We start from the raw sequence: 72089 nt of genomic DNA on the forward strand, positions 1-72089 counted from the left end.
ATACAATGACTCAGTTATTCAAACTAAGGAGGAAGATTAGTAGTCAAAGTGAAAATCATATAGTTTGCTTACAACACAAAGGATTTAAAAAAATAACTTTAATATATATTTTATTGATTTTGTACAGAGAGGAAGGGAGAGAGATAGAGAGTTAGAAACATCAACGAGAGAGAGTCATCGATCAGCTGCCTCTTGCACACCCCCTACTGGGGATATGCCCACAACCAAGGTACATGCCCTTGACTGGAATCGAACCCGGGACCTTTCAGTCCCCAACGCTCTATCCATTGAGCCAAACCAGTTTCGGCTGAAAAAATAACTTTGATGTGTTTTTATAATGTTATTATTTTTAAAAACCTAATTATAATGCATCTAAAGTATCCCTGTTATGTTGTTCCTCAAGATGATGATTCTTAAAACAAAAATTTTAATGTACAGAGAAAATATGAGATTCTAGGATTTTAAAGAAATAATATTTATATCAGAAAGATCTGAATCCTCATGAATCTTGTATGTAAACTGTATTTATGATTTATCAATGTTTATTAACATCACGCAATGTTATTTGTACTGTGCATAGGACCAATCATGACTAAGAAAGCCTGGTGTCTGTCCTCGTGGTGCTTTTTTTATCTCATGGCACACATAAACTACTAAAATTCTGAGGCACACCAAAAATATATATTGTTTTGCCGATCTGACAAAAAGTAGGTATGATTTTGATTCATTCACACCAGATGGCTATTGTGTTGATTGTTGTCATTTTTTATTTTTATTTGACAGTCTAAGGGAAAAGACGTCAGTGCTTCTGACTAAATAGTCAGGTATTGCATGCTTTAAAAATTCTTGCAGTATACCGGTTTAAAATTGCTGCTCTAGACCCTAGTCAGCATCTGTTCTTGCTATCCTGGGCCTTGGCAGGAATATCTGGACTTAGAGTAAGAAGAAAAAATGTAGCCTTGGGCAAGTCACTAAACTACTCTGAACAAATTTCAACCTCATTGATATAATATGTAAGAGTAAAGACTTAAAGATATAATATGTAAGAGTATTTTGTAACTTATAAATATGTGTATTGTATGTACATATATACATACATATATTCTAGACATTATTCTTATTGTAATTCATAGAAAATTATGTGTTCTTTTAGAGAAATTTTTCAGAAAATTATGTATTTTCTTTAAAATTTATCTATACTTATGAGATACAGCAATAGCATGTGCTGTGGGCTAGGATGTAGAGTTAGAATGGCTCTATATCTAAAATCCGCCTCATTTAGAATAAAAATATTGTTCCTACATTCTTTATAGCCTAGAAGATACAAGTTCTTTCAAATGTTTTCCTTCCACTCCTGCAAACACAACTGCACGTTATCTAGGCTTTCATTCTTTCCTCCTCTCTCAGTCTCCAAGGGGGCTTTCCTTATGACTAATTCTCCCACCTCAAGGAACTTATCTGATCAATTGTCCAAAAAAGGATATTGACCCTCTAGCTATAGCTTCTTCTCCTTTTTTCCTCTTCATAGCAAAGATTTTCCACAGATTTCTTTACACCCCTTGCGCCCCCCCCCGCCCCCAACCCCCAGTCCTCTTAAACTCACTGGAATCTTGAAACTGCTATATGGGATTGCTTTTGGCAAAGGCTACCAATGACCATTTTGCCACTAAAGTCTGTGGCAGCTTTATGTTTATCTTATTTGGTTTCTCTGTGGAGTTCAAGGACAGAGTGAATTTGTGACATTCAAATTAAAATGTGGGTAGGTAGTTACATTTGCAGATCTAGCACTCAGAAAAGAAGTCTGGGCTCTTTGGGTAGATTGGGGAGTTTTTTTTATTGAAACCATGAAGCGTATCATGTTAGAAGGAAGAGGACAAGAAAGGAACGAACATTTAGGAGATCAGCAAAGGAAGTACAGTTCATGGAGATGTTGAGGAGAAGGTATGGTGATTTTAAAATATGGTTTTGATTGTTTGGTACTCTTTCTTAATTTTTCTCCTCTTGAATGTGGGCTGGACTTAGTGACTCCCTTCTAAAGAACAGAATGAGGGTCAGGTGATGCTAAGTGACTTCTGAGGCTGTGTCATAAAAAGGATAGTTTCCCCATGTTTTCTCAATCTCCGAATCTCTCATTCTGATTGAAGCCAGATACCATGTTGTGAAGACATGGAACGGCCCTCGAGGGAAGCCAATGCCGGGAGAGGCCACATAGCAAGGCATCAACCTGCCAATCAGATTAGTGAGCCTCCTTGAAAGCAGATCTTCCTGCCTCAGTCAAAACTTCAGATGATTCCTCGTCTTTTAGCTGAGATCCCAGAAAATGTGAAGAAATAAACCATTTTTGCTTTGCCCTGTTTGAATAGTTGACTCATGGAATAAATAATTATTGTTGTTCCAAACTACTATTTTGGAGTGGTTTATTAGACAGGAATAGATAATTAATTCTGAGGAGCCACAAAGGCAGGAAAGAAAAGAATTTGGTAAGGTAATTTAAATTAAATGAACCAGATGAACTTTATTTTTTTTTATTGTTAATTAGTTATGGGTACACAGTGACTCCTTGTATTTCTCTTGTTATTATATTTAAGAAATTGAGACATCATTACATACAATACACATACACATACCTTAAATGTTGTTCAATGAGTTCTCACAATTGTTTATACCCATGTAACCACCACCCAAGGCAGGATACTGAAGACTTCTGTCACCCCAGAAAGCCCCCTCCTGCTCCTTTCTAGTCAGCTCTCTCTTTCTAAGTCCAAATCACTTTTTTAAAATTCAATGATCATAGGTTAGTTTTGCATTTTTATTTTTATACTAGAGGCCTGGTGCACAAATTTGTGCAAGAGGGGAATAGAGGTCGGTCCCTCAGCCTGGCCTGCACCCTCTCGCAATCCTGGATCACTGGCTCCTAACCGCTTGCCTGCCTACTGGCTTGATCGCCACCTAACTGCTCCCCTGCCAGCCTGATGGCTCCCAACTGTCCTCCCCTGAGAGCCTCATGGCCCACAATTGTCTCCCCTCCCCACCCCCATCAGCCTGATCACCCCTAATTGCCTCTGCCTCTGCCCTCACCACTGTGGCTTTGTCTGGAAGGAAGCCAGTCAGAAGATGTCCCCTCTTCTGGTCTAATTAGCATATTACCCTTTTATTAGTATAGGCAAATGGAATTATACAGTGTTATTTTGTTCTGGTTTCTTTCCCTCAGCAAACTATTGGTGAGATTCATTCATGTCATTGCTTATATCAGCAGTTCACTCCTACTTATTAGCAAGTAGTATGAATACACCACAATTTGTTTATCCATTCTTCTCTTACTATTTCTTTAAAAAAAAAAGTTTGTCTTTTTAAATTGATTTGAAAGAGAGAGAAGAAGAGAGAGGGAGAGAGATCATCTATTGGCTGCCTCCTGCACTACCTTACTGGGGACTGAGTCCACAACGTGGGCATGTGCCCTGACCAGGGAATTGAACCAGCAACCTTTTGGTGCATAGAACAATGCCCAACCAACTGATCCACCAGGCACAGCCTCCCTTTATTTCTTAAGAAAAATAAGTATATTTCTTCTTCATTATTGTGGACATGTCAACATTACATGGACAAAACTACATGTACAAAGTTATGCATAAAACATTGATATCATTATAAGTAACATCATATAAATATGTAGAATGCATTAGGGAATGATTGATAGTAACCATCTCTACAGACTCTTCATAGAATGAGAGTTATAAGCACTCTGTTTACCATAGTGAGTACCCTGCCCTTAAGACATTTAACTTGAAAATATAAACTGCTATGCAAAAAATAATAAATAGGGCAATTATTTTGAGAAGAAACTTGATCCAAAAGACAGATTTAGAATTAATGACAGAAATAAAAAAGGAAAAAAATAGAGAGTTTATTTGTTGTACACACACACACACATAGATCAGCAATATTTCTAGACTCATGTATGGAGGCCAGTGAGACATATGAACCAATGGTGACTTCAATTGTTCTCTCTGGAGTGTCTGATACTTCTTTAAATGAAATCTGACTGTGCATTTTTAATATATTTAATTATACATTAAAGAGATTTGATATAGACCGTGGAATTGTAGTATTTTTTTCATGAAATCATTTTGTTCTTGGTGAGTCAAAGATCATGTGTTCAGAAATATGTTGGTTTGGAGATGATTTTCAGGTAGATTTCCCAAGGCCATTTTGTTAATGACACTAGTTTTAAAAAGAGTTATCATTATCCCAGTTCTGAACTTCTAAAGCAGAAACACTTCGAAATAGTGTTGAATTTATGATATAGCAAAGAGAGACACTAAGCTTAATTTTGTTATTTTCCCCAGAGGATCAAAATAACCTCAAATCCTATATGTTGACTACTCTCCTGCACTTTCTAATTTATAATCTCTATCATTTTTGAATTATAGGAGCAGCCAATAGAGTATCTGAAAACACTTCGTTTATACTTCGCCTTTCTTCTTGGAAATATAAATATCTGAAGAGGTTATTATCCTATAAAAGAGAGACATTATAATTTATGAATACTAAAAAAACCCATGTTCATTCCTGTTAAACTATGTGAAGAGCTGGAAACGGTGATTTTTCTCATGGAAAATATATAATAAAGGGAGTGCTCTGCCTGCTGCATCCTTAAGGACCTTTTGATCCCATTTTAGCCCTGATTACTCTCTATCAATAACCTTTGGACAACTTTCCTCACCCTGTTCTTTGTTTCTACTTTCCTATATGAATTAAGTGAAAATATTGTCCTCATCAATATCATCTTGTGGCATCGCCAAAGATCAATCCCTCCGGCCCAGATCCCAGCATGCAGCCAGAAATCTGAGCAGGTGGAAGGCTGCCTGCTTCGCTGGAAGCTGAAAACTGGAGTAGGCAGTTGTAATCAGCCCTAGAGGATTACAATTTATCTGGGCTGCTGTTCACTGCTACTGGTTTCATTTGTAACTTGTCTCAGCTAGGCAATTAAAAGGAAGCCTTTAGAAAAGAATGTATGTGCAATTCTTTATTATAATTTATACTTAATTTAAGGTTTTGAGGAATAGGGATATTTTATTCTAAACTAAATGACAGCCCAGCAGTATGGTTAGCCAATAGAGCTTGTATCTATTTATAAATTTGGAATAGCAATAATGGTCTCCATCAACTATTGTATGCACGGTTGGGCAACAGTAGGTTTACAGTTGTAATAGAAATAAATAATACAATAATCAATAAGTAGTAATAGAAGAATAAACTATTTTTTGCATACTCACAACTGTAAGCCTACTGTTGCCCGCCCCTGTATATTATGGCGGTGAATCAAGATATTTTTGTACAGGTTCAAGGTCAATGGCTAAATCTGCAATAGATGAAATACTACCCACGATCATTAAATTGTTTAAAATCACTAACAATTTAAACAGCCTAACACCCATTTGTTTGCCTATAGGTAATTCACCGGAGTTCACATTTGGTTACCTTCACCTCCATCCCCAACTAGGGGTGTGGTTTATTAATCTGGTTACTTAATATTTCTGATATTCATTTTTGCATCTTTAAAAGTGGAAACTGTAATTATAAGATGTTTCTAAGGAGGAACAGTAAATTATGTAAAACACCTAGCATGTGTTTGTTACAGAACAGAATAGAGACTCAGTATTTGGAAGCTATATTATTCACACTAACAAGTAATTCCAGGTCATCCATTAGTTTCCTAAAAATGTTTAGTACATTTACACAGAAGAAAGTAAGTATTGTTCTGTTTCGTCATTTGTGTTGTTCTCAGTCATGCCCAAATCAGGTGGGCACCTTGTGTAACACCAGCTTTTGTCTGTTCTTCCTAGAAATCCAAATGGTGTAATGGCCCAAAGCAGCTGACCATGACCCTATGTCAGTGCAACTCCTGAGTTTGAGGGGTTGCTTCTGCCGTCATAGTGGGAACACTGGGGTGTGAGGTTTGGATTCTGCTTTCTAAGCTATTGCATGCCTTCCAAGGACCTCATTTTCCTCACTGATCCAGAAGCAAGGTTTCATAACTGAAGGAAGAATATATGTTATAGCTTCAAAGGTACCTTTGTGTGGACTAGGCCGTTTACAAGGAGAGCTGATGACAATTGGGGTATACTTCTGAGGAGACAGAGCAGAGAGTGAGACTTTAAATTTGCTGAGATAGAACAATCTAGGAGCATCTATTCTAGTATAATATCTTGGCAACACCATTTATTTTTTTAATGCAGCTTCCTGATTGTTCACGTGACCATACCAATGTTAATATATAAACACTCCAAAGGGAAGGAATCATTTCTTAGTGGTTTCACTGAAATTCTAAGTGGTACTGGGAAGTATGTGGGAATAAGAAGAATCCGTTTTATTGATTAGTTCTGACTTTGGGTAGGGTCCAAATTCTTCCTTGAACATCCTTAATGTTGTTGCACACTATAGGTGCTTTTAAAATGTCTTAAATGTAGCCTGAGACAACTGCCCGAGGAGTCCTAGTTGCCTAATACCACCCCCACCCCTACCCCCACCTCTTTGTAGGCATTGTTGTGGAAATTAGTGAAGACTGGCTGGGGACTCCCTATACAAAACTAAAAAGAGCTTTCAAAAACAAATACGTGCGAGAGAGTTCACAATGAGCCCAGCATCTCTATAAACAGTCATTTCCAAAGCAAATACCTCAATGGGAGAGACAGACGCCTTTGTCAGCTGGGTTGCAGAATTTAAAAAAGAACAAGAGCCCGCCCGTGCCTTTGTTGAGAAAAAAACAATTTAGCTTCTGGAAACGATTTCACAGCTTGGGGCTCAGCGATGCCTAGTTTAGATGAAATTGTCTATTAATTAAACCGGAATGATTTAAACATTCATCACCTTGCATTGCACCTCTCAGAAAACAAAACACACGCACACACACACACACACACACACACACACACATACACACACACAAAAACCTTGGGGTTTGGAAGGATGACAACAGACATCATCCTCTCCCCCCCTCTCCTCCCTTTCGCTAGCAGCCAGCCTGTTTAAAGTGCAGGGTATTGAAGAAGCCGGGGACCCTCTCCAGCTCCCACGGGCTCTGGGCAAACCCTGCCCGCGGGCCCAGCAGGGCGCTGCGCCCCAGCGCGTTGGCAGTTGGCGACCCCCCTCGACTCCCCCCGCTGCACTGCGGGCTCCCTGTGGCCTTTGGAGGCCCGGCCAGGCGGCTCCAAATGTTTTCCATATTTGTTCAGCCTCCGTAATCCGAATACCAGGGCCGGCTCAGCCCGCCCAGCGCCGCCCGGGCCCAGGGCGCGCCGCCCACACACGCGCGCGCCCGCCGCCCGCGCCGCCGCCGCCGCCATGGGCCAGGACAGGCCGCCCCGCGGCCAGCGCAGGCAGGGGGGGCTGCCGGCCGGGAGCGCCCCCGGGCCCGACGACATGGGGCCGAAGAAGGGCCAGGGTCTCCCCAAGGAGTGCGGGGAGGAGGAGGCCCGGACGTGCTGCGGCTGCCGGTTCCCGCTGCTGCTCGCCCTGCTGCAGCTGGCCCTGGGCATCGCCGTGACCGTGGTGGGCTTCCTCATGGCGAGCATCAGCCCCTCCCTGCTAGTCAGGGACACTCCATTTTGGGCTGGGATCATTGTAAGCATCGAGTCTGTTTTTGCCTGGGCGCGTTTTGCCGGAGCAGGAATGCAACGCCGCATGATCGAGGCACCACTAACTAACCCAGCTGCATGCGCCCCTCCCCAGCTCCACGCCCGCTAACTCGCCCTCTGCTTGGGGACACGGATGCCCGCCGCCCCGGGTGTGCCTGGGGGGCCAGGCTGGGCGACCCAGGACTGGCGCCCTCTCTGCTGCTTGTTGCTCCAAATGCCTCCAAGGGGCCTGACTCTAAACGCGCTCTGGACCTGGGGAGGCCAAAGGCTGTTTTATTTTGATCAAACTGAACAGCTCCCTCCCCAGAACAACAGCAGATTCACGTTGGCTTTTTCCTTATTCTGGTCCCTGGACCCCCCACCCCTACCCCTATCCCTAAATAAGCAAGGAACCTCGAAGTAGTTCATCTTAGTTAAAAGAAAAAAAAAAAAAAAAAAAAAGTAGGTTTGGAAAAATCCTGTCCTTGGAGGTGCCCTTATGGGTTCGCCTTCATTGTATTCTTCACATGTGAGGTTCCATGAGTACATCTTACAGAACAGTGTAGCCTAAAGCAGGAAACGCGAATGCAGCAAGCACACGCTTGATCTGCTGGAGGCTCCAGTGGGATCAGCCCAGGGCTCCGGCCCTGGCAGAGGTTTCCTTGGGTCTCTGCTAATGGATGTACTGTTCTGAGCAGAACACTGCTCAGCTGTTGGGCGTGTGGAGGCCCACGGCAGGCATATTTGGCTTAATGAAATGGCCTCTTGGATGTGAAATGGGTGCTATTTATTGAGCACCTACTATGTGCCTGTCCTGCTAGAGGCCTTAAAAAAAAATATATATATATATATATATTTTTTTTTTTTTTAAATTATTTTTTTTTCTAATTCCCACATCATTCTTAATCGGATATTTCTTACTTCATTTCTCAAATGGGAGAACTGAGGGTCATGAGTTGGCAAAGTTGCCACATCAGCCAAGTTGATTCCCTTTGCACCAGATTACATGGGCACTTTTCCCATTGAGCCACACTGCCACCACATTTGGTTTGTTATATATATGTGTGTGTGTGTGTGTGTGTGTGTGTGTGTACGATGTGCCTGTAGAGTCTGGTTTATTTTCTAAAACCTCTTGCAGAATAAGGGCCCGGAATTAAGAGAAATGTCCTACAATGATTAACATGGCATTTTTGTACAGAGCCCAGTTTTAACATTATGCTATATAATGGTGCCTTGTGGTTTACCGAAATCCCATTGATCCATGAAACAACACTCTGAGGTGGGAAGTGTGTTTCCTCTTTGGACAGGAGGAAACAGATTGAGAGCAGTTAAGGGACATTCTCAGGATCCAGAGATTATGAGTGGTGGAGTCAGGCAAGACTGGAATCACCCTTCTGGCTCCTAGTCTCCTATTGCGTCATTACTGCTATTACTGACCGCGGGAGCTATAACTCACAGAGCAATCCTCAAAATAATTTTGTATCAGGGCAGTTGCTAAAAACAACTGATAAATATGCATCAAGGTAGGGCTTTCCTAATTAAGATTATTTGAACTCACAAATTCTTGCCAAGCAATTTAAAACTTTTAATTTGTGTACTAAGAATCCCCACGAAATTATCATGATTGGAGTTTTCTAAATCAAGTGATTTTAAAAATAGCTTTTCACTAAGGTATACTGGGTATTTTAGTCACCCCAATGACTGTCAAGATACGAGAGGACTTGAATGCTAGGCAAATTAAAGGGGAAAAAAAGGAATGAAACTCCTTCATCAATGGTTTTGAATATCATTTGAGAATGGGTTTTCTATCTTTTCTTTATTTCAACTTTGAAAAGCCCAGTACCAAAAGAAAGCAAATTAGATGGGAAAAATTTTTGGTCTTGATGTTTAAGGCCGACCATACAAATTATGCAATTCTGAAATTTCAAGAGCTCCTATTAGGAGTATCTCATGGATACTGCCTGCGTGTGGCACAAAAAGTGTTATCTATAGCCACGTCTCTCTTCTTTCCAGTTTTCTAGTTTATAATGTAGGATTGACTTCAAGTTTTTTTTTTTGTAGTGATATCTGTCCCGGTCTTTATAACCTCACGCTTTCTTTAGAAAACGTGGAGTGTGTTTGTAGAGCTGAGCAGGTCACGGAGATGACCTGGGACCGATGAGGAGTGCCCCAGAGGAGCCAGGCAAGGACAAACTCTCATCCCAGCTGGGCCAGCGCTGCAGGCAACATGACACTGCCTCCCACAGACCCCGGGCTTGTTGTCCTCATCTCACTGCCTGTGGTTGTGCATGGGGCACGCTTCCAAGCTTTCAGGGGTGGGAAAAGGCAGGATGGGGACGGGCAGACGCACAAACACTGCACCTGGTGTGGAGTCCTCCCTCGGCCATTATTCTCTGAGCAACTTGGGCAAGTTATTTAACCTCTCCGGGTTTCCGTTTTGTCATTGACGAAATCTATGCTTATAACAATTCCTACCTCTTAGGGTTGTCCTGAGGATGAAATAAATTAAGACATGTTCAAATACTTAGGACAGTGCTGGCTCATGGTGAGCATTCACTGAGTCAGCTCTTTTTATTAGCAGTGAGCGGAACCATCATCGGTAGAGGCACTCTTCAAATCAATTGAAGTGGCTCAGTTCTATCTCTGGTCTTGCAGGACAGTCATTTTGGACTTGCTACAGTTTCCAGACCAGTTTGAACCCCGAAGGAGATAGCTATTTGGCTGTCTCACTTTTTCTGTTCTCTATCAAGTTGCTATGAGCAATCTTAGTGGTATTATATTAGCCCAGTACTTTCTGAATCTCTATGGAGGTTTATAAAAATTAACTTGGAGGAAAGGATCTCCCCCACCCCCCAGATCATTTTGCCTAGAAATATGGGGTGCTTCTGGTCCTGTTTAAGAGACCTGATAGACCATAGCAGGGCAGGCCAATCCCTGGGGCTAAAGGCAAAGTCGAACCTCCTTTCAGAATTTAGGCTGAATTCAAGCAGGAACCCCAGGCTGATGCACTCACCCTATCAATAGCTTTGCACGCTTAATTCATGTTAGTTATTCATTTTTCAATGACCTGGGGTTTGGGGCATTTGCCATTCCCATAATTGAATCTTGGTATAGGGACTAAGCCACTGAGGTGGCTTCTCATTGACCAATTTTTAGGTGACTTGCTGAATATCCAGGGGCTTTCTGGTTATAGATCGAAGAAGCCCTTGGTGATCTATGACCAGAGAGTTATGGCCAGTGAAACTTTAGGAAAACATATAAACTGTTTCTTGCCTATCCACAAATGTGACTTCCTGACTGAAGTATTTTTACTTCAGTTACAAAAGGTTCCTGTAAAGGAAAAAAAATAGAATGAAGCCACTATGGAGACCAAAGTAACTTGTCAAAGTGCCATTCTTCTCTCAATTTCTTTATAATGGCTTCAGGATTGTAAGCCATGCCACAATGACAATGCAAAGTGAAACAGGGTCTTTGAGGATGAACTTGGCTAAAGGTAGGGGATTCTAAGTAGTAGACGTTTGCTCTGCTTTTTATTCTACCAGTGCTTGAGTAGCTGGGTCAAATAGGCATTTAAGGTTGCTCATCATTCCAGAATTCTTACTGATGAAAAGTGAGTATGGATTGAAGGAATCTGAGAACTTTGGGTCTTTAATTACTTCTTGCTCAAATGAATGCAATTTTGGAGTAGGTGAACTTTGGCTTATTTTTCTTCATTCAGTAACATTTGTTGGGGGTATCCACTGTGCTAGGTATTGGTCAAAAAATAATGAATTATCTACCAGGAGGAGATCTCTGGAGATCCTGATGGACTCGTGTCTTTACCATATCTGACAGTAATGAATACTTCCGATTACAAAATGTAACCCACATAAAAATTTTTTAAAGTCCATTTACCTTTCAAAGCATTTCACTTACAGTGATTTATTTATTTTGGCACCTCTACTCTGTAGTCAATTTAAGAGCAGACTCTTGTCTCTCATCCCCAATGGGGATGCTTAGTATTTGTTAGTCTCTTGGCCCTTGCCAATGAGGTAATAGTCTCATGGAAAATGGGGGTTTCTTTGTCCTATTGTAGTTTTCAGCTTTCCCAATTCTCTTTCTATTGCTCCCATACTCCACCCAACTTGAATAAAAATCCTGAGATATCTCTTTCTATATCTATCTATCTATCTATCTATCTATCTATCTCTATCTATATTTATATATATTTATATATTTATATATAGAGAGATAGATATAATATATATTTAATATAGATTTATAATAAATTTATAATAGATTTACATATATATTTATATATAGATAGATACAGATATAGATAGATATAGATATAGATAGATATAGATAGATAAATAGATATATATAGATATAAATATAGATAGATATATAGATACAGATAGATATAGATAGATATAGATAGATATAGATAGAGATAGATAGAGATAGATATAGAGATAAATAGATATCACATCAGAAAGTTTAAGGAAAGGGCTTAAAAGGAAGGGAAGAATATTTCATTTCCTTAATATCATTCATAAAACTCACTATATCAATCTGTCATGATTAAGAGTCCTGTCAAGAATCTGACATACTCTAAGGAGTTCAAAATGCAGATTTATTCAATATTAAAAATCTATTTTTAATTTGATTTAATGGTAGGGAAAATTGAGTGGTTATTTATTTTAAAATAGATTATACCCTGAAATTCATAATTAGGTATATGATATATAGCAAGTAATTGGAACAGATATTGTTATTATCCATAATTTGTAAGTAGAGAAACTGATATATGATGATTTAGCTAAATAATTTGGTCATGGTTATGAAAAGAAACTGGAAGTGAGGAAGGCTTGGCATTGGGTTAGGGACAGATCCTAAAGCAAGGCAGGAACTAAAAATGGTATCAATTTTCTATATAGGTTTATTGACATCTGAGCAATTTAATCTGGAATTATATTTTAGAAATACATTGCACAATAATGCATTTCTTTTTATATCGGGACTTTAACATGCTTCCAAAATCTAATGTTGCATATATGATACCTCTGGGAAATAATTTTATCATAGCAACTGTCACAGGGTTATTGGGAGCTGAGGGGTGATAATTACATGGCCTAACTCAATTTATTATAATAAGTAATGGTAGGAAAATTATCTTATACATGAAGGCCTCCTACTAAGTATAAATAAAATATAATTGAATTAATAGGGCAAACAATTAAATGTAAAATGCATATGAAAATAAAAGGGAATATCAATAAATTTAATAACATATTGCCTGAAAGAATTTTAGGAATACAGAATAAAGGATAAGGCAGGTTAAGATTGAACAAAATCATTTGATACTCAGAATATTAGGAGAAATGTGCTTTCCCCTTTCGACTAGCCTCATACTAAGCCAGATACATAAAGGCGTGAGGGAGAATGCTGATACAAGAAGGCAGTGATCCCTGATTCTTCTTTCTCATTTTAAGATAAGGAGGAGAAGGGGCAGGTCCTCATATTTTGAATCCAGTAGTGTGACAAGTTCAACTCAGAAAGTCAATCTCTGAATACTTTTGAGATGTCAATCATCATTTGTGGTGTTTTTTATTTTTATTTTTTATTATTATAGAAATACTAGTATATAGAATTAAAGTAGAGAAATTTGTTCTCTTTAAATATATGTCCATGGAGATATTAAGTATCTTCACACATAATGGGTACCTGAAAAGTATAGAGTGGAACTCTATTTATTCTATACTTGCATGACCAGAGTTCCTGTTTGAACTTATGTAAAAACATTTTAAAAACTATGGTTGCAGACAAATTTAAGGTTATTGGTAACATTTAAAAGAACTCTGAGGTAACAATAAGAAATCTCTTGGGGTCCTTGGGTTCCAGAAATATTCAGAACACATTAGGTGAGTGTTGGAGAGACGTTTATTTCATGTCATAAAATGCCTGTAAGGTTTTTTTTTTATTATTTTTATTTTAAAGGAGGAAAAAGAGATTGTTTAATTTATTTTACATTTCCATAATTAGGACAAATTATAGCAAATTAGGATGACTATAACTGAATGCGGGGTGTCTTTCTTCAACAAAGAAAGCAATGACATATGTTTTTCCAATATTTGGTCTAACAGTTTTCTTAGATTGCCAATATAATGTCTGCTTTAAGCTTCTTCTGAGGAAATGGATGTTTTCTGGACTGTTTCTTGCCTTTAGCCTTGTCTGTGACGTCTCTGTGAAGGGTGCTCTTTCACTGGGTCTCTGCCTGTGCTGTACACGGAAGGGTGAGCCTCGCATTAAAGGTCATGCCCAAGGGCATGTGAAGAGTTCAGTTGCATATTTCCATGTTGCTGCAGGACAGTTATGGGATCTCATCATTAAAGTTTAATCAGATATCATTTCACTGCAAAATACACTTCATTTGTTTGAGCCCAGATCCTGGCAAACTAGAGAAATGCTGATCCAAAGAGCCCATCAAAATCTATAGCCGGATGGGACCTCATGGTGTTGTATTTTAACTTGGTAGTTTTTGCTTCTTGTGAATATTCCAGTCCAGGTTTATTACAGTGAGTTCTTAAGCTGAAGAGGAACATTTTTTTTTTTTTTAAAGAAGAATGTTGGCAATAGCATTTAAATCATAAACTATACATAAGCCGCTTTCAGAAGAATCTCTTTTAACCGGTTGGGATGCCGCCTCAGATCTCAGCACATTGATATAAAACTTGGCAGGAGTAACTGTCAGATGCCTGAGCGAGGCAGCACACTCGATCACCCTGGTTAATTTTAAAACTCATATGTGGATGCCTACACATGTGGCAACAAGCAGAATACACTTCCCATCCTTTCCTGGTCTGCTTCGCAGCGGCAGGCTCTGGCGAGGGCCCCTTCCCGGTTCGCAGGGGGCCGCCTTCTCACTGTGCACCCCCCAATGCACGTGGAGAAAGGGCGCTCTCTCACTTCTTCCTGTAAGGCCACCAGTCCTGTATGATCAGGATCCAATCCTTATGGTCTCATTTAACTTAGTTACCTCTTTTTTAACGGTGATATATTAAACATAATTTTTTTCTTTATTTTACTTTTCCATCACCATTTGTCCCCTCGCCCCATATCCGCCTCTGCCGCCCTCCCCTCCACAATCACCACACGGTTGTTCATGTCCATGAGTTCTTTCTCTTCTTGTATTCTTTTTTTTTTCTTTTTCTGAATCTCTCTCCCCCCTCGTCCCCAGCCCCCACCTCCTTGAGCTGTCAGCCTGTTCTCTCTATATGAACCTTAATTTCCTTTTAAAAGCCCATCTTCAAATTCAGTCACTTCAGGCATCAGGGCTTAAACATATGCAACTGGTGGGGGATAGGGGGCACAATTCAGTCCATAGGGATGTAAGTTCATGCATCAGTTATTATATATATATATATATATATATATATATATATATATATATATGATGTGTGACTTGATTTTATTTTTTTATTGTCTAAAGTTTTACATATGTCTCCTTTTTCTCTGCTTGACACCTCCCCCCCCACCGGCCATTCCCACCCCAGGCAAGCCCCCCACCGCCCCAGTGTCTGTGTCCATTAATTATGCTAATGCACATGCATACAAGTCCTTTGGTTGCTCTCTAACTTCCCCTCCCCATTTGTCTCTGGATCTATTCTTGTTCATCAAATTATGCTGATCATTATATCTCACATATGAGTGAGATCATGTGATATTTATCTTTCTCTCACTGGCTTATTTTGCTTAGCATAATGGTCTCCAGTTCCATCCATGCTGTTGCAAATCGTAAGAGTTCCTTTTTTTTTTTTTTATATATAGCTGCGTAGTATTCCATTTTTAAGCTCATTTGTCCACTTATTCAAGAAGGCTCTGTGGTTTTCATGGGACAGAAGTCTGAATGTTTCTGATGAGAATTCTGAACCAGTAACCTCACACATGACAGTGCAAGGAGGTGGTGTGGCTCTGTGCTCGCATGCAACATACGGAGGTGGTTGTTTTAACTGTGTTTAGAGATTCTGTCTTTTGTCAAACTTCGGCCAAAGTAAAACACAGTAGCTAGTAAATACAGTCTGAGGGTAGCATAGGTATTTCCTTGCTGCATTAGCACCTTAGGGCATAGGAGCCACCATTTGGTAAGTCTCTGCCTTCCTGTAGTGCTGGGAGAGTGACTCCTCAGGTTCTAGCTGGCTGAAGCCTTGGCTTCTGGGGCAAGGGAATGCGGGTGGCCAGCTGAGTAGTGCTGTGAGGATGCTCAGTTGTGCAGCCGTTAGAGGAGCCCTCTGTCTCTGAGGGGCCGTGATCTCCTGCGCGGTGATTTCAGAACCCAAGGAAAGCCTCTCGGCTCTTCTTTATAATATGCAGCTGCTGCTTTCGTTTTTTTAATGATGATTCTGAAAGTGAGAGTCATACTCTTGGTTTTGTGGAGAGGGCCAAAATAACCCCCCGGGCTGTTCCCACCTTGGGCCTCTTGATAAAACATCCTCTTAGAGGAAGGAGCCTGCATCTCCGAGGTAGCCCTTCCCTTTGGCAGATCTTCAAAGGCTGCTGCTGAGAGGATCCTGTTTGTCCTGCTTACAAATCCCCACTGGACTTTGCTTTCCTCTGTCAAGTGCTACACACACCCCAGCCATCCCAGAGGGAAAGACAAGATAAGACTGACTAGAGCAGTCCAATATGCCTCGTTCAACAGCTGGTCCAATCCCAGTTCCAAAACGAGTGGCAAGTGAAGGCATAGCCGGCGTTCCAGAGGCACCCTGTGATATCTCCGGTGTGATTTTTGAACATATTTAAGGTTGATACTCTTGATCTGATGTTGCTAGAGCCGTATGCCCTGCCCAGCACAGTCGTGAATGTACTTCAGTCCTGTGTCCCGGGCGCTGGCTAAAGGCCAGCAAGTGAGTGGACATAAGAAAGCACAGGGTTTGTCCATAAACAAGCCTTCTCAGATTCTGCCAAAGAAGTGCTTCTGGGGCCTGCTTTGGTTGGTGCAGAAATAAGCAGCTCCGCCCCTCTGGCCGGGGGTGCCCTGGGGCTGGGGGAGGCTGCAAGGAAGCTGGAGGATGCTGCTTCAGTGGCATCCCACTCAACTGTTGTTTTGAAAGTGCTGGATTCAGCATTCATTGTAATGAGCCACGAAACCTCCCCCCCTTTAAGATAGGGTATTATCAAGGCTCTTCTCTGGTGGAAGATAGTGACAGGTGACAAGAAAAGAGGGGGAATTGTGAATATGTTAACAAGACCCTGACTAGGGAGAGAGTTTTAGCTTTATTACTGGGGGGGAGGGGGGAGGAGAGGGGTTGGGGTGGTGGTGGTGAGGAGAGACAAACGAAACATTTTCCAGCTCCTTCTAAAGTATCAGGTGCGGCACACAGATCAGGCTATTAGGCTCAGGCTGAGCTCTACCTCCCATTTAGCTGTGCCAGGAAAGCTATGAAGACGGCCCTTTCCAAGATAAGGGAAAAGCATTCCAGTCTTGATCGGTTCTGTTGGAAGGTGGAGGGGGCTGTGCAATTAGGGAAAACACGGGATGATTCTCCCTTGGAGCAGCCAAGGCCAGGAGAGGGCAAACTAGGACTCATAAGGTGAACACGTTATCTTATATAATAAAGAGGTAATATGCAAATTGACCATCATGCTCTCGCACAAGATGGCCACCCCCTGTGGTCACAAGATGGCCACCACAAGATGACCAGCAGGGGAAGGCAGTTGGAGGGGACCAGACCTGCAGGGGAGTGCAGTTGGGAGTGACCAGGCCTATTAAGGAGGGCATTTAGGGGCAACCAGGCCAGCAGGGGAGTGGTTAGGGGGCAATCAGGCAGGCAGGTAAGCAGTTGGAAGCCAGCAGTCCTGGATTGTGAGAGAGATGTCTGACTGCCAGTGTAGGCCAGATCTTACAGGGACATGCCCCTAGGAACCCCAGATTGGAGAAGGTGCCCCTCCCCCCTTCCCCCGCACAAATTTCGTGCACCGGGCCTCTAGTAATCAATAAAAGGTCATCTCCCTGTGACTGCACACAGTTTCAAGACAGAACGCGGCTGTGTTAGTTCACACATTACTTGTTCAATAAGGGTATTTCGTGCTTTCAGCTGGTGAGATTCCAAACTAGAGGGATCCAGTGCATGCTGGTTAGCTCCATCTCATAATCATTCCATGAACAAGTTGTGTGGGTGCCTATTCAAGGGCTTCAATCGAAGTTAAGAGCTTTGAGACCAAATACAATTTTTAAAATGAGCATAGGGTGACCGTAACTATTGTGTAACAGAACCCTCGATAAATAATTCTCGTTCAGTCACCGAAGCCAGTGCGTCACAAATTTTCCACCTCAAGACCTCCCTGAAGCATCGCTCCTCACACACACACATCACAAAAAGCTCACAAAAAGCTCAGTGTCTCGCTAACCCATGTTGCCATGGAAGGGAAGAGGAGAAATGTTGGAGAGGCTGCAGGCTGCTTGGGGACACTGACCTCTTCATGTTGAAAAGAACAAAACACTTTTCAAAGAAGAAATAATATTTTATGTCCCTTAATGTTCCGTTATATCCTGGTTTCTGTTTGTATGTGTGTCTTTTAAAGTGCTCTCAATTAGAAAGCCACTTGATAATATTTTTTAAAGGTTGAACTGGATGGTTCTGTCATTCATACTCCTGTTACAATGTTATATAATTGAATTTATATTGATTTACTGCATAACTGCTGTACACTGTGCTATTTCCTACGTTTTTATTTATTTTACTATTTCAGATAGGTGAATCAGGGGTATTAATGTAGAATTATCTCTGCAGTCATTTCTAAAGAGGGACTTAATTTGAGAAACTACTTAATTATGCCTGAGTAATAAATCCCAGCCTATAACTATACTCCTAGAATACACAAAAACTCACATGTCCATGATTCCTTTCCCTTCTGAGGACTGGAGAAACCCCACAGTGAAACAAATACACTGATAGGTTGTTTATTTTCCCCACAAATATGGAGCGATTATACCCCTCCTGTTGATTCATGAGCAATGTTGGAACACAATCTTCGTTTTGCTTATAGTCTTTGGAAATGGATTATTCTGCAAAGTAGATATTTATAAAACTTATTGACGGTTAGCTTTTGATAAATCATCATAAGAACGAGTTAGGTGGTTGATAAGAAGTAGAACAAAGCCCTATGAAAGAAAGAGGACTTACTAGTAAGACAGAAACTTTTCACATCTTAACCAGTGTCTCTTTGTCTTTCCATATGTCAATCCAAGGCCCTCAGGGGCTCCGTGTCTGGTAGAAGACACTCCTACAACTACCGTGTTTTCTCTGAAAATAAGACATCCTCCGAAAATAAGACCTAGCGCATGGAAAGATAAGACATCCCCTGAACATAAGACCTAGCGCAACTTTGGGAGAAAAAATTAATATAAGACACTGTCTTATTTTTGGGGAAACAGGGTAACTACAATGTAGTTTAAAAAACCAACTGTTGAAGTGGTGCCCTGAAGAAAGTAGCACAATGGAGGGTGTAATTAGTCCTACCTGGGCGGTTCAAAAAAGATAAAGGGGAGGAAGGCTGAGATTGTCAGAGGGCCTCCAGCTTTGCAATAAAACAAATGTAGGTAGACCTCAAGGTCTACCAATTTGTAACTATTGATATTTAAAAAAATTTTTGGTTATCCTTTTTATTTTCATTTTTGTGTGGATTTGAATAAATTTGACCAATTCTATAATTATTTTTTAATTAGAAAAATTTCTAAATCTATAGTAGCCTACATAGAGGATAATAAAACAACCTCCTACTTACATGCAGATTTGTCAAGTTTTATAGGCCGTATTTATTAGTTTTATAATTTCAAATTCAGGTGACTTAATTTTGAGAGAGAGAGAAAGAGAGAACATGTACACATGCTTATATGCTGGCCTTCACTAACAAGTTGCTTTTTCATGTGTCTTCTATAATTGGTTTGTGAATTCATTTTCCAAAAGGCTTAATAAGTGATAATTTTGTGCGGTCTATTGGATAGTATAACCCTTCCAGACGGTTTGTCTTGCCAGGTGTCCCACTGGTATGAGCCAGGAACCATTATTTTCTTTTAACCTATTATTACGGAAAATTTCAAGCATACACAAAAGTTGGTAAAATAATTTAATTAATCTCATGTTCTCATCAACCAGTTTCAATAATTATTAACTTATAATCAATCTTGCTTCACTTGTATGTCTTTGTGCTCCATCCATATCCATATACTACACACTGGATTATTTTGAAGTGAATCCCAAATGTTATATCATTTCATCCATAAATATTTCACTATGTAAGTCAAAAGATGAAGACTAAAAATAAAGTACCAATCACGCCTAACAAGGATCAAATCAGTGTTCAAATATCTATGATTAATTCATGAATATTTCTTCATAGTGTGTCAAAATCAGGGTCTCAATAAGATCTACAAACTGCAGTTGGTTCATATATTTCTCTTTTTCTTTTTACTCAAAGATTTACCCCTTCTCTCTTTTCCTGTCCTCTCTCTCCCTTCCCTCCCTCTCTCCCCCCTACAACTTATTTGTTGAAAAATTCCTGTGTCCCCTCCTCCCCCCTGAATTTCTGTCCAATTAGTTTCTACTTTCTCACTGGAATAGATTTCATGCCATTCAGGTAGTTGGAAACCCTCAAAATCTTCAACCCACCATCAGCTGAGACAGAACAATTTTTGTGATGCTGTTCAGTGCTAGTGGGTTAATTATTTTTTTTTGTGTGTGGTTGTGTAAGGGTGTAACCTACCGTTATGCCATGGTCTTAGCTCCATCGTTTCACCTGTAGAAGCTCACAGAATTTAGAAGTGTTTTATAGGAAGAAGGGTTTCACATCATTTAGTCCTTAATATTATGCAGAAATAAAATTTCTTGATACTCTAAAAAATCTTTGAATTAACTTGCAAGTTTCTTAACATTTCGGAATCAATATTTCCTATAGAATGGGTAATATATATATTCAATAAGTTAATATATTCAATAAGTAAATATATTCAATAAGTTAATATATTCAATAAGTAAATATATATATATATTTACTTATTAATTGCTTTAAGGAATAAATGATGTGATGCATACAAGGTAGCCTTTCTGGGCAGAGGAGGCCCTTGAGCAGGGTTTGAAGAAAGAATATTACTGGATTCAAAATGGCTGAAAGAGGAGTACATAATTGTAGAATGAAGAAATTAAAGGACATTTTAGGTCAAAGGCACAATTCGTGTCCTATGACTAGTAAGCTCAGTTTTCATCCCAAACTAATTTAATTACTTCCCAATTCTGTTGTTTGTGCGCGTTGTCTTTTGAGGATATAATTGCAGAAATTCCCAGCAGTTCTCATAAAATATGAAACTTAACATGGATATATAAGTCTGTTCTAATTTTCAAATAAGACCAAACCAAAGGAATTCCACTTGAATGTTTCCATCCCTGATAAGTCATGCACTAGGATAGTTGTCAGAGTTTCCTCCCAGTGTTCTGTGAATTGATGAAACACTCAGGAAAATGGTGAGCTATTTGCAATCATGGTCGAGCAAAGGTTTGGAATTTACCAATTGCAGCAACTTTGCACTGGTCCACCTCTTACTGATCTCTTTGGCTTTCCAGCTTTACTTTGGCAGCAACATCAAGGAAAGCACACTCTATCCATAGGATTTGGGGGATTCACATGTCCTTCATCTGACTGTTGGTCACAAGTTCCAACTTCTTATCAGTTCCATCAGGATCATTTTCTCGCTTGCCTTCCCCATCTTTCTGTGCTTGTACAACAGATCTTGCTAAACTACAAGGCAATGCAAAGTACAGTGCAACACTGGTTAAGAAAATCAAAGATATACTAGAATGTCATATGTAAAAGGATATATAATATACACTGAATGGCCAGATTATTATGGTCTCTGAACACATAGTAATCTGGCCACTCAGTGTATATCCTATATAATAAAAGACTAATATGCAAATTGTCCCCTCAACCAGGAGTTTGACCAGCAGGCAGGCTGGCCAACCACCCATGTTCCCTCCCCCTGGCCAGGCTGGCTGGACCCCACCCATGCACAAATTCATGCACTGAGCCTCTAATATATATATATATATATATATTCTGAGTGGCTAGATTATTATGCATTCAGAGATCATAATAATCTGTCCACTTAGTGTATATAAATGCTTATATACACCAAAATTGTATATGTATATGTCACATCAAAATATTTGAAAAAATATTAAACTGCTGCTGACGTGTACATACTATGTAATTAGGCCTACGATGGTTGCTTCTGTACTGAACATGTTCTGACCTTTTCTTGTGATTATTCCCTAAACAATACAGTATAACAACTATTTACATGATATTTACATTGGCTTAGGAACTGCAAGTAATCTAGAGATGATTTAAAGCAAGCATGTCAAACATGTTGCCTGTGGGCCGCATGTGGCCCACAATGAATATTTTTGTGGCCCAGCCAATATAACAGTGTGAGCAGTTATTTACTATTATGAAAGGAAATAAGTCTCCCGTCAGATCCAGAAGTACTGACATTCACCTTGGGTCAGTTTTGAAAGTAATCACTGCGAACAAGACTTCCTCCAAAGAAGAGATGCCAAGAGTCTGGAAGAAAACATTAATTTTGTCATGGCTCTTGTTCTATTTTATATACTATACTTTTCCAAATAAACCCTGGTTTCTATGAAAATTGAAGCTTTTGTTTTTTTGCGGCCCACATAAACTTAAACCTTGTTTATTTGGCTCATGTTAGCCTTTCAGTTTGACATGCTTGATTTAAAGTGCACAGGAGAATGTGTGAAGATTATGTACAAAACTATGCTGTTTTATATAAGGGCCTTGAGCAGCTATAGATTTTGGTATCTGTGAGGATCCTGGAACCAGTACTCCACAGGCACAGAGGAAATCTGTATATTTCTGGTTATGTGACATTTTAAAATCAGGATAAAATCCGCCACTTTGTTTTTTAATATATTTTATTGATTTTGTACAGAGAGGAAGGGAGAGAAATAGAGAGTTAGAAACATTGATGAGAGAGAGTCATCGATTAGTGGCCTCTTGCACACCCCCTACTGAGGATATGCCCGCAACCAAGGTACATGCCCTTGACCAGAATCGAACCTGGGACCCTTCAGTCCCCAAGCCGACGCTCTATCTATTGAGCCAAACCGGTTTCGGCAAAATCAGCTACTTTGAATCAGAAAGAATGTGACTTAAAGAAGATGTCAGCCTCCTATGTACATGCTCCTTAACTTCTTGACCAAGTAGAGCTTTTACCACAACAGAGCAAGCGAATGTACCCTCACTGCTGGCAATTACATGAGCAATCATGTCCTTAAGAATTGCCTCATTAAAAAAATAAATAAAAATAAAAATAAAAATGATTGCCTCATAAATTCTTAGAAATTTTATGCTTACCACTTATTTTCCAAAGAGATCTACAATAGCTTTAGCAATGTTCTAAGTAAGAGTAGACCTGCTTTTGTTTTTCAATTCAATTAATAGCACATAAATAATTTATTTTGAATCAGTTTGAGTGTCTTTGCGTACTCACAGGTGAAAAGTCCTGTGCATTTACAGTAATTCAGACATAAACCTGTCAGATATGTACTCCTCAGGCAAAAGGATAATCTATACTAATTAAAGGGTAATATGCTGATTAGACTGCATATAGACCAAATGTCTTTGGGAAGTCATTCCAGATGTCCTTCCGGACAAAGCTGAGGCCCAAGCAAAGCTACCCGGGGTCCTGGGTGCTTGAGGGAGGGAAGCCTGGGTCTCAGTTGCCTGGTGGCAGCCAGAGGAGGAAAGCCTGGGTCCCAGGTGTGGAAGGAAAGCCAGTGTCTGCAGCCGGGGAAGGAAGGCCTACTCTTGTACGAAATTTTTGTGCCTCGGGCCTCTAGTTATAATAATAAAAGGGGAAAATGACTGAATGGATAGGGCTGAACAAGTGTTTTTCTCTTTGGACCCTGAAAATAAATAATTTTCTAGGACAGAATTAGTCTTCTAGAATTACCTTTTTACTGACCTATTTTTACCTAGATCTCTACCATCTTAAAAAAAAAAAAATCTCTGAGGTGTCTTTGCAAAGTAAATATTACAAATTGTTCTATGCAACCCGCAAAGAAAGATGTGGAGATGCACAGATAGGATGTATGTTAAACCCAACCTCTTCCTGGGCCGAGTGGAACTTCGTTCTTGTATGAAGAGAGCATTTCTGCACTAGAAATCCTTGTAGGCAATTTTCACTCTAAAGAAAAATAAGAGCAAAACTGTGAAGCTCTAGGCAAATGGAATATCTTCCTGATATATGTTAGGCCAAGTGAAACAATTCTAAGCAAAAGTTGCTAGCGATAGTTTTGTTTGTAGTGGAAAATAAGCGACTATTTTGAGCTTGGTTTAATAAAGCCAATAATAAACATTTTTTTTGGTAATTTATAATGCGTCCCGGGTTCTAATGTCTGTACATTAATGTCTGGTCCCTCAGATCAATAGTCATCTCTGCCATAGATTCATGAGTTTGAATCTTACATGGCTATTACTTTTGGAATTTCCCATTAATATCAGTGCACTAAGTTTGGCTGAAACAATTATGCTTTTTTTTTTTTTAAAGTAATATTAATTTTGGATCTGTTGTGGAGAGAAAAATTTTTAGCTGAACAGCATTTTTTCAGAAATTAAATGCTTGTGTTTGTAAAACCACAGTAGTAACCAGAAAAATATATACAGTGTGCCACAGTTACTACCAAGATTGGTATTTCCTGGGTAGTAGGTAATAAACAGTCTTGTAGCAGAAAGGAAAGACGTTTTATAATGCTAAGTGTTTGCAAACTGTGTATGTCAACACTATTGGAAAGATTTGTGAAAAGTGGGTCCTTGCTATGAAAGCAAAAGTAGCACATGTCACTAAATGAAAGCATTCTTTTATTTATTTGACAAATATGTACTGACTTCATGAGCTCTGGGTATTTGTTAAGCCCTTTGCATATGCTGTCTTATGTAATCCTCCCAGCGATTTATTGTTATCCTGGCAGTGATGATGAAAGTGAGTCTCAGAGTTTAACTTGTCCAAAGCCAAAAGCTGAAAGTGTTGGAGGTGGGTTTCGAACCCAGGTCTGTCAGATCCAGAGCTAAGATATACTGCTTCAGTCAGTCTTTTGGTAGGCAGCCCATTTTGCTGTAAAACTTGGTATAGTTACTCTCTTCTGCCCCTTCTCAGGGGCAGGTATATTATTTTTTATGGCACTTCTGAGATCATAGGTAACTTACAGTGGATATGTGTCGTTAAAATAACAGAACCAGAAAGGCTTTCCTAAGAAACAACCACGAATCCACCATCTTTTAAAAAATATATATTCTTACTGATTTCAGAGAGGAAGAGAGGGACAGAAAGAAAGAAACATCAGTGATGAGAGAGAATCATTGTTCGGCTGCCTCCTGCATGTCCCCTGCTGGGGATCAAGCCTGCAACCTGGACATGTGCCCTTGATCAGAATCGAACACAGGACCCTTCAGTCTACAGACTAAAGCTCTATACACTGAGCCAAACTGGATAGCGCCTCCATATATATATATATATATATATATATATATATATATATATATATATATATATATATATTTATATATATTTTTTTTTTCATGTGTTGCTGGGCATTACCAATTGATTCTTAAGAGAAATATATCACTTTAAAGACTTATTTGTAGTTTCCTATTACACTATATCATATTTATGGGGAAGAAGCTATGATGATAAATGCCATGTTCTTCATAGCCCTTTTCAACAACTGACATCCATTGACTTATATGTTTAGTAGAGGCCTGATGCACGAAATTTGTGCAAGAGTAGGCCTTCCTTCTTCTGGTTGCCGGCAGACACCAGGGACCGGGCTTCCCTCGCAGCCCCAGCTTTGTCTGAAAGGCTGCCCAGAAGGATGTCAGGTCTAATTACCATATTATGCTTTTATTATTATAGATGATATGCCTCTCCACTTTAAAGCATTGGCCCTATGAAGGTAGTGATTTTTGTCTCTCTTGTTCACTGTAGTATCTCCAGAGCCTCAAAGAGTACCTGGCATGGTGTGGTAGGTACATAATGAATATTTGTTAAATGAACAGGATGAGATTATTTCTAAGATGTGATAGAGGCCTACATTTACATGTATTATTTATTTTTGCTCAAATTTCAGAGCAAGTTATAGTAGCACAGTTTGAGGTCATATGAGATGGAAAAAAAATAATGCCAACTATAATTCCAGGCACATTATTTGTGATCCTTAAAACAAATTGTAAGCTATTATTTTCCCCATTTTATGTATGAAGAAAACTGGGTCCACCTTTCTGCAGCATAGACACTTGTTTGGGCCTCAAGGACTGTCCTGGCCACTCTGTCTCAGGAGTGGGCTTCAAACCATTCAGCACAGGAGAGGAGCAGGTGATGGAATGTTCTCCACACTCTGCAGTTCTCTTCACTCAACAGTGCTGTCAAAATCCCACCAGGGAAGCAGCCAGGCCATGCAATGGGGGAGGTAGGCTGTGCGCTTTGACGGGTACAGCTATCAACTCTGTATTTGCTATGAGACCTTAAAGGATAAAACCTTTCGGAGTTTCAATTTCCTCACCTACAAAATGGGGTAAATAATAGCAACTACCTTATAGGATTTGTGGGAATGCCAAACGGGATACTCTGCAGAGTGCTTAGGTCAATTCCTGGCATATACAGCAGCCCCCCTTGTCTGTGGTTTCATTTTCCATGGTTTCAGTTACCCATAGGCAATGCCAATCTGAAAATATTCAGTGTAAAATACCCCAAATAAACAATCCATATGTTTTAAACTGGTTGCTGTGCTGCAGAGAATGATGAAATCTCGTGCTGTTGTACTCCATTCTGCCTGGGACGTGAATCATCCCTTTGTCCAGCGTCTCCACGCTGCGGACACTCCCCACCCATTAGTCACTTAGGAGCTGTCTGGGTTATCAGATTGACTGTTGTGGTATTGCATTACTTGTGTGCAAGTGACCCTTATTTTACTTAATAATGCCCCAAAACACAAGAGTAGTGATGCTGGCAATTAAAATATGCCAAAGAGAAGCTGTAATTCCTTTAAAGTGAAAACATGGAAGTTCTTAATAAGGGAAGAAAAAAAAATCATATGCTGAGGCTGCTGTGATCTACAGTAAGAACAAATCTTCTGTCTGTGAAATTGTGAAGGAAAAAGCGATTCATGCTACTTTGCTGAGAGAGAAAGACAAAGACGGGGGGAGGGAGAAGGAGGAGAGAGGTCCCATTCACAGAACTCTTATTACAGTGTATTAATTGTTCTATTGTATCATTAGTTGTCATTGTACATTTCTTACTATGCCTAATTTAAAAATTAAACTTTACATAGGTATGCATGCATAGGAAAAGACATGGTATATGTAGGGCATGGTGCTATCCATAGTTCCAGGCATTCACAGGGGGCCTTGGAAGGAATCCCCTGTGGCTACACATTATAAACTATAATTTGTAATTACAAGCTAATCTCACATGGCAACCAGACGCTTCTGTAAGATCAGGGCCTCAGGGGAGGCAGAAAACGTGGTGGGAGTGCAGAAGTGTGCTAGACTATCTCTGATGAGTTTGTGAAAGCTGATTGTGCACATTCCACCCTGATGCTGTGCGCAGTGACGTCACGTCCGTAGCTTGAAATCAGCCACAATACAGATATGGGACCCTGCCCCTGCCGCTGCTGGTTAAACATTTCCCAGCATGCCACTGTAGAGGCGGTGCATTTTTGGAGGTGATTGCTTTGCTCTGACTTGGGGTGGAGCGAGCCATGCCTGTCAGCCTTAGCAGAGTGTCACATCACATACATTCACTGATGACGAGAGATGTTTCCCAAACCACTGACCAGACACATGTATGCTATAGGCTCTGAAATGAGGTCATACTTAAGTAGCAACGAAGACAGGAGTTCCCCTGCATTTTAAGGAGTCCCACAATAGCAAAGACTAAATATCTTGATGGGGGAAACTATTATTGTTACATCTTGTTATTATAACCAAGACTTCCATGGGAAACTCCACTGGTCAGTGAACACGAAGACCCCTAACCATTCCAACAGACCTCACACCAGGTGTTAGCATTTAGGAGATTGTTTTTTCCACTTAGACTAGTGGTTCTCAGAGCATGGCCTCATGACCAGCAGCATCAGCATTACCCAAGAATGTGTTAGAATTGCAAATTCTAGGTGCCCAGCCCAGACCTACTGGATCAGATAGGACCAGTTTGTACCAGGCCCTTCAAGTGTTTCTCAACTTTATCTTGCCATCAGGCAGTGGCAATGAGAATCCAGTAAAAAAAATAAAATAAAATAAAATGCTTAAGGTGTGCTAAAATATTCTCTCCCATCCTTCTGAAATCCCGATCCAATATGCATCCTTTAATAGATCCTCATGAAATGTTCTTTTGTACATTGTTTAAATCTCTAACACACTGTGTGCTAATCAGCACTTCTCCCGAGTGAGCCTGCACTCAGGTGACAGATTGCCATACAGTTATAGTTTGTTGAAAATGATTTCTTATAGTCTAGCTCAAATCTTATTGAACAGATGAAAATCCATAGGAGTGCTTTTGAGAAATATCCAGAGGAACGTTTACAGTTCCGCTGTATCTTTGTTCATCAGTGGGCTATGCACACATGAGAAGAGAGTGTTCCTCTTGTTAGTATATTGGCTGAGTGAAAGCACTTTAAATACAAAGATGAAAAGTTCATTAACTTACAGAAATAGAGTCACATTGCAGGTACATGCATGGCAGGGAGGGGAGTGATGAAGAAAAAAAGGAGAGAAACCTTAAAAGGCATTTGACAAGAGAAGGTTGTATTCCCCAGATAGCCCTGTCAAGCAGCTCTGTCGACAATGAAAAGGAGAAAACAAATAAATTGGAGGTTGTATGAATGTCACAAGATCAGAATATAAATACATATGACACCGAGAGAAGTAAATACCACAAAATATCACATAGTGTTGTAGGGTGATACCTTCTAGCTTGGCTAAAATGAAAAAGACAAAATAATATGTAGGTAAATCTCCAACACACTGGTCCAGCATTCACCTTTTACTCATAATGCTAACCTTCAAAAGACAGGGCTGTATAACCAAAACAAAGACAAGATCCGGTGTGTGACAAGACTCAGAACTCAGACATCTAGAGATGGGTTTAACATTCAGAGAACATTTCGGCCCTGCTTAACTCCCTAACTCGCAAGAGAGAATGCAGTCTTCCCGCTGAGCAGACAAAGAATATCTTTATACAGGAAGCAGAATCCAAGCCTTAGTTCTTTTGACCCTAAACAAATGGTAGAAATGTGCATCCAAAAATGGGTTGAAAAGGATGGTGATTGTCACTTTCTCTTTTCTATTAAAAAGCACTTCAAGCTTTTATTAGCAACATAATTATCCATCTGACCATGCACTAAATCTCAGCAAGCTCTTAAAGGCTCGCAGCCCTTCCTTCAGCACTGGTTTTCCTGATGTCACCCAGGTCATATTATGGCTTTGCACTCAGTGACACCACCTGTCTGCCCCAGGCCTGGTCCGACAAATGCCTTCTTGAAAACCTTACATAACTGCCTTTTTCCTGTTCCTCGGGCCTCGTGCACCATATCGAATGGAAGCTCTGGCCCAGAATCCAGGAATGTTGTTCCAAATCGGGCTGGCGGGTCTCACTGCTCATTACCATGAGCTCCCCCTCCCCAGCCCGGGAAGCCAGAACACTGTCTCCCCGGGGCGTCCACATTCTGCCAGCTCAGGAAACAAGACCCTCAGTGTGGCATGAGAAATCTGGTTTCCTCCTTGTGGCCATAAAGACTTCATTTTTAAGGATTTAATAAATAGAGAGGTATTGTCTTATTAGGCAAAGCTGTAGGTAAGAAAATGAAATACCACCTCCTATATTCTATTGAGCCCTATCACAAGGTCAAGAAATTGCAGTATGTTGAATTGATCAGGCTTTATAGCAAATACCATATACAAAGAGACCTAGAAGTGAAACTTTAAAAAAATCTAAAAGGAGCCCTGGCTGGTGTGGCTCAGTTGGTTGAGCATCACCCTGTGTACTGAAAGGTCGACTGGTTCAATTCCTAGTCAGAGCACATGCCCAGATTAACAGGTTTGATCCCTGACTGTGGTACATATAGGAGGCAACGTATCTATGTTTCTCTCTCAATCGATGTTTCTCTCATTCTCCCCCCCTCTCTAACATTAATACATAACATATTTAATAATAATAAAATAAAAATCCAAAAGATGATTAGTTTCATAATATTTAGACATGTCATGATGTACAAGCATGATTATAAGAAGTGTATTTGAGGTGCTTCCTGTTCAAAAGAGTTAAAGGTTCTCCATAATTGGGTAACTTCCTTGGCCCTTTTCTGTTTTCACGGGACTTTCTCTGGATGGTGTAGCATTTCTGATTATTTCTACTGCTTTACGAATGCTGATGACTAACAAATGCTTGTCTCCAGCGCACATGGGTCCACAGTTCTGGACTCATGTGGCTGGGCTTTGAGTCCATGTGGCATCACCACTTCCCACTCCCATCCTGCTCCTCCTCTTGTGTCTCATGACTTATTAAATTTCAACACCATCCACGTGGCAGCTCCGGTCAGGTAGCCAGCACCTGCCTGGCCCTTCCCGGTCCTTCAGCCCTCACATCTAGTTAGTCCTTAGAGCCTATATGTTCTGCTTCCTGCCTGTCACTCAAGCACACCCACCCTCTATTCCCATTGCTACCTGAGCTCAGGAACTCATCGTTTCTCCAGAAACGAGCAGCCTTTTAGCGGGTCTTCTTCTCCCAATCCATTCTTCTCAGCCAGAAGGACCATTTTACAAGTCAGAGTTGATCATATCCTTCCGCTGCTTCAAATGAACTAACAGTCCTTTGTGTCCTACCTACTTCCTGTCCATCTCTGTGAACACATTTTTGTTGTCTCTTCTCTTACCCTTTGAACTGGAGCTGTCAGAGTCTTTGCATGTTTCCCCCCCCCCCCCCCCCCCGTGTTTCTCAATGCTTTTGTATCTGTAACTACTCTCTTTACTCTTCCTCACCTCCTTTTCCTAGCTAATTTCTTTTTATCCTTCAAAACCCATCTTCCTCCTGGAAGCTTTCCCAGGTTATCCTTGGGTTAATCACCCCTTTGGTGTATCCCAGCGGACAGGGTCCTAGTACTCACACAGGATTGTGACTTTCTTCTCTCTTTTCTCACGGGGCTGAGAGTGCCTGGAAGGCTGACACTATCTTTTCACCTCAGTTCCCAGAGCTGTGCCGCAGGTCTGGCTACTGCACGTCCTCAAAAAATGTCAGTCTATCGACTAAGTGAAGTCCTTTGCAATGAGGTCATAAGCTCCTGTGCAACCTCTTGCTGGAAAGCAGCCTAGGTTAAGGCTACAGAGTAGATCCTATTGGAATGGGAAAATGTGTTCAAACAAGGAACAGAGTCAGATTTCTAAGATGCTATTTGGTGAGGCCTGATTATTGGAATGTGTCTCTCGGAAACACAAAGAAGAAATCTTGGCAATTACCAACTTAGGCACAGCAGCTTCGAGGGACAAAGTGAGATATGTGGGAGAAAGCCTGACCACATGCACCTACAGACAGACACTAATAGGGAGCATAGGAGCGCTTAGGGATTTGACAACCTTAGAAGTAGGTTTAGAAGCCTCCATCTTGTTTGTTGCCAATAAACAAAAAGGGGATCTTTTCCCCATTGTTTCTGTTCTGTAAATTAAAAAAAAATATATAAATATATATATTATATATATATATATATAAATATATATATTATATATATATATATTATTGCTTTTTTACAGAGAGGAAGAGAGAGAGATAGAGAGTTAGAAATATTGATTAGCTGCCTCCTGCACACCTCCTACTGGAGATGTGGCTGCAACCAAGGTACATGCCCTTGACTGGAATCGAACCTGGGACCTTTAAGTCCGAAAGCCAACGCTCTATCCACTGAGCCAAACTGGTTAGGGCTGTTCTATAAATTCTTAATGTGAGAATACATAGCAGGCCTTTACAGTCCTTATCAAACACATACCTCACTTATATATATATGTTTAAAATGAGTTCTGAGAAAGAACTTCATCCCTAACTTGAAAGCCTCACCCATAGTGTGGCTACACAAACTTCACTGTCATTATTTCCAAATCTTCCAGTCCTTGGCTGGACACCTGCCTCTGTGGGTCCTGTCTGCTTTGCTTTCTACCTGGACGTCTCCAGTCCATACCGTGCTCACAAATTTTAAGTCTGAGTCTCTCCACTACGCATGTTATCTACTGCTGTTGAGCCATGCAGCTAGTCCTAATGATGAAAAACCTTGCAAATGCCTCCACTACAGAGGCTTGGCTTTTAGCCTCTTGGCCCAATAGAAACTCTCAACTTGGGAACCTACGAGGGCACAAGCAATTTAATGTGTTTGTAATCTAAGGGTGAATAGGACACCAGATTTGTAACCTACCTTTTCTGATGGTTCCATGTTTTAGTCTTCTTCTTCTTTTTTTTTTTCAGGGAGCTGTATATATTTTTTTATTTCAACTTCGGGTACACATTGGCTGTTCTTGGAAGTTACCTTAAAATGGTGTGTTGGCTTGTAAGTCAACAGCTCTGCCTCCCTAGCAGGAATGGTCTAGGGTTTGAAGGAGGCCCTAGGGGCAAGAATTATGAATATCATCAAACTAGTTATGTGATGACTTGCTAGGTGACTCTCAGTCACCCTTCCAACATCTGTCTCTAGGAAAATTGTACTTACCAGAAAATGCAATACCGTTGCTTATATTTTCCATCTTAAAGTAGAACTTAGCAACATTTTAGGGTTTCCAAAATTGAGTGTGAAGAGATATGCATTGATTATAAACGCTAAAAACGTGGTTTCAAAAGCTCCACTAACAAGAAAATCTGGTTTGACTATCCAGTCCGGTATCTTTTTTCCTCAAAATTGCCATTCCTCCTGCCAACCATCTTCCATCCAGGCACACCCCATCTCTTTCCATCACTGACACTCAAGAGCTTGGAAGTTGCTCTGTTTCTCCCTCTCCAGGGCCCTCCCTGACATGCTATAGCTAAGATGTACAGCTTCTGCTTTTGCTACATTTTTCCTTTCTGCCTCTTTCTCTGACTCTGCCTGCCACCCTCTGAGCCCTGTCCCACCTGGCATATTAATCTTGCTTCGATTAGTAAAATAATATCTTGATGTTCTCACTGCTAACTCACTTGACATGACACCACTGCTTATTTTCCTAAAACATGTCTTGAATCATGCCGTTCTCCTGCTCAAAAGTTTTCAAGGGTGCGCCACCACTTACTAAATTAATCTTACAACACCAGATTTGTAACCTACCTTTTCTGATGGTTCCATGTTTTAGTCTTCTTCTTCTTCTTTTTTTTTTTTTTTTTTTTTTTTTTCAGGGAGCTGTATATATTTTTTTATTTCAATTTTGGGTACACATTGGCTGTTCTTCCCGCACAATTTGTGAGATCCCGCCTCTGCACTATTGCTCATGCTGTTTCGCTCCAGCTACCTGGTTCAAGTGCTGGCTCCATTCTTGACTAGCTTTGTGCTTCTGTTTCTTTGTTTATGATATGACGATTAGCTCCTGCTTACGAGGGGATTGCGATAATTCTGTGAAGAAATCCATACAAAGCCCTTAGGAGAGTCCCAGCACAAAGTCAGTATTCAGTAAGTGCTAGTGATCATGATTATGATCATCATCCCTTTCAAGGACCATTTCAAATCCACCTCTTTAGTGACGCCTTTTTGAATTGGCCAACACAATGTTATTTTCCCCTCTTTCTGTCCATCTCTGAATAGCATCTGATATATAATGCCCTGCTTCAGAAGAGTGTGTGCACTTATCTTGGCCTGGACTGGACTGTACACTTACTGAGGTTGAGGAACTTTGATTCATCATCGGATGCTCTGAAGGACTTTGTATAGCACCTGACACATCAAAAGGACTTAATAAATCCCGGCTAAACTGATTTTACTATTAAAAAAAAACACCTCAATTCCACAAGCTGAGACACATAGCAAGGAAAGATAAGTAAATGAAATGAACACCTGGATCAGAAGGATGTTTCTGGTGGAAGACACTGAGACTGATGCTGTTAGAATGCAAGGTTTGCCCTGATAACATCCTTTATCCCCCGTTTTCCATTGCAGGTCTGCTTAGTGGCCTATCTTGGTTTGTTTATGCTTTGTGTCTCATATCAAGTTGACGAACAGACATGTATCCAGTTTATTATGAAAGTAAGTTGTCATTTTTCTTTTCCTTTTATTGTCACATAGAAAGAAACCCACGTACAAAATAAAGGAGTGCTTTTTTAAAGGGTTGCATATCTGATTATCCCAGAAATTGCATTTTAGGCAGGCCAAAAAATGTTTTAGGAGGGCATTGATCCAGACTTCAAATGTAATGCTTAATTTTTTTTTTTTTAAGTCTTAATTTCCATGAACTGGGTTGGCGTATGAAGTCTGCCTTTCAGTGCCCTTAAAAGGAATATTGAAAATGCATCAGTTCAGCAAAAACACTTTGCCAGGGAAAAGATGCCTATGTTAGTGCCCACTTCCATATCTTGGGGTTTATTTCAAATGTTCTAATAACAAAGCAGTCTAAGCGTATTTCCTCTTGTAGGCAGGGTCACTAAAGCAGAAAAAGCACATTGGGTGCATCCAAATGATCTGTGCCAAGAGTCTTGGGGCAAAGGGGACAGGGAGTTGGGATGTGCATGGTTTAGCAAGTATGTGTGTGTCCTATATGTGCATGTAGTTTTCCTCTGCTAGAGACAGTGTGCCCGGTTGGAGCCGGTTCAAATGCACAGCGTTTCTACTGCACATAGAATCCACTCTAAAAGGAAACATGGACACACCCTTTCAGAGTTGAGGGAGATAAACACCCAACTCAGCAACCAGAGTGAGTAGAAATCCAATTCCTACATTTTCTTTCAACAGCTATAGCAGAGAACAAAAAAAGCTTTCTGTATTTTTTTTTTTTTTTGTCCACTCACATCGCGTTTACTTTTCTTCTACAAGAAAATACATAAAAACTGGAGACTCTTGTTCACTATAACAAGAAAGCATAAGGCATAAGAGGAAGTAAACTATATTATGTGGAAATTACAAAGATGCAGAAAATAAGATGATAGTATATTCTAGTATAATTAGAGCTGCTGGCATAAAAAAAGCAGTGTGTTGATATATATGTACATATATAATGTTGAAAAAGGGTAGTTATTTGAGTGAAAAAAAATTCACATTATTTTAACTGCAAAAACAGGCCACTCAAAATGTACAGCATGATCCTGCAGAAAGAAATGAGCTCTTATGTGCTTAAAAAATTGTTGTCTATGAGTGGTGAGATGATAGCTGCATTTTGTAGTTTTTTTCTCTAATTTTGAAATGTCCTCCAGTTAGACATTATTTTTCCAATTAAAAAATTTAATGGATGCTACTTAAAAAAAATATTGGTGGATATGCCCACAGTTAGAAATTTTACTTTTTCTGAGAGTGTCCCTTAAAAGGGCCAGATAAAGCAGGCATCAGTCCATGTTTATTTTTTTGTAAGGCAAGGCTTGGTGATGATAAAAAAAAAAAAAAAAAAAAAAAAAAAAAAAAAAAAAAAAAAAAGAAGCAAAAAGCCAGAGAGCCTCGTAAGAAATGGCCTGTTAAATTACAGGGACTTCAGCCGGGACCGGTTTGGCTCAGTGGATAGAGCGTCGGCCTGCGGACTGAAGGGTCCCAGGTTCGATTCCGGTCGACGTTTCTAACTCTCTGTCCCTCTCAGTTCCTCTCTGTGTAAAATCAATAAAATATATTTTAAAAAAAATTACAGGGACTTCATCCACCAGGTAAAAAAATGCTCTCACCTGGATTCATCATAGAGTGTGAAAGGCCCTCATTCCTCCCCAGACGATCCTAGAGAGAGCAGAGGCAAAAGCATCAGCTTCCTAGAGTCCTCCAAAGCCTTCCCAACATCTGCAGGTAAAATAAGGAGCAAGGAAAAAAAAATGTCACTGCCAATGTCAGCCAGGCTGAGAATTCCCCACCAGGAGCATCTCATTAGCTGTCTTTTTCCCCACCTGTGACAGACACTGACAAATACTGAGGCCCTTTTCTCCTCCCGGTGACCTTCAGTGATGCTTCTTCCTGCCAGCTCTCTAAGATGCCCACTGTATTATCTTCTGTCAGAAAACGAACTTCAGTCAATCGCAAGGCTTTCCAAAGCCACCACAGATTACAGCAGACTTCCCGTGAGCGTCTCACACCGTTTGGTGGGGGATGGAGGAGAGGAATGAAATACATCTTTCCTGTGGTGTTCTTCACTGGCATAACCACATTTTGGTGCCCCGGCATGGAAGCCCAGGCCTTAGCTTTGAGAATGTATTTCCTCCTATGGAAGACTGATACCTTGATGTAGCCTGCATACACACACACACACACACACACACACACGCACACACACACCACTCACACTTTTCTTAAGATACAATAGCCACTTTTCATCTCAAGCTGGCACACCCAGTCTTCTCCAGAGGCCCTTTGGCACACCCTGGGTGCCACCATCATGTTCTTTCTTTCTCCCACGGGCCCCTGGGCTTGGCAGGCCATTCCTTCGTGGATTGGGGCCTCCTGCGGTTCCTAGTGGCGCGGCTTTCTAGGGGCTCACCTTGAGGATTTTGGGAAACGTGTCTGATTCATGTGCTTGCAGGAGCTCGGCGGGGCCACATTCCCACGAGGGCGTTTAAGGCGCATTGCCTCCTGCCCTCATCCCCGAGGCCCCTGGGCTGCAGCTGCCATCTCCTAGGCAGCATGCTGTAGAGGGGCCTTCCTGTGCCTGCCACCCGGGGAAGGTAATTAAATCGAAGCCGAAACTCCCTTCCCCTGTCGTTCCCAAACGTTGAAGCTGCAGCCCGGTACCAATTAGAGGCAGCAGCGCGAGGAGAAGCAGCAGCGCAGGAGGATCGGTTACATAAGCGCCCAGGGCCACCGCGCCTCCATCAGCTGCTGCCCAGCTCCAGACGCACCACACCCGCAGACTAATGCGTCCCCAGCCGGGCTTTTATCAAACGATATTTGCTCGCATTCCCAAGGTCATCGTAAACACTTTCATTGATAGTGTATTCGTGCCGGGTAGGCAAAACAAGCCCCTGGATTTTAAGTGACAGATTCTAACCCAGAAGCTTGTTGCTGTCAGATGAACTCAAGCCACAAAGGAAAAAAAAAAAAAAAAAATGCTACAGCGCCGCAGACGTAGCCCACAGGCTTTGGGGGATCAAGTCTACATTTGTGTTTTAAAATGGATAAGAAACTTGATGCTGTGGCTCTCACTCCTGTTTGTTTACTTGGCCCGATGCTTTCAGGGAGTGGGAGAAGCAGAATCCCAATGTGTGAGGTTTGCACCGCTGACCAGGGTTTGTGCTCTCCCGGGCTGGCTGTGAGCACATTGAAAATGCTCAGTGAAAACGGAGCAATCGCAGTGTTTAAATGTTTACATCTTCCTATAAGCTCAGTTTGCCCCGTTCCTCCCACATGACAGGGAATAAAACAAAGCCAGTAGAGTTGATGGCCTGAGTCCTGAGATCTGACAACTGTTTATATCTCTAATTTGTTTATTTCTTTCACAAATACTTAAATAGTGCTATGCACCAGACACTTTTCTAAGCCCTTTACAGATACCAACTCTTTTGATTCTTATAATAATCTTGGGAAGTTATTATGATCATCATTCCAAGTTTACAAAGGAAGAAACCGAGGTACACCTGGGATTGTTTAATGAGCCCAAAGTCCATAGCCAGTGAGGGGAGAACCGGGATTTGAACTCAGGCAGTCTGGTGTCCTGGTCCATGCTCCTAACCATCACCAAGTATTGCTGTACACATATTAAATGTCTTGGGCAAATCTTTTTTTTTTTTAATATATATTTTATTGATTTTTTACGAAGAGGAAGAGAGAGGGATAGAGAGTTAGAAACACCAATAAGAGAGAGTCATTGATCAGCTGCCTCCTGCACACCTCCTACTGGGGATGTGCCCGCAACAAAGGTACATGCCCTTGACTGGAATCAAACCTGGGACCTTTCAGTCCGCAGGCTGACGCTCTATCCACTGAGCCAAACCGGTTTTGGCTTGGGCAAATCTTTATGTAGAGAAAACTCAATTTTGGACCATCCTACTAAATATATGACCCTCAGGTGGCAGATTATCTCTTTTCTTTGAGCCTTCCCTGGTAAAGTCATAGATGTACCCATGTTCCCAGAGCAAATAATTCCAAGTTCTGTGTTGGCTGCATTGGAAAGGCAATTGCAATGGGTACCAACATGGCCTGCACAATTTAATTTGGCTCTTGGCACCAAGAATTTGAAGTCAATCATCAAGCTGGAATATTCTAGAACAACCCAGAATATTTCAAATATCCTGCCCCAGTGATCCCTCAAAATAAACCTACATTTTTTAGCCTAAGTATGCCAGTGATGGAAGGAAATATGGCCACTGAAAATCTTGGGGCTTGGACCAAGGCAATGGCATTTAATAGCACAAATTAACTATTTCCTTCTTAAATTTTGTGAAGGTGCCATTTTGGATTTATCTGGCTCCCTTTCTCCAAGGGAGAATAAATGTGGGGAATATAAATTACTCTTGTTATATGCCTGAGATATAAGAGGTTTCAATAAACTGTTTCACAGGTGAAGAAACATGGATTATTTTTGATAATCCTTCAAATGATTTGAAAATTAGAAATAGTGTGCAAGGTTAAGATAGCTTTGATGAGAAGATCCAAAGAATCCATGCCTTTCAGAGATGCCTCTTGTGCTTGGGATTCATCGAAGCTGCTTGTTACATCCATATACAAGCAGCCACAGATACATAATATTCTCAGCTCCGTTCATGAAAAGCGCCCAACATCTGTAGGATAAATGAAAATATGAGCATTTAAGGATTGCTTACTGACCAACGTGGAGCCACTTTCATGTCTTGGGAACTGGTTTCTGAGGAGCTCCTCTGTCAGGGAACTTCCTGGGAGAGAAGAAAAAAACAACAGCTTTTATTCATTAGCTTCCTCAAGTCATTCAATGTACTTTGTAACCAGAAAGGTTTTCTTCTGCTTTCTTGCAGCTGCTGTACTTTCTGCTGAGCGCCCTGGGCTTGATGGTCTGTGTGCTGGCTGCAGCCTTTGCTGCCCACCATTATACACTGCTCAACCGGGTTACCTGTGAGGCCACACTCGACGCCTGCCACTGCAAACTGCCCTCCTCTGAGCCCCTCAGCAGGACCTTTGTGTACCAGGATGTGACTGACTGCACCAGCATCACTTTCACTTTCAAAGTGTTCTTACTCACCCAGATGATTCTTAACTTGGTGTCTGGCCTTGTGTGCCTATTGGCCTGCTTTGTGATGTGGAAGCACAGGTACCAGGTCTTTTATGTGGGTGACAGGATGTACTCCCTCTCAGCTTCTGAAGGCCAGCAGCAAAAGGTCTAACACTCTTGCTCAAAGGTGGGAGAGAAATACAGCACACTGACTAGTTGAGGTTAAAAAAGAAAGAAAGAAAGGAAGGAAGGAAGGAAGGAAGGAAGGAAGGAAGGAAGGAAGGAAGGAAGGAAGAAAGGAAGAAAGATATAGTAAAAAAAAAAAAAAAAAAAAACCCTGACAATAACTAGTATTCACGGTTCTAAACAAATATTTTTATATTTTTCAGAAAATGAAAGAGTATTTCTTCAAGTTTTCTATAGTATTTTTTATAAATTCTTATGAAAAAAAAAAGAGCTCCAAATTGATTTTGGGACAGTAAAAGGACACTGAATAGGGAAAGGATAGCATAGATTTACCTTCACAGTCCGGAGTTTATTCCTTATATTCAATTTATCCATTACTTGTATAATCTTCTTTCCTGTTAGTCTAGTTTGGTGGTGCGAATTGCCATTTCAGGCCCACATGCTCAGTTTTGTGGAATCTTTTCCAGGCCCTCCTACCTTCCACCAGGAAGCCCTCGCTGTGCCTGGGGGAAAGACAGGGGCCGGGGAAAGAGTTGATCTGCCAGGTGGACTCTCTATTTTCCGTGGTAACAAGTGAAAGCAGCCTAGTAGGAAAGGAAGAGACTTTTGCAAAAGGCTCAATAATTATGAACACCTGGGCGGGGGCGGCAGCCTTCTCTCCCCAGCTGCCTGGGCCCCGCTCTGTAAGTAGATCGCTTGCTAAGTGCTTCAGGTGATTGTCTGCGCCTCTATAATTGAAAGTTGGTAGTAGTTGTATTCTTAATGATGGAGAAGGCCTACAATAATCACATTATGCTTCTATTCTATCATCTACAACAAATCATTACAACAAATTTCTAGCTAATTGTTCATTATAATTATGCTCAGAAGTCTATTTAACAAGCCCCTAGCTGAACTTAGGCAGCACAGTCGGTGTTAGGAGACGTGACTCTCACAAAGGAGAGGCCGGAAGATGGTTTCTTGCTGTATAAGGGAGGAAACAATTTTATTAATAGCGCAGGTTAAATATACTCATCTAAACAAAAACAAGAGCATTTGTAACAGGAACGGTTATACAAATAGCACATTTGTGATCAGTTGTGAAGTGTCTCTCTTGGCAGCTAAGTACTTTTGAGGGAGATTGGGTAATGCCCATGTGTTTCATTCACGAAACTGTATTTGATATGCAATCCTATTACTGATTTGTATGCACAGTGAAACCTAGAGACTAAAACGTTTTGAAGTCCTTCTTTGATTGAGCATTTGCACATGGACTTGGAGGTAGTTTTTGCTTTTGTTTTTAATTAACTGACATAAAAAAGCACAAGTTCCCTGTTATTGTTATTGTTAAATTTGGAACAATGTCAGTGTTTTAAGGAAGGGTCTCAGAATGCAAATTCACGCAGTATGAATATTACCAAGAACTGTTTCTCTTATTATGCTCTGTTGAAATTTAAGATAATAATTGAGTTTAAGTTGCCTCTCCACATGGCTTATAAACTTTACTAATTATGAAATTCTACCCTAAAAGAAAAACATTTTCTTGTCTGCCTTAGAAGACAGATGAATAATTATACTGATGGTGATAACAGTGTTGATTTCTACCCAATGTAAATACCCAGACAAGCCTGGCAGATTGAGCATTGACCTACGAACCAGGAGGTCATGGTTTGGCTTCCCAGTCAGGATACATGCCTCGTTACTGGCTAGATCCCCAGTGGGGATCATGCAGAGGCAGCCGATCAATGATGCTTCTATTTCTCTTTCCCCCTCCCTTCTTCTCAGAAATCAATAAAAGTATATTTGAAAAAAAGACAAATAAAAAGAAAAACGTTAAGTCAATTAGTTGGAGGATTATAACTATATTTTATGTCCTCCAGATAAAACACCTGATTAACAGATGTTAAAAACTTTTAATGTATTCACTTGCCTTTTGAAAATGGCCTTCTTATACACTAGCTCAGGCCAAGAAGGCACATTGGAGGGATTAAAGGATAAGACTCTGGAGCAGATGTTTGACCACATGCAAGAATTACATGGACCTAACCAAGCATCCTGATGATGACCTGAAAAATACTTTGTGTCCCGATTTTAAAAATCTCTATAATTGAATCCATTTTGATTTTGACAGTGTTCCTTATAAAGAAGAAAAAGACTGAGAATCTGAAATGTTGTAGGTTGCTGTTCTTTAAAGAGTGAGAAACTAGTGCTTTAATGCTAATTCCTAAGAGTTCAGCACCACTGGAAGCACACCCTGAATACCTTTAACAATGTTTTATAGCAAACACTACAAATTTTTATATTCAAAAATTAGAATTCTGCACATCACTAAGGTGCTCTATGCTTTACAAGAGATTCACAGGGTATTTCAAATAGCAGAATACTTTAGCTGATGGGCTTGCTTTTTCTAAATAATGCAACCAGTAAGAACTGATGTGGTGATAAGCTTGATAATAATCAGAATATATATATAACGGGGATTTTGCTATTGTGTAATCAAATCATTCTTACATGACCAAAGAAATGAAAGTTGTAAGTTAAAAAAGGAACAAAAGGGAAGGAAAAGAAAGAAGCAAAGAAAAGATGCCTGTTCTGTGAACCCACTGTGTATTGATACATGTAAGAACTGTGTTACATGAATAACAAACTGCTTTGGGCTTGATTTGAAGTATTTTGAGTTTCTGTTTTGCAAATATTGAAGTTCTGATAACGGCAACAGAAAAGGAACAGACGCACAGCTTTACACTTAGCAAAATGTTACATTTAAAATCTGACAGGAAGCCAAGATGGTGACTGTCTCCTCTAAGCCATAAAACACTCAGATTTGTGCAATCCTCCTCCTCTTCCACCTCCTTCAGGAGAATTAAATGAATCAAGACTTTGGAAAGAGGGGAAACAGCCTGGACTTGGCAGTACTTGAAATAGGAGGAATACAGCAGCCTAAATGTACCGACTTTGTAACCAAGCCCACTCGATCAGTCTGTGCCTTCACATGACCACCATCTGTGCCTCCCCCGCTCCATCCAAATTTGTGTAGGCAGCTCCTTGGAGCGAGGCCTAAAAATACAGTTACACTAGGCCCTAGAAACTGTAGTCAAGTCACAGGCCTAACTTTTCTCCTTCTTTGGATTAAAAGTCTATATTCTTTCTTGAGGGGGTTCCCAAGAAATGTGTTTGTTCTGATAGCCAGGACCCATTATGTGTATGTTCTCTGTTCATGTCCAGGACATCAGAATATTTTATTATTCTTTCTAGAGGCCTGGTGCACAACATTCATGCATTGGAGGGGGGTTCCCCTCAGCCGGGCCTGCACCCTCTTGCAGTCCAGGACCCCGAGGGGTCCTTAGCACAGCCAGAGATATGGGAGAGGCTCCCATCACCTCCACTGCACTCACCGGCTGTGAGCCTGGCTTCTGACTGAGCGGTGCTCTCCCTGTGGGAGTGCGCTGATGACTAGGGGACAACTCCTGATTTCAGCATCTGTCCCCTGGTGGTCAGTGCATGCTATAGTGACCAGTCATTCAGCTATTTGGTCAATTTGCATATTAAGGTTTTATTATATAGGATACTTCCCTTTTTGCATGCAGTATATCTTGAATATGTTTATAGGTCTTTAGTAAAGGGTTGGGTAGAGGGTATACAAAGGAAATTCTGAGGGACAACAGTGAGCAGTATTTAAAGAAAATCACCCCCTAGCTCAGGGATAGACCATTGGCCTACATACTGAAGGGTCCCGGATTTGATTCTGGTCAAGGGCACATGCTAGGGTTGTGGACTTGATTCCCAGTAGGGGCCATGCAGGAGGCAGCTGATCAATGATTCTCATCATTGATATTTCTATCTCTCTCCCACTCCCTTCCTCTCTGAAATCAATTAAACACACACACACACACACACACACACACACACACACACACACAATAAAGAAAGAAAAAAGAAAATCAGAAAAGAACTTAAATGGATCACACCCTATTGGGAAGTATACCTTGACCTTTTGTAGAAATTATCTCTGGGCTATTGCTATGTAGCAAAGATTTCTATAAGTCATGTTGGCTCTCAGTTCTTATTATCCTCAAATAACTCTATCATTTTTTAGATGTACACTGTTTATTCAGGATAATTTTGATAGTCAAGTATATTTACAGAGGAAACATTATTTGGATAAAGACTCAGTGGAACAGCCTATAAAATGAATATCTTGATTTGTTTCTCCTGATTTTCTAGTAACTTATTATCTCAATGATTATCCCCTTCAAAAATATTGGTCTGTGCATTGGTGCTGTGATTTCATTCTTCTGGCATTGACAAAATAGTGAATAGAAAACAGTTGTCACCTCTGTGTCTGCTGTGGTTGTTTTTAAATGGGATGTGTATCATGCGGATTTTCTTTGTTAATAAAATTTTCATAATCTCTGAAGACACCGTGTTTGGATGTGCTTTAAAGTGTGGAAACATTGCATGTAAACTGGTATATGTACAATCTCTCAGATTCATGCTTACTCTAAAAATCTGGCTTTGGGATAGACCAGAACTAATATTCATTTTGACCCATTGTTCCAGGTACTATCTTGACTTTGGTACACACTACACCCATCAATTCAGTTAAGGTGGTAAATGCTTCCCAGGCAAAGGGAGCCTGAGCTGGAAAATGTCTTGCCAAAGGTACTTAGAATGCTGGTCTTCATTTATATCCATTAATGTCAAGTAAAGCTAAAGAAAGGGATCCATGCAGAGTGTCACATGTTCGATCACAGTATACATTTAGTTACATAGAGAATCAGCTGGCCTAGCCCATTTCAAATCCGAATACAAGGAGTCCTTTTTACCAACTCTGAGGCTATTTAGATAGATGATTGTGCTATAAAATGCACGGGTTCTTTTTGTTTAATTTAGTTAGAAAAGCTTGTAGAAGGCACAAGGAAAGAGAATGATTTAGGACACACACTCTGAGCTGGATTTCCTATCCTTATTTTTCAAGGCTGTAGGTCTTAGGGTTGGACATTTGTCACTTTCTGGCTTTGTGATTTTTGGATAAACCATTTAGTCTTTCACTTCCTCTTTTGTAAAGTGGAGAAAAACATCACTGCCTCACAGCACCATGGGGAAGTTCAATAAAATGGCACTTAGCAAAGTGCCTGTATCATAGAGGGAGCTTAATACGCATTTGGTTTCTTCCTTCCTTAGCTGAGTTTTATGTACCTTGTGACACTTCTCATTGATTCAGGTTTTTGCCCCCAAATCCAACTAGAGAAGTAGCTTTGTTTTGCTCTTCCCTCTGTGATTTCCTTTTTATTACCCAGAAACATTAGCAAATGGGCCTCAAACAGAAATTTTGCTTTTACTGTCAGATAGCACCAGGTCTTTTTGATGCCAGTTCATGGAATGGTATGCTGGCTGTGTTTGTTGCTTTATACACCTAGATGGTTCTTGAATTCAGCTGTCTTCTCCCAGTTCTTCTCCCAGACAGAAGTAGAGGCTGAGACATTTCTCTTTATTTTCATAGTAGAGGCCCAGTGCATGAAAATTCATCCACTGGAGAGGCGTTCTTCAGCCCAGCCTGCCCCCTCTCACAGTCTGGGAGCCCTCAGGGACAGGAGGCCATCTGGTGATCAGGGAAAGGCAATGCCCATCACACCTCTGCTGCTGCCACTGTGGCAGCACAAGCCTTGTCTGGCAATGGTTACCTGAACCTCCGGCAGCCCTGGGCAGCTGGGCAGTTGCCATCTAAGATTTGCCTGTACCTTGGGCCAGCCCTGGGTGGCTGGGGGCTGAGCGGTCTGGGGGACTCCAGAGCCAGGCACATGGCAAGGCTGGGCCCACCTGCCATCCTGGTGGGGATAAGGAGACTGGGTGCCTCCATTTTGTGGCTGTGGGAGCCGCCATCTTTGAGGGCAGGCAGTCAATTAGCATATTCCCTCCTTATTGGCTGTGGATGCCTCCATCTTTGTGATGGCATGAGGGTCAATTAGCATATTTCCTCTTTATTATATAGCATGAATTCTCATTTAATGTAACAGAAGCATGTGTAACCCAACTTTAAAAAACAAAACTTTTGAAATAAGCCAATCAGAGAAAGATAAATATCACATGATCTCACTCATAGGTGGAATCTAATGAACAAAATAAACTGATGAACAAATAGGTCAGAGACATAGAAGCATGGAACAGACTATGGAATCTCAGAGTGAAGGCAGGGGAGGGTGGGTGGGAAGAGATCGACAAAAGAACTTGTATATGCATATATGCATAACCCATGGACACAGACAATAGGGTAGTGACAGCATAGGATGGGTGTTGGGGGTGGGCTTGAGGAGGTCAATGGGGGGAAAAAAGACATATGTAATACTTTCAACAAGAAAGATTCTAAGAAAGAAAGAAAGAAAGAAAGAAAGAAAAGAAAAAAGAAGTAAAAAGAAAAAAAATGAAAATGTTGATTTCCTGTAAAAAAAATACTTTATTGAGCTTTGATACATTACCAGTTCACTGTATAAATATAAGCTCTTATTTATTTAAAAACCAACCATCAAATACCTTTGGTATGCTTGACCCTGTGGGTCACTGATTCTCATTCAAGAATCATAAAAACATTTATTTTTGAGCATAGTTGGGAAATACCTCCTGGAGCTTCATTCTCCAGGCTGGATATGAAAATACATGAATCTTTACATTTGTAGCAAATTTAATTATTGAAGTTTTACAAAAGAAAATCTACTTTTTCTCTTAATAGAGTCCATCTTTATAGTTCATAATAAATTATTGTAAATTATTTTTTTCATTTGACACAATTACATCTTATATAAGTTAGTCTTTATGAAGTGCAGGACTAATATTGGTTATGGTATTTTTTAAGAATTCAAATTGTAAGCAAATGGAAGTAAGACTAATGATAGGCATGCCAGTTTGGAGACCATTCATTCTGTCATTTCCTTCCAACAAATATATATATATATATATATATATATATATATATATATATATATATATATATATATATATATTGTATATGTTTATTCCATAGCATGGGTTCTTAGAGGAAGTCTTTTTGTTGTTGTTTGGGAAGATCCTTTAACCAGAAGGTGTGGGGCATACACTCCTCTGTTATTCTTGGGGAAGAGCAGATACACGGACAATAGTCCAAGTGCAAAGATTTCAACTGAGGCATGAAGTCTTCTGTTTAATAAGATTCTCTGCCTGGGGGTGAGGTGGGGAGAGGAGGCCTGGGGATTCATCTGGGGGACCTTTCTTGCCCTTCCTCTTCCATGTGGAGCCTGCTGGAGAAGGAGGCAGAGGCTTCTGAGCTGGGGTCCAGGCCCACCTGCTCGGCCAGGAACTGTGGAGGAGGCTTGGTTCATATCTGATACGGAGGCTGAACAGTGAGATGTCAGCAGGCACTTTGGAGTCCCTAAACCTAGAGACTTTGGCCTCTGTGTGGGGAGTTCCACTTACTCTGTTTGCATTCCTCCTCAGACCCCTCTCTCCAGAAGCTCTCCCTGGATAGTCATTGCCTGACCAGGTGTGATTATAAAGAGCAAGAGGATGACTCTCAAGGACCACAGGGAGCAGTAGCACTTGGGACCAGAGAAGATGACTGTAAACTTGTGAAATTTACCTAATTAGTCTCCCTACATCTTCTCAGGCATGTGTTTGCTAAACCATTGGTTACAAAGGGAAGGCCTGAAAGTGGTAGGGAGACTAATTAGCTGGCCACAGTGAGTTGTCAGAAATAGAGGAACCAGAGTCTGAAAAGTAGGTGATTAAGGTTGGCACTAATCTCAATGCAAGCTTTTTTTCTCTTCCATTCAGGATTGGATTCATGGGCTTTTACAGAATAGACAATGTTCCCTTAGGGACTTTAATGAGCAAAAGCAGACTTTTAATTTTTTATAAATTTTATTTTTAGGTTGCATTAAAGGTAATTAAAGGATGGTTATGCAATTAAAAAAGAAGAGAGAGTTTACATTTTAATATAGAGAAGCCTAAGACATGGGACACTGAGTTTAGCTATTTAACCAATAGCTGGGTATGGGCACCTAGGCAAATGTAGGGAGGAGTGGCTTCATGGGTATATTTGGGGCTTATATCTGGTGACCACCAGTGAAACCCTGGATGCCATCTGACCTAGCTAGGGTTAGAGTAAGAGCAATCAGCCCTTACACTCACTGACTCCTAGATTTTAAAGTTCCCTGTACAGCTCTGGGTAAAATGACCAAGAAGGCCACGTCCACTTCTGGGATTTATATCTTCCAGAGAAGAGACTGCTAGTCCCCCTCCCTGCCCCAACCTCATTCCACAGCAAAATCTGCCCCTCTTTTATCCCCTGTCCCATTTATAGGAGACTCAGCTGTGGTATTGTTAACTCAAGTGCTAGAGGTTAAGGCTCTACATACAGAGAGCTCTATAAATATTGTCTTCATTTTAATAGCATATTCCTAAAGATCAGAAGACTTTTCAGGCCCAGAGAAATGAGGCATGATGCCGGGGAGGAGACACCTGCCAATAGTCCTCCAAACCCAACCATGTAGGTGGCCACCTACTCTGTCTGATCAGAAGAACCAGTTTCAGAGCTGGTGGAACTTTGAGAGCATTTCCCAGCAGTCCCTACTCCCACTGAGACTTGGGACCCTTTGTGGGTCTGTAGTTGAGCAAATCTCTACTCAAACTGGTTGAAGAGAAGCATCCAGAAATCTGAGGGAAGGGTTTTTTTTCTCCTACTATTTCAGAAGAGGGCATTTTTCTTGTTGAAGGTAGAAAGTGAGAAGAGGGAGAGATTCAAGGTAGAATCTCTTCTCCCCCAGTGTCGGGCTCCCTGAGCATTACTTGCGACAACTCACCAAGGTTGACTGATTTTGCTCAGACCCCGGCTTCTCTATTCATCCCACACAGAACACCCTCAGAGACAGGCTTGGCTTCCCACTGCTGCCCAGAGGAGGACATGCCAGGCAATAAGCAGGAAAAATGCTAATTTCTTGTTGAAAAAGTCCCAAATTGTAACTTAACAGTGTGATCATTTTTTTATTTTATTTTAAATTTTCAAAATGTGCTTTTCCCCCAGAGTCCTTGAGCACAGACCTGCGGTTTTCTCTCTCCTGGGTTTTACAGTCTATCCGCCTCAAGCCAAAAGACTTGGCTCTGCTCCTCCTGAGTCAGAGTCTCGGCTGGTAGCTGAACCCAGGAAGCCCTGGCCCCGCGTCTCTCCCTGGAACCACCAGACCACACAACCTCCTGTACTCAACCCTTTGGCTGGATGTTCTGCCTCCTCTTTGTTTGGAAAGAGATGTCTTACGTAACTGCACAATCTACTAAATGCTCCATTGTCTTCCACTTGGGAGAGCGCAAAATAACCCATTAGTGACTTATGACTTATCAAAAAGATAGACTCTATTACCACGTACCCACAGCCCCAGTGAGGCGAGACTTGCCTATCTTGCTTAGATCAATAATCAGCAACAGCTCAACGACTGTGGTCTTTGCGAAATTCTGAGTTCAGGACAAGGTGCAGGAAATACGAGGCTTAGTTCATCTATAGGTCACAGTCCTTTGCCCAAGCAGCACATGAGAGTCATTTGTAATTCAAGAGTAAGACAGGCCTAAACAATTCTGATCTGATTATTCTTTTAGTAATCTGGTTTTGATAAACAGCTGATGAAAATGGAAGGTGTCTGGTCACCAGAGGAGAGATACGCAGGCAATGCAATCAGTTTCTCTTATCTCACTGGGCAGGGATTTATTTTGAGACTCCTATTAATAGCCCGCAATGCCAAGGACTGTGACCGTTGCCCTGGACTGCAAGAGCCTTCTGAGCAGAATGAAAGAAACCCTTTGGGTAAGGTCTTCTTCTCCATCTTTATTTTCAATGAATCTCTGATTAGCCCTATTGGGAGCTCTAGCAATTACTTTGAGCTGGCATCTCTAGAAAAAAATATATATACCTCTTAGGATTCAATTAAAAATGAAAAGAGCCGCTGTGTGGTGTTGCCAAGGAGCTTTCAGTGTATAAGGCAGGGTGTAGACCAGGAGGAATAAAACACTCTGCATTAGGTGACATTTCCATCTGGTTCTGCTGCCAGAGCAGCCCTGGAGAGAGAAGCTGGAGAGAGAGAGACGGGACAGCCTGCCCTAGCCTGTTCTCTCTTCCCCAGAGACCTCGTAGTCTTTCAAGGATCCCCCAAGGCACTTACTTCTTTCTTTCTGCAGCAGACATTTTCTCATCTGGGATCAGCTACGTGATTAGTTTCAGGTAGAGGAACACATTTCTTTTCGCTGCTCTGTGGCTGTGTGAGCCCTCAGCCACGCTTTCAGAAAGGGCCCCTCCCTGCACTTGGTGAAGTGCAGCCATTTCCAGCAGCCTTGTGTGAAGCATGCCTGGGCCGCAAAGAGAAAAGGGGTGAGGGACACTCTCCCCCTCCCACAGCTGCCCCTGCCACTTCCCTAACACCTCTGTTTCATGCACCAATCCTCCAGGTTCAATGCATGGATCTCTGGACAGCAGCAGCCAGCACTGAGCATGTAAGGAATCTTGCTGTGCTGAGTTTTGTGTGCAAATGTGGCTCAGGTCTCATTATATTTTGCTCACCGAGTTAGAAAGTGCTGATAGTAGAAGGGGGCTTCCATTCTAGTTTTAGAAGAGTGATTTCTACAAGGGTCTCTGAAGCCCAAACTACTTGCCTACGCGTTAGGGCAAACTTTTAGGCCACGTAATTGGAAAACCCCATCAATTTTGAAATATAAAAAAAAGTCTACTTCTTTTGTTTTTTTAATTTCCATGACACAAGGTGGAATTCAAGTCCACCTCAAATGAGAAAATGGGATAGTTTCCATTTTATTTGAATACAAGTTGCATCCAAAAATGGGTGGGGACTACTTGTACAGCAAGAACAACTCAAAAGGCAGAGCTCAGGGTAGCTCATGGAAGTGTCATTATAAATCCATCTTCCTTTATAATGCTAACTTGCTGTGTAAGAAGGATTTAAAATACATAGTAGAAAAAAATTCCCAAGCATGAATGTATAATATATGGAAGGAATCATCTAGGGAACTTGTAGAAACTCTATCCCTAGAAACTCTATCCCTGCATAATAATCTTATCTGAAGATTATTAATAATACCAGAGGCCTGGTGCATGAAATTTGTGAATGGGGGGGTGCTCAGCCCAGCCTGCACCCTCTTCAATCCGAAACTCCTCGGGGGATGTCCAATTGGACATCCCTCTCACAATCTGGGACCATTGGCTCCTGACTGCTCACCTGCCTGCCTGCCTGATTGCCCCTAACTGCCTGGTCACCCCCAACTTCCCCTACCCCCTTGCCAGCCCGATTGCCTAGAACTATCCTGCCTCCCCCTCCCCCCCACTCAGGCCTGGTCGCCCCATGCCGTCTGTATTTGGTCGTCCGTTCAGTTGCGATGGTGACATAGGCTTTTATTTTTATAGATAGTAACACACTCTTTTTAAAAGAATAGCTTCATTCAAATTCTACCCAAAAGCTACAAGAAAAATTTCTTCTAACTGGAAATCATGGAAATTTACCAAACCAACAGACTTCTAATTGTGTTGTGATCTCTTCTCATGTGTCCACTGGTGTATTCCATGTTTAAACATACTTTTGGCATAGGGAATTTTGAAGACAGGATAAAACGCACGCACGCGCGAGCGCGCGCACACACACACACACACACACACACACACTTACGAAAATTAAGGGTAGTAGAAAGGACTAGAATTGAAATATAAATAAACTATCACTTCAAGTTAGCAATAAAAATAAAATTTATAGCAAAAAATTCTTTAAGCACAAATTACATATTTTGAGCACATACATAAAAATAATATACAATAATATGGCCTTCTTTAGCTAGACTTGGGAAATCCCAGAATGTTACATTAAGGACCCTTTGAATTAAGTGTCTATAAGTTTTTGAGAAGCCATCTATTATGCTCATTAAGAGTATGGTTCTGGAATTAGACTGCCTGGGTTTAAATCCCAGTGTGTGATCTCATGTAAGCCACCCATCCTCTCTGTGTCTCCCTGTCTCAGTTTCTTCATCTGAAAAATAATAACAGGGTTTTTGTGAAAAGTAAATGAATGAATGATTATCTGTAAGTGCTTAATGGTGATAGTGATGATGAGTATAAACTTTCAACAAATTAAAATTTAGGGGTACATCAGGAAACCAAGAGAACAGTACTAGCACCTAAAATTTCTATAGCTAAGCATCCTGCAAAAACACACTAATTAATAGATTTTATCTTCTGTAATCCCTTTTCCCAGCAAACATGGGAAGAGCAATACACATGATTTCCTTGTGTTTCTTTCCTAGCAGTGATCTCTATGTAGGGGGCAAACTGGATTAGGGCTTCAAAGTCCTGGTATCTGAGAGCTCTGGGCACACTGACCGGGGGGATGATATGCCAGGGCCAGAGTAAGACTTTTAGAGCCCAAAGCCATCCTGTGGGCTGTTCTCCCACTCCCATAGATATAGGTGACTCCAGATTATAATAAATATCTCATGTGCCTTTAAGGGGGTAAAAAGTCACAAAGAGCTTCAAGCAATGGGCTGAGTACACTGAGACAAGAAAAACTTCCATTCCTCTTTTGGAGACTTGGTGGATTTATGAATTCAGCGTTTGCACATGACTTCTTTCTTCAGTGCTAGCTGGGTGAGTATCCTCTTCCTACCCAGGCATCAGCTCTGAGCCCCTGCCTAGTACCAGCGACTCAACTCCATGCAGGGGCAGAACCTTGGCAAATTTCTGGCAAGGACCACTGTCTGACAATAATAAAAGGGGAAGTTTTAGGGACAAAATAGGAGTTTTTAGGAGTGAAATAGGCAGGTTTAGAAAATTTTAGAAATTAAGGGGTTCATGGAAAAAGTATAGAGCTACAGAGCTGTGAAGGGTGCATTTCCATAAGACAAGGGAACTACGAGTAGCAAAAGGTAAATGGTTACAGAATAAAGAGAAGGAAGCCTCTCATTCAAAGAGGGAGGAAGAAAGCCCAGAGGAAATAGGAGAAGAATAAGAAAAAAGAAGGATGGGACCTCATGTACTTCACATGAGGCTTTAGCTCAGGAGTTGCTAAAGTGTCCAAATCAAAGGGGGATAGTGACCAGTCAAAGGGGCTATTGAGGCACAAAAATAACTGCAGTCTTTATAAACTGTAGGAAAAGGGACTCAGTGGGACTCTTCTCCCCTCCCCATGTGGGAGTCTGTGCTGTAGGACACTTTCTCTCTCCTCATGTGGGATTCTGTGCTTATTTCTCAGCTAGACACACAGTGCACAAAATTTGTGCACTTGGGAGTGGGGGTCCCACAGCCTAAATTTCAAGAAGGTGCAAGCAAGGCCAAGGGACCCCCCTTGGTGCAGGATCAAGGCCAGGAAGGGACATGGGAGGTTGGCCAGCCAGGGAGGGACTGCTGGAGGGCTCCAGGGAGTGTCCGACCCATCTTGCTCAGTCCTGATCAACCAGACCCCAGAAGCAAGCTAACCTACGGGTCGGAGTGTCTACCCATGGTGGTCAGTGCACTTCATAGTGAGCGATTGAGTGGCCTTAGTATATCATTAGCATATTACTATACTATTGATTGGTTGAATGGACAACTGGATGACTGGACACTTAGCATATTAAGCTTTTCTTATATAGAATAAATTCTTACCTTTGCTATACCACCTTCCATCCCTGGTTTCATTCTTACTCCAACAGATAAATAGCCTGGGAACCATCCTGCCCAGGGGACCATCGGGCATTTCCAGTCCAATTTTCCCATTTTCATAAGATGGCTTATAGCAAACTGGTATTCTTGAACTTTATGAATCTATGTCCAGATAGATCAACACTAGAGGTCAACACTAGAACCCAAGAGAGGTTCTTAACTGTTCTTAAAGGGCATGTTGACTGCCCCCAAAACCCCTTGGGCTGGTGCCAGAAGTGGGCTTCAAATGCAAGCCTCCTCTGTTCAATCCTAAATGCAGAGGGCTATACATGGACAAATTGGATACTCTGAAGCTCTAAGATAAATGAGATTTAGATTCACTACTTGCCTGTGAATTAAAAATGAAAATTAAATACAGACATTAGTAAACTATCCTGTTGGGGGAGGGGTGCCTTCCTTACCTTTAGGATTCATATAATAGGATCTGATCTGCCCATCAGTAGACATTCCAAGACACATCCAGTTCTCCAAAAGAGAACTATGACATCAAAAAAATAGACATGGAGCACCAAACTCCACCTCAAACCACCTCCCACACGCCCCATGTTTACTCTCTTTCTCTGCTGTTCTTTCATTTAGAGGAAGAACCACAACCAGGGAGGACTGGGAGACATTAGCACAAATGCCCTTGGCTATCTCTGTGCAGAGTATTATACTCTTTTCTCAAGAGCAGTTCTGGATAAAAAAGGGGTGGACTGTCAGAGTGAATAAAATGTGAGGTATTTAAAATGTATCAGGGTTTTCATACTATGTTCTGTAGAAACTTAGGGTTTACTAAAGGTTCATGTGTTCTTTTGGAAGAGGAATTAGGTTTCAGGTGGGCTTTTAAAAAAATGAAATTATAAATGTTTTTTAGAAACATCCTTTATCCTGTACTTCCTGATTATATTCCCATACACACTCTACATCTATGCATTTTTCCAAGCTCAGTCATGGCCCTCAATATAAAGAAAATGGGAGAAATATTTTTCTGCTTTTAAGTTTTAAATTCTGAGTCATGTTATTTACAATCAAAGTTATTATATTTGTATTACTATAATAAGGAAACATATAAAAAAGGAATAATGTTTTACAATCTCTCTTAGCTTACTGCTGAAGCTTTCTCTTTAACATGTGCCTCTTGTTTTCAAACCATGGTGTTAGAGCTGGAAGGAATCCTTCTTGTCCAACTTGCTCATTTTACAGAAGCACAAACTGAGGCCAACAAGAGTAAGTGACATGCTCAAGGTTACTTGGTTCAATCTCTCTCTCTCTCTCTTTCCTTTTTAGCATAAATATTTGGCATACATTCTTCTTTCATTTTTTTTCTTTATTCTTTGCCATATAAGTTAAAATATTTTACTGTTTGATTGGGATCTGTATTTATGCAACCCTCTGATTTCAACAAGTTGGAAACCCTTGCTCAATATTCTCAGGTAGGCTAAGCAAGGTCTTGTTTATTTCTGGGAGGGGAAGAAAATTTTACATTTATTTTGCTAATATATTCCAGCATATGTCTTTTACTCCTTTTAAAGAATATAATAAAATTTATCATCTGCATCAACTGCAAAGACCCTGAGTGAATAGAGTAACAGAAAAGGTGATTCAGGAGGACCTAAGACCCTGTTGAAGAGAAGTAGCTCTAAGTGAGACTGGGAGATACCGAGGAGCAGACCAAAGCCACCTCTTTGAGAATGTATTCTTGGTGGTGATTATATGGCATTAATAACTGAAATTCCCAAGGGAGCTTCCTCTCTGCCTTGGTTAAAAATTGACTCTAGAAACAGTCAGGTTGCTAACAGTTCAAGCCTAGGTTTTGCTACCATTTACTAGCTATAAACACTTGGACAAATTCCCTAACTACTCTATACCTAAGTTCCTACATCCATCAAATTGGAATAAGAGCACCTACCTCATAGGGTCATTGTGAAAATCACATGAATTAATATCTATAATGTGCTTGAAATAGTGCCTGGGACATTTGAAGGGCTCAATCTATGTTTATCATTAGCATTACCTATTATCAACCTTGTGTCCCAACCCATCTTTAAATCTGAAAATGTGGGCCCAAGATGAAAGAGGAAAGAATTGTTTTATTATATTTGACCTGGTGCTCAGGAAAGCTACTCAGTTATGGATTGACTTGACAATGAGGAAACTTTTTTTCTATCCCTAAACACAGCCATCAAGGCATACTTGCTCACAATTAACATTCAAAATATAGAGCAGTTTCCAGACTATACTTTCTTAGAGGATTTTCTGGTAGACCAGACTTTTAGGTTAAAGTCTGGTCTTTGGTTAATGTAACAACCCTTTCTATAACTAATATGCACTAGGTTTTCTCCTTGTGGCACTAGATTTGCAATAAGGGATGATAGTCCCATCAATTCCAAATCTTCAAATATAGGATTACTTTAAGACTCTACTCTAAATGCTCCTATTGCCAATATGCATTGGATATTCCTTCCCAGTCAACTTCCTATGCTTTTGGTGATGTCATTTTCAAAGCCAAACCTGTCCTCTGGGAGCTATATGTTAGTATTTCTAAAGAGTTCTAGGCCCAACTGGTTTGGCTCAGTGGTTGAGCATCAATCTATAAATCAGGAGGTCATGGTTTGATTCCCAGTCAGGGCACATGCCCAGGTTGTAGGTTTGATCCCCACCCAGTATGGGGTATATAGGAGGCAGTCAACCAATGATTCTCTCTATCATTGATTTTTCTAACTCTCTCTCTCTGTTAATCTCTCTCTCTCTGAAATCAATAAAGATATATTTAAAAATAAATAAAGAGCACCATAATTTCAGTGTTGGCCCTTCTAGATGCATGGAAAGTTTCAATGTACAAGTAATAAGGCGTTTCTTATCAGATAATCAATCTTCCCAGTGTTGTGTCAGTCTTTTTGCCGTTAATGGGGTTGCAATGGACCTCTCAGGAGATGTCACACAATTACCAGTCCACAAGAAAAAAAGTGGGGAGGGGACCTAAAGAAAATGTCTAGTGGTAATGAAATGGCCTGACACTAATACATCCTGAAGTCCATTTTATGTTGGGAAAGAAAACATTGACCTGGGAATCACTGATGCTGTTAATGAAATCACGCTGCAGAAAAACCTTCCACTGTTTCTGATTTTTTTATAACCACTAATGTAAACACACAAAACAGGGAATAACTGGAGAATCTTGGTGGGTGGATTGCATAACTCCTTCCAAAGCAATCAGGTCTTGTTCCTCCTGACTGCATTAGAGGGAGGGGTTGAATATTCAACCTCAAGCTAAAAACGTTGGACTTCGAAGACAGTAGGTAAAGCATCATTGGTAATGCCTCAGGAATCGTTAGAACCATTCTTCCCTGCTCAACTTGATAAAAGGACCAGACTCCTGCTTATCTCCCGCCCAGCAAGTGACTAATGTGAAATCAGCCATGGGAAGCCTGCCATGGCCTCAGCACAGGCTCTGAGGTGCCCTGGCAACACCATCAAGGCTGGAGGGGCCGGGTGAGGCTGGACCGAGGAAAAGAAAAGAATGGCATGAAATATGATGCAGCTGCTGAACTTTCTTTTCATTAACTTTAAATTATAGCAATTTCTGGAGTTTTGGATAACTACTGAAAGGAGAAAAAAGATGAAAAAGACAATCTGTGTGCTTTTAACTTAACTCAAAATGAGCAATAATGAAAGTAATTCAGCCTGGGGTAGAACGACAGGCCCGCCTCTTTCCCTGCTTCCGGCCTTCCAATTCTATTCCATTTCAGCTAGAAGTTTCCATTTCAGCTCTCCTCCTCCGTGGCAAGAAATCCAGCTCCAGAAAGGAGGCTGTCCCTGCAGCTGTCTCCTCTGCCAAGCCTTACCCCGAACCCAAAGTGAGTCCACAAAGCAGCACCGTCAGCATGGGACCAGAGCAGTGGGTTGGGGACTTGGTTGTAGGAGTCTGTGACATCTTTCCAGCTTGCTTATTCATGCTGTCCTGAAACACATTCATTAGAAATGACCAACAGTACCTGGATTATTAAATTATTGATGTGCTCCATATTCCAAGTATAATTTGGGGAAGAGGTGACCAAGAAGATATATCTTGGCTGTGCTAGGCCAGCTGAGATTAGGGTGTGTGGATGGGAATGTGATGGGTACAGAAATGGGTATTAGCTCTCATCTCCAAATCCACCAGCTATTCTAGATCCCAGCACTCCTGTCCCTTTTCTGATTTTCTGCCCTGAGGTACTTTTATTAGAATTGGATCTATAGATCTTTGAATTCTCTGAACTTCTTCAGAATGCCTGTACCTCTTAGTCACAGGATTAAAAAATGAGGGAAAGGAAATGTAAAATATTCAATACTCCTATACATGTTTGTATCAGTCAGCATTCTAGGAACTGGATGTATAAAGATCCATGCAGTTTACATTCATGTGGGAAAAACAGACAATGAAACTATAAACAAATAAATAGAACATTTTAGATAGGGTCAGTATTATGAGGAACAAAGTCTTATGTGAGCAAATGAAGGGGCAGGGCCACCCTGGGATGATGAGAAAAGGCCTCTTTCAGGACATGCCATTGATCTGGGAAGAAATCATTCCATGCAGAAGGAACAGCAAGAGCCCATGCTCAGGAAGGAAGTTGGGCAATCAAAGCAACAGAAAGAAAAACCAAGGAAACTTGATCAATGTCAGAGGATAAGCTGTTACCAGACAGGGATGAGGGGGTAAATTGGGGTCAGATCATAGAAGGGCTTGTAGGTCATGGGAAGTGGTTTGGGAGCCACTGAAATATTTGTAAGCAGTAGAGAAACATGAAGTTTATCTCATCTGCTTCTCATTCCCACATATGATACACACTTATGTATACACACGAGCATAGACACACACAAATAGGAAAGATATGTGATTAGGGTAGAAACTGAGTTTGGATTCTGAAAATATTTTATGTTTTTATAATTGAATATTACATTAGATTTTTAAATTCAGGAGAATGAACAATCCCTGGTAAATGCAAGAGGAAGGGCTAGGTTGGAAAATAAAACAAACACTTCCTTAAAGCTCTTTTGTAAAATCAACTAGAGGCCCAGTGCATAAAATTTGTGCAGAGGGGCAGGTGGAGAGTGAGGAGGAGGGTCCCTCAGCCTGGCCCTCTCGCAATCCGGGACCCCTCAGGGGATGTCCAACTACTGATTTAGACTCTTCCTTCCCTGGCTGCTGGCTGCCTGCAGGGGCCTTTCTTCATTCCACACTGCCCCTTGGTGGTCAGCGCACACCATGGCGGGTGACGGAACTCCTGGTCTCCCAAACATTCAAGGGGACACTTTGCATATTAGCCATATATATATATATACCTGAAATGGTATCATCATTAATGTAAATGGAACAGCATATTCACACACAAGTCATGCAAGACATGAATCTTTCAAAGCCAACTTATAAGATATTTTGTCATGGCTAAGGACAGGGACACAACAGGGAGGAGACAGCCGATGGCTTTTTCACTAAGGCCCCAGGACTTAATATCCATTAAGAAAAGGTACCATTTGGTTTAAGAAACCAATAAATAGTAATTTACAAGTGGCCTAGTCTATCCATACTTACACAGAGTACCAGGTCTCCCTCTGAGAGCCAAATGAGAACCTTCAATTTGAGCCACTTGTTTAACCACAATGGTCTCTCTTTGTTCCAGGATTGGCACCACTCTGGAAGACTCAGTCAGTGAAAGGACGTGAACAAGTAAATATTTTGGGGTGTTGACCTCTGAAACTCCTTCAAGTATCTCTTTTCTATGTGACTTTGTTTCTCTCTTTCCTTCCTTATTTGCTTCCTTCCTTCCTTTTCTTTTCTTTCTTCCTTTCTAGAATTTTAAGAAAAAGAAAGGAAAATCCAAGAGAAAAGGAAGATGATTTTTGTTAAGAACTCTGTGATTACTTCTAATATGGCTAAAAATACATATTTTTCTTGTAAAAGGATGAAGTTTTAAACACCTAGTGATTAGAGGCATTCTTGAAGACTACAAGTAAACAGAGACTGTGTATCCACCAAATTTCTTGTTGTTTAAAACAAATATGTACAAAAGTCAAACAAACACGTTTGAAAAAACAAAGTTAATGTTTGAAGAAAACTATGATGGACTTGAGCAGAGTAGTTATTAACAGAGAATAAATATAAACATGAATTACTTGTGGCTATATTTTTATTCAGTTCATCATATTTATCCTCTGCTAACTTAAAGAAATAATATAAGATAAAATATTGGTTAAAAGTAAAGAAAACGGAAGTCAAATATCAAATAAGATAGGGCGATCAAAGGTATAAAATAGTAAGAGAAGCTACTATAATTGAGCAAAATTCTTAACTCTGAATAATGTGGACACTTTCTGCCATTATATATATACTAGAGGCCCGATGCATGAAATTTGTGCAAGAGTAGGCCTTTGTAGCCCCAGCTGCCTCGGCTGACCCTCGAAGCCCTGGCTTCGTCTGAAAGGTTGTCTGGATAATTGTTTAGCTGTTTGGCCAATTTGCATATTATGCTTTTATTATTATGGATCACTTTCACAGTGATTTTATCATTAGAAGTGGCTTAATGATAAAAAAAAAATCCAAAGAATAAAAGTATGTGAGATTGAATACTGACCTCCAAAAGATCCATGTTTTAATTCCTGGATCCTATGAGTGTTTTCTTATATGGAAAAACAAAATGACTTTGAGATGTGATTAAGTTAAGGATCTTGAAATAGGGAGATTATTCTGGATTATCCATGAGTTCTTGTGAGAGGCAAAGGAAATTTGTCATAGAAGAGAAGGCAATGTGACCATTGAGACAGGGATTGGTGTGATGTGGCCACAAGCCAAGGAATGCTGGTGCCCATTAGAGCTGAAAGAGGCAAGGACTGGATTCTTCCCTAGAGCCCCAGAGGGGAAAACTTTTATTTTTTGACATCTTGGTTTGGGTGTGGTGAAACTTATTACAGATTTTTGGACTCCCAAACCAGCCAGTTAGTGGTAACTTGTTATAACAGCCCTAGGGAACAAATACAGAAAACTATTCTGAATTAATACACATTGTCATCTTAAAAGGAGGGAAAGATAGTTGAAAGGGGTCAGGAGAACTTTTTTAATGGGGCAGCACTGAAAATGATCTGTGTTTCTATATCAAAGGAGTAAAGCACAGGATTTATTTCATTGTATAGGACACATGATTTTAAAGAAAAATAAATACTATCCAGCTCATATTGGCTGGCAAAGTTTTAGTACTACCCATTTAGGTGGCATTGATTCTTCACTTGTGAAGAAACTATAAACTTTTAAAGATTTCTGTAAGTCAACATAATACATGCACATAGTAAAAAAAATAATCAAATAATACAGAAGGGTTAGACTGAGAACTAATTCTTCTTCCTCAGTTGACTCTCCACTAAGGGTCAACTCCAAAGTTGGGAATCTGAATATGAAAAGGACTTACTGTAGTTATAGATGGATTTTTGACTGATTGGCACCCCTAATGTCCACCTTGTTTAAGTGTAAACTGTACAGAAAGAGTATTAGTCCTTCACAAAATCTTTCAGAAAGTACAGGAGGGAACAATTCCCAATTCATTTTATGAGGCCAGTATTACCTAATGCCAAAGTCAGAAAGAGACATTGCAAGACAAAAACTACAGACCAATAACATTCCTGAGTGCAGACACAATAATCATTAACACAATTTTAGCAATTTGAATCCAGAAACATATAAAATGAAGTCAAAGATTGTGATTTATCCCAAGAATGTAAAGTTGGTTTAAAATCTGAAAATCCATATCCTATATAATAAAAGGCTAATATGCAAATTGACTGGACAGCAGAACAACTGGTCATTGTGATGCACACTGACCACTAGGGGGCAGACGCTCAGCTCAGGAGCTGCCCTCTGATGGTCATTGCACTCCCACATCTGGAACACCTCTCAGTCAGAAGCCATGGCTATGCAGTGGGCCTAAGCCATCAGTAGAACATCCCATGAGGGCTTCTGGACTTCGAGAGGGTGCAGGCCGGGCTGAGGGACCCCCTCCCAAGTTCACAAATCTCGTATACAGATTTAGATCTAGTAAAATATAAAGGACAAAAACCACATAATCATCTCAATAGATACAGAAAAAGCATTTGACAAAACATAACATCCACTTACGATTAAAAACTCTCAACAAACTAAGAATAAAAGGAAACTCCTTCAACCCTGGATGTTGTGCTTGAGCAATACCCTAAATTCACTACAATCATTAATTGCATATATACAATAGGTAAATTTTATTATATATACCTCAGTATAGCTATTATAAAGAAATAAAAAAGATCTAAAGTGTTTAATTCTTATCAGAAGTTGCTTTAGATAAGAAGCTTATCTTTATTATCTTTAAAGTACAGTTCATTAAGATTGCTCAATCAATTTTTAGAATGTATTTAATTGTGCTTTTAAAAATTAACCATGTTCCATAGACTACAACCTATAGCCTGGCATTCAAGTTGCTATATATCCTTGGCACGATTTATTCTCTTTTATCTACTCTGTTTTCCTCAAAGTTTTGTACCCACTTTTTATCTCTGTGCCTTTACTCACGTGGTACACTTCATCTACTAGGTGGCACGTTGGGCACTCGTAGCTTTGTTGCTTTCCAGAAGACCTGGAGTGGGTTGAGAGAGGGAGATACAATGTGTAAACTGGCCATTTCTTAGTTGAGTAGCCATAAGCAGAAGAGGGCCTTTGTCAGATATAATTAGATAACGTTAACTCAGATTCATAGACTAACTCCTTTTCTTTCCCTCAGCAAAAGTTGAGCATGAAGAATCCCATGTTTCAGAGTTTCTCCAAAATGTGGGTTCCTTGGGTTTTGTACACACAAAGCCTATCTTAAGAGGGAGCAAGTGAGCAGTTGCACAAATAATGGGGCTTCACATATTTACTACTCTTCAACAACCAATATTTATTGAGCATCTGCTCTGTGTCAAGCACTGTTCTAGTATGAATGGTCCAGCAGAATACAAAACCAGCTTTCTGTCCTCATGGTGTTTACATTGTAGTTGGTGAAGAGATAACCGATAAACAAATAGTTGCTGATGTTTGTTCTGTGAGGTCTTTGGAAAGCCCTGAAAAGCAAGAAAGAGAAAATGGAAATAATAAAGATGGCAGTCACCATTGTATGTGGTGCTTTCTAACAAGGTGACATTTAGTACGTCTGAAGGCAATGAAGGAGGAAATCATGCAACTAACTTGAGAAAAAGCAACCCAAGCATAGAGAAAACAGAATATATAAGAAAAGATAGGCAGAAGCCTCTTAGTATATTCATGTAAGAGCAAGAGGGGAAAATATGTGGGTGTAGCACAGAGTGTTAGGAGGTATGACATAGAAATAAGCTTCAGAGGTAGATGGTGCGGCTTATAGAGCATGAAGGATCTTGTGGAGCACTTGAATGCCTGCTTACTTTACTCTGAGTAAAATGAGAACTATTGAAGGATTTTGAACAAAAACAATTGCATAATCTGACTTCTGTTTTAAAGGGATTACTCTGGCTTCCGTGTTGAGATTGACCATAGCAGGTCAGAGGCAGGGAGACCAGTTCCCAGGCCATTGCAACAATCCAGGCAAGAGGTGATGGTGGCTTAGATTGGGGTGTCAGCAATGGAGGAGATAAGTACCGTATTTTGTATATATTTTTAAAAATGAGCCAATAGAATTAGCTGATGATTGGATACGGGGTGTGAGAGAAGGAAGAGCCAAAGATGATTGTTTATCTTAATCATTTAGCAGAAGTTTATGTAGTACTAATTATATGCCAGGCACTGTTCCAAGTTCTTGACAAATATTGACTCATTTCATCTTTGTAATAGCCCTATGAAATGAGTACTATTTTTGTCCTCATTTTCCTGCTTTCAAGGTTCTGGTTCTGAGAAGCTGGGAGGATGGAATTGTTATCTGCTGAGAGAGGGGAGAGAACGTGAAGAGCAGGTTCAAGTTAATATGTTAAGGTCGAGAGGACTGAAACAACTGTGTGATGTCAGGCAGGTGGTTTGTTATACAAGTCTGAAGCTAAGGATAGTGGTCTGGGCTGAAGATATACATTCAGTGGTCCTCCCAATAAAGAGAGTATTTAAAACCATGGGAGCAGCGGGGGTAGCATGGAGGGGGTCAATGCGGGACAGAGAGGAGACATCTGTAATACTTTTAACAATAAAGATAGTTTCTTTAAAAAATATAAATTAAATAAATAAATAAAACCAGGAAACTGATGAGATCTCCATAAGAGTATCATCAAAAGAGAAGAGGACCAAGGACCATGCTGGAGGCAATCCAGCATTTAAATATGAGGGCATGAGGCCGAAACCGGTTTGGCTCAATAGACAGAGCGTCGGCTTGGGAACTGAAAGGTCCCGGGTTCGATTCTGGTTAAGGGCATGTACCTTGGTTGTGGGCATATCCCCAGTAGGGGGTGTGCAAGAGGCAGCTGATCAATGACTCTCTCTCATTGATGTTTCTAACTCTCTATCTCTCTCCCTTCCTCTCTGTACAAAATCAATAAAATATATTTTAAAAAAATATGAGGGCATGAGGACAAACTATCCAAAAGATAGAATGGCCAACGAGCTCAGCATCCTGGGACCAAGTGAAGAAACTACTTGAAACCATTTGAAACCACTTATCTCATTTTTTCCCCCTCTAGAAAAAAGATAGAAGTCCCAGTCTTTGGCAAGAATTAAGGATGTGGGGTAAGGAAAGATATATGTGCTTAGGAGGAAAGGTGCTTCCCACAGGGATAAGAAGTTTCTTTCGATCAATCATACATTACAATTACAAGGAGCATCTCTATGTCTATCAAACCTAAGTATATGTTGTTTCAGTAAAAGACCCTCCCCAATTAGTAAATGCTGAGTAGCAACATAGTTATTTGTTCTCTCCTCTACTATTATGGCCAATGAGTTTATATAGAATTTTCTTTTTTATAGAGGCACAGATTTGGGCCACTTATGGGATGGCAAGAGAAAGCTGATGATAAGGCACATGGGCTCTGGCCCTTATGCTTGAGTTAAAATTCCAGTACTACCACATCCTAAAAAGGTCTGATCCTCACTGAGATGGTTTCTCTTTTATAAATCACTCACTAGTGGCCTGGTAGCTTGTGGCCGCCCCACCCACTGCTCATAGCTTGCTGCCCTGCCCTCCTGCTGATCAGTGGTTACTGTCTCTGTGTAACGACCAATTACAAATTACCTCTTTATTGTACAGGATGTCATAAAATTAAATGACATAATGTGCCACAGTAAATGTGTAGCATAGCTTCTGGCACATAAAAGGCTATTACTTTCATTTGTATGTTGCTGGACTCTTAGGTGTTATCTTCCCTTTTACCTGGAGAAACAACTAGAGAATTTCTGTTAACACTCAATCCAAATAACCAAATCCCATTAACCAGAAGGAAATAAATGGAGAAGAGTTAGAAAGTGAAAAATGTATAAGCTGTGTATTTTTTGTGTGTTCTTTTCTTCTTCTTCTTCGAAATAATGTCATTATAAATGTTCCTTTTTTTTTAAGGGATGGATCTGGGAATAGACCTAATTTTTTAAAAAATTGAGATAAATTACATATGACATTATGTTTCAGGTATGCAACATAATGATTAATATAAAGGTCTATTGCAAAATGATCAACACAGTAAGTCTAGTTATCAAGGTAACATTCATCATCACACAAAGTTACAAAAATTTTCTTCCTGTGACAAGAACTTTTAAGATCTACTCTCTTACCAATTTTCAAATACACAATACAATATTAACTGTAGACACTATGATTTACAATATATCCCTAGGGTTTATATATTTTACAATCGGAAGTTTATACCTTTTGATCCTCTTACCTATTTTGCCCACCAACCACTAATGAGTGAGATGATATGGTACTTGTCTTTATCTGTCTGACTTATTTCACTTAGCACAATGCTTTCAAGGTCTATCCATGCTGTCGCAAATGGCAGGAATTTCTTCTTTTTTATGGCTGAAAAACATTCCGCCATACATATTTATGTATATGTCACATTTTTTAATCTAACCATCTGTCAATGGGCACTTAGGTTGTTTCCATTTTTTTTAGCTAGCATAAATAATGCTGCAGTGAACACAGGGGTGCAGATTACTGTTTTCATTTCCTTCAGATAAATACCCAGAAGTAGAATTGTTGGATCATATGGTAGTCCTATTTCTAATCTGTGAAAAATAGCCTTTCTAGGCTTTGTTTTTAATTGTTTTCTTGGTCATGTAAACTTGTCAAGGACCTGCTATATATCCTGTTCATCTCTAGCTTTCCTAACTCTGGAATCCTTAGGCAACAGCTGAGGAGGACATCTTTATTTTGCCGTAATATTTAAGAAGTTCCAGAAGGGTGGGGACCATGTGTCTCACTAAATTTAGTGGGGCTACTTAACAACTCATAAAATGAAGAAAACTAATCTAACAGAAATGGGTAAATTTCCTGAGCAGTTGGGTTTCAAAAGACTGGAGCCATGAGTTCCATCCCTTATTGGCCCTAGGAAATGTGTGGGTGTGCTGGCTGCTGGAATTGAAGCTGGATTTAACGATATTCTCCAACACTGAATCCTTTGCTGATATAGCTGTTTGAATTTTGCAACTGTTTCACTGTTGGATTTTCCTATATGTTACAATTCAAAAGAACGAGAACAGGGAAAATCCTTGGAGCCACATGTGGCGCCCTCATGAGCAGAGTGTCTGCAAGCTAGGATGCTCAGGGAGCAAGAGAGCCAAAGTTTTGTGTTCTGCAGTAAGCTCGTCCTATTACCTCCATGTGTGAATCAGCCCAGATTCTGGACACTCTGACGGATGGAAAAGGTTAGGGCCCCAGGGTAGTCCTGCCAGACACAGCTCCAGCCTATAACTGAAGCTGTTATCTATTAACCTGACCAGGTGGAAGAGAGTCAGTCTGTACCTGACACACTAGTTTACAGGCCATAGCCCATGGGGCCATGTGTCTTTTACAACAAGCTGGAGTGTGGGGCCACTTCCACGCTTGGCACCTGGCCCTTTTCTTTCTGGGGAGTGACTATTTACTCTTCTTTCTGTCTCCAGAAGCTGAGCTGGGCACTTAGCGCAACTTGCAGGTTATGCTGTGCAAAGGTTTTTAGCTTCTTTATTTAGCTATGAAATTCCCAACAATATCTCACGCCAAAGTCCAATACTTAAAACAGTTAACTCTGGAAGTATTTGGCATGAAGTGGAAGTATATGATCCAAAGCTGGCCATCTCTACCTCTCTCAAATTCATCACACACACATACTTCTAGAGGTACGTTTGAAGAATTTCTAGGACTCTAAGCAGACACATTTTGATATAGTAGCCACTAGTCACATGTGGCCACTGAACGTATAGAATGGCTCGTTTGAATTGAGGTCTGCTGTGGGTGTAGCACACCCAAAACTTTAGAGGTGGTACAAAAAAAAAAAGAAAGAAAGAAAAAAGAATGTAAAATATTTCACTAATGTATTTTTTTTTTTATTGATGACAGGTCAAAATGATATTTTAGACTAGGTTCAGGAAAAGATATTAAAATCAATCCCATCTCTTTTATTTTACTTTTTTAAAATGTGACCACAAGCAAGTGGTTCACGTTAGTGGTATGTGTGTCAAAAATCTATTAGACCGTGCTGGTCTAGATTATTCTGCTAAATGCATTGTTCAAGGCTTCCCAGATCACTGGGGGCAGGTCAGGACTCCCAACTCAATGCTCTCTCCATCCCTCCATTCTCACAGGTAACAGCTGAAAGTGACATCCCTGGGCAACTTCATTTTATGTGATGGGCTAAGAGAGAAGAACTTGCAAGCAAAGGTGAAGGTAGGGTAATATTAGGCTCGTGGATGGCCTTTCCAATCACATCTGTTGGTTTGGCATCTAGGAGGAAATCTACCTAAAGAAGGAGCATGGACTTAGAAACAGGAAGGCCTGAATCTCAGACACTTTGATGATTATGCTCTCTGTGTAAATTGACAATCTTCCTGGGTATCATTTTCTTTATCTGTAAAGTAAGGGAGTGGGTTCACAAGTGCCCAAAGTCCTCTTCCATCTCTGAAATCCTGTAATGCGTGTGTTATGTACCCTTGAATCAGCTCTGGCTCCTGGTGAGTGATGTGTTCAAAAGCCCTGCTCAGCTCTTGTAGACGTGCGACTTTTGGCTTCTTTTATGGAGTCAATCCGTCTCCTGTCTGGTCTTCCTCTTTTCCTGCTGCCTTCTATTTTCCAAGCATTATTGTCTTTTCCAAAGAACCCTGCTGTGTCATGATGTCTCCAAAGTAGGGCAGCTTCAGTTTTGTCATTCTTGCCTCCAAAAATGTTTCAGGCTTAAATTGCTCCTGCACTACTTGATCCTCCTTCTGGTGGTCCAGGGTACCCATAGAACTCTCCTCCAACCCCATAGTGCAGATGAATCAATATTTTTCCTATTAGCCTTCCTCACTGTAATGTACCATTTGCGTATTCTCCTCTATGCCCCCCTGCTAACCAACACATTTTGACCAGAAGTTCCTGTATCCACTTCTTCCTTCTCTATATTCTATGCCTCCTAAAAGCCAACTTCAGCAAAGAAAAGTTGGGTTAGGAAGGGAAGATTACTTCAAAGACAACTTTACCAGCACTTGTTGACTTGTTGGTGATAGACAAGTGCTGGTGAGGATGTGGAGAAAGGGGAACCCTGGTATACTGCTGGTGGGAATGCAGACTGGTGCAGCCATTGTGGAATACAGTATGAGGTTTCTTCAAAAAATTAAAAATGGAACTGCCCAGTGTTCCCACTTCTAGGAATATATGGAATTGACCCAGTGTTCCCACTTCTAGGAATATATTCTAAGAAAACTGAGACACTAATCAGAAAGAATATGCTCCTCTATGTTCATAGCAGTGCAATTTACAATAGCTAAGATCTGGAAACAGCCCAACTTCCCATCAGTGGATAAGTGGACAAAAAAGCTGTGTTACATTTACACCATGGAATACGATGCAGCTGTAAAAAATAAGGATCTTTGGGGACTTGGAGAGTGTTATGCTAAGCGAAATAAGCCAGTCAGAGTTAGACAAGTATCACATGATATCACTCATATGTGGAATCTAATGAACAAAATAAATTGATGAACAAAATAGATCCAGTAACAAAGAAGTATGGAACTGACTGATGACTCTCAGAAGGAAGGCTGAGGTGGAGGGAGGATAGGAGTGATTAATTGGGGGACTTATATGTATATGTGCTTAGCCCAAGGACATAATAGTGTGGTGAAGACCTGGGAGGAGTGGGTAGGGAGTGGAGGAGGTCAATGAGAAGAAAAAAAGGGGGGGGGGCATCTGAAATACTTTCAATAGTAAAGATAAATTAAAACAACAACAACACAAAGTACTTCCTTTTGCCTTTGACCCTGAGAGCAATAAAAGATGTGCTCGAACATCTAGCCCAGTAAAGGAGGACCTAGAGAAGGAAGAAGGCCAGTAGAGGAAGGGGTGGGGAAAGTGATAGGATAAGGGAGAGAGATGGAAGAAGCTGAAGAAATGATAATGGGTTTTAGAATGAAAAGGTAATGGGTTTTAAAAACACACATCTGAAGATATGATGAATCTATCTGGACTCTTTGATTTATAAACTCCTAGAAAGCAGGGACTATGTCCTGTGTTTTGGAGGGGGACTTGTCTTACACAATGCCCAAGCACGCTGCTACACAGTGGACAATAAACATGAAGCAATCTCATCCTTCGGCTCACTGAGTCTGTTTACAGCCCTGCCTTTTATGGCTGGCACAGTTACAATAGCCATGCTAGAGAAGGCCGCTGAAACACGCAGGTATGCAAAAGTCACATTCAACAACAAATTTATTAAACTTTTTACCCTCCTTCAGAGCTCCTCTGAAGCAGAAACACCCAGACATTGTTTTAAGTCAGGGAGTTTCCAGCTTTGCAACTGAACGCCCTGGCAGAGGGCCAGGCCTGCCGTCAGTGCGTGGGAGCGCACGGCATTCTCAGGGCTGTGCTGGAAGTTCCAAGTTTATGAGGCATTTGTGTCAGAGATTTCGCTGTTACCTATGGGCTTAGGGTTTAATTTCCTCCTCTAAAATATGCTTCAGCTCTGAATTGCGGCATGTGCTAAGAAGCTGGCTGTGCTCTGTTATCTGGAGGGGTCTCTAAACTTTGTCCCAAAGGAAATGAGGAGACCCCAGCTCCTTTATGGCCCCACCCCTACCTGCAGTGTGGGGGGGAAGTGGCTCTGAGGGACTGTCCTGAGGCTGGCCCACAGTGCCCCATTGTCCCCTGCCTCATGTGGGCGTGAAGAAGTGGAGCAGCTTTCAAAGGCAGCTGTACTCAACCTTTCCTGCCCACACCAGGAACATTCACAGTTGAGGTTAGCTTTGCAGGGAGCCAAAGACCGTTTAATTAAAACAGACCTTATGAGAAGGAAGAAGGGAAGGGAGGAAGAAGCCAAAACCAGACTATTTAATTAAAATATCAGATTTGCGGACGGTGAGACAAGACTAAACCCGGTGGGGTAAGGCCCTATTGATGCTGGTGACTAATACCTGCCTCACAGGTGAGTTAAACACAAAACTAAGCTCTACTGAAGCTAACAGCCGACCATCCAATACTGTGTCTAGGCGGGATTTCACCCTGAAGGGTCTGCTGAGACCTTCTAAGCCAAAGCCTGGGATTGCTTTCTCTTGATATATTCAAGGCATGTGGATAAACTAATTCTTTGGCAGTTTCTCAACTGAACAGGGGTTGCTAATTGCCTGGTGGGTCTCCAGATAGATGGAGTTGAAACGTGGGGCTCAGGGAAAATGCACCCCCTCCCTGGGTTGAGCACACTCTGTTCAGGCAGGAGCAGAGGCGCACAGAACTGTTCCCCTACCAGGGCCTCAGGAAACTCTCGGGTTTCTCCTCGCCAAGGCTTATGGGACCCAGTCTCCACAGCTCCAGTCGTACTCAGGGATCGTAACAGGGCAAAGAAGACCTCTTTCCTCTCCATGCCCTAGCTTGTCTTCTGAGAACTACTCATAAACTGAGTAGTTCTTTGAGCTTCAAAGTAAAGCCAAGGTCTCTAAATGTAGGGAGATTGTAGGATCACCCTGTATATTAGTCTGCTGGGGCTGCTGCAACAAAGTGCCACAGGCTGGGTGGCTTAAAGAATTTATTGTTTCCCAGTTCTAGAAGCTAGAAGTCCAAGATCAAGGTGTCAGCAGGATTGGTCTCTCTTGAGGATTCTCTCCTTGGCCTAGAGATGGTCCTCTTTTCCCTGTGTCTTCAAATGGTCTTCCTGCTGCTTGTGTCTGTGTCCTGTTCTTCTCCCCGTAGGACAAGACCAGTCCCATGGGATTAGGGCTCACCTGGTGGCTTCATTTTAAATTAATTATCTTTTTAAAGATCTTCTCCCCAAGTACCGTCACATTCTATGATAGTGGGGGGAAGAGAGGGGATAAGACTTCAACATAGGAATTGAAGGCAGGGAGGAACACACAATTCAGCCCATAGTACTATGCCTGTGACTTTCAGGAAAGGCTCAGAACCTCAAGGCAGTGCCCCACTCCTGGTGGCATACCGCACCAACGCCATTCCATCTCCATTTCTTACCCAAGTGCCCCTGTTTTATTGGCCCTCCTAAGCCCCACAGGCCAGTCTCCTCCTGGATCTCATTTCTCTGTGGTGTTGGGGATGTTTCCTGGAACATTTCCCTTGAGGGCGGCAGCACTGCCAAGCCGGAGGCCAATATGCTCCCTCACCCACCACTCCTCCCCTGCAGCCCTCCCCAGCTCAGCTCCTGCAGACAATGAGGCCCATTTAAGGAGGGTTGTGGTCTTGCCCAAGGAGCCAGGTACACACACACACACACACACACACACACACACCCCTAGGGGTGGCATTTTAAAAAGATCGCCTTCTCTTCATCAGCTTGTACTTCTCTTGGTGTTTATAATCAAGCCTTCTCTGAGCGAGACAGGTTCCAGAAATGGGTGTTCAGAATTCGTTGTGCCTCCCACCACTCCTCAAAAGTAATGCCCTGGTTGTGCAGGCTGGGAAAGAGAGCAGGATTGCTGAGCCCAGAGATATCCAACCCCTCTGTTTCTGTCCATGAGCAATATTTGAAATTACTTACTCCTGTCCCTGAACCAGAGAAACAACGATTTCCTTGACTCTGGGCTTTGCAATTCAACTCTATTTCCTATGATCACAGCACTGAGCTTGTTACACACACACACACACACACAAAGACTGTTCTTTCCAATCCTCTCCCTAAGATGATCATTCCTGGGTGGTCCTCTTTGGGTGGGTCCTTGGGCACCAAAACCCCACCCCATGTTTTCTCCTCTGCTTAGCATGCCGGGCGGATTCTGCCCACGAAGCTCAGCTCCAGCTCATCGTGAGATAAGATCAGAGACACAGTGGAAAGGCCGTGTTTTAACAAGGCAGAAAATACAAGGCATTCCAAACATCAGGCCTACTGTGCAAAAAACCACCCCCCGCAGCACAGCCTGGCCCTGGGTGTCTGCTCACAGAGAGGCGTTCCCCCCTCATAAAGATTGGGATCGTGGTGTGAGGAGAGAGTCATGTCCCTCCCAGCAGGGCTCCCAGGCAGAGAGCCTTCACTTTCAATTACCAGGGAGCAGCTGTAGGCTGCTGCTTATGTAACGGGCCCTGTGCCTCTTTCTCGGGAGGGAGGAGGATGTGGAACCATTTGGTGTTTGTGGAATAATGAGTCATGGTCAGATTTAGGGAGTAGAAGCGGTGAATTTCGCCCCTGCATTGCTTCATCCGGAACCTCTAGTAAAGAGTGATAGGCAGTGAGTCAGTGCCCAGTGGGGCCCTGGGAAGGGAAAGCACTGCAGAGGCTCTGAAATGCAGGCCCCGGGCAGGCTCACGAGACCAGCGGCTGCGGGGACGGTGGGGGCATGTGAGGCTCAGCTGGGCACTCTGTGAGGCGACGCATGTTGACTTGGGCCTGTGGCTGACCTGACAGGGGTTTTCCTATCTCGGTCATTGGCAGTCTCCTTCCAGGCCCCCGGCCAGGATCCGGGAGCGTCGGGGTGCAGACAGAGGCTTCTAAATGAATGGGGCTTTCTCCCAGCCTCCTGTAAACCCTAAAAAATGAAAGGAGTCTGAGAAGCAAGGAGAGGGACCTGTTTATTTCCACTGAGGAGTTCAAAGGTTTGGTTTTAGCCAGAAAGAAAAAAGAAAAGAAAAGGAAATTAAGATATACTGCTGTTCGTTACATTGGGAGGTAAAACA

General features: G+C 41.1%; 1 protein-coding gene across 3 annotated transcripts; it reads left to right on the forward strand.

The window, feature by feature from the left end:
- Window positions 1–7213: 7213 nt before the first annotated feature.
- On the forward strand, window positions 7214–40711 carry SSPN (sarcospan). 3 transcript variants are annotated; one of them, XR_006742809.1, is made up of 4 exons: window positions 7215–7623; window positions 33824–33910; window positions 38773–39205; window positions 39281–40711. XR_006742809.1 is itself a non-coding variant. In XM_036457414.2 (3 exons), the coding sequence occupies exons 1-3, from the start codon at window positions 7345–7347 to the stop codon at window positions 39136–39138; spliced, it is 732 nt and encodes a 243-aa protein (XP_036313307.1). In that variant the 5' UTR covers window positions 7214–7344; the 3' UTR covers window positions 39139–39204. The 3 variants fall into 3 exon arrangements, 1 of the variants encoding a protein (XP_036313307.1); XR_006742810.1 differs by having other exon boundaries at window positions 38773–39204; window positions 39278–40711; XM_036457414.2 differs by lacking the exon at window positions 39281–40711 and having other exon boundaries at window positions 7214–7623; window positions 38773–39204.
- Window positions 40712–72089: the final 31378 nt, after the last annotated feature.

The sequence above is a fragment of the Pipistrellus kuhlii genome, unplaced genomic scaffold (genome assembly GCF_014108245.1).
Source record: "Pipistrellus kuhlii isolate mPipKuh1 unplaced genomic scaffold, mPipKuh1.p scaffold_m20_p_3, whole genome shotgun sequence".
Classification (NCBI taxonomy): Eukaryota; Metazoa; Chordata; class Mammalia; order Chiroptera; family Vespertilionidae; genus Pipistrellus; species Pipistrellus kuhlii.

Excerpts from the sequence above, each read along its gene's own strand:
- SSPN (XM_036457414.2), top strand. The coding sequence starts at position 7,345 with ATGGGCCAGGACAGGCCGCCCCGCGGCCAGCGCAGGCAGGGGGGGCTG. Across the intron at positions 7,624-33,823 it reads CATTTTGGGCTGGGATCATT|GTCTGCTTAGTGGCCTATCT; the intron begins GTAAGCATCGAG and ends TTTCCATTGCAG. Across the intron at positions 33,911-38,772 it reads GTATCCAGTTTATTATGAAA|CTGCTGTACTTTCTGCTGAG; the intron begins GTAAGTTGTCAT and ends GCTTTCTTGCAG.